This window comes from Papilio polytes, unplaced genomic scaffold, assembly GCF_000836215.1.
Source record: "Papilio polytes unplaced genomic scaffold, Ppol_1.0 DF821956.1, whole genome shotgun sequence".
NCBI lineage: Eukaryota > Metazoa > Arthropoda > Insecta > Lepidoptera > Papilionidae > Papilio > Papilio polytes.
Window position 1 is genome coordinate 825113 of NW_013527248.1, and position 72089 is coordinate 897201.

Here is a 72089-nt window from a genome sequence, read left to right on the forward strand (position 1 = left end):
CGAAAAAGTTGTTCGACGCTGGCGATACTTGTCCACTCCCTTATAATACTGTTACGAGCGTGCGGGATAGAGTCAAAACGCCTTGGAAATTTCTGCGTAAATTTATTCGCGACTTACAATAACAGGGATTCATAGCACTCACAAATCGTCCGTTAAGACTACACGATGCACGCAAACACTGAATCACTAACTCAGCGCACTTTACAGAACACCACTGTCACTAGCACTTTCACTCCGCGGTCACTTAATCTTCCTCGTAATTCGCTCAGGACTTCTTCTTCACAGTTCACTTTCCACCGTATCCTCCCCGAGTCACGACTGACTCCCCTTATATACCCCGAATTTCGATATTCTTTTCGTTATTCATTTGTCATTTTATTCCAGAACTTTCTCGATAGTCCGAATTACATAAATTTCATAATGGAACATTCTCGAAGCCGTTTCGAATGTTCGAGACATCTTTTCGCGAACGTCATTTTCGCTGCTCGCGGCGATCATTCTGGAAACAGCTCGATTATTTCTTGAATATAATTTTCGTTACTCATCAATAGATGACGTCGCGACAATACCAATATTACATTATTTTGTTTAAAGTTTGAAACTCCGAACCCAAATATGTTAAATATACATTTGTGATAGAGTTATGTCATTTTTGTATTAATAACTAATATAATAAATACGAATGTTGGTTGGATGGATGTTTGAATAAAGTTTCGCACAGATGTAATACATAATCTGGAAGAATGCACAGGCTTACTGTCTTTTATTTTATTTCGCGCGGAATAAGTCACTGGCAAAACCTTGTATAGTGTAAATGTGACATTAAATTTAATAAAATTATCTCATCCCTTTTACTTCTTCTAAAAAAATATTTTACTAAGATGCAATCATTTCGATCGCCAAATTAAAACTGTTAACGTCACGTTAAATCGAGTCTACAATAGCTTTTGTTTCCTTGACCACTAATATTATCGAAAAACACCAAAATTAAACATTAAAATTATTAAACGCCAAAGTTATTAATATACATATTTTATATCAGGTTCTATTACAAGAATATTCTCATGCATACTGGCGTAATCCCCCAATGCATACATTAATATTACTTCCGTTCGAACGACCCGAGTCTTAGCTAAGAGGTCCAGATAATGGCGTCGTTGACTTCACTTCAATGCATATATTACACGGTGTATAAGGAACTCAATAGTATCTATAATACATTATAATATTCTAAGGTTAAAATACAACACGAGAAGTTGTAAATTTTGATATGCTATTTGTAATTTTTTTTACGATATTCTTAGGAAATATACGTATCAGTGGCATCCACTATTTGCTGGTAACAATTAGGAAGCACTTTTGAATAAATTATCCGACAAATGTACGATTGTCGATTGTTTCGCAGCCAATTCAACTGTTTAGTTGCACAACTAAAATCGAGTTTGTTCACCTCCATATAAGCTCATATCAAAGCGAGACTAACCAGTTGTGCGATAGTTTAGTCAACGGTGTACGCGCGCTTATGATATATTGAACAACACTTCCTGTAAAGTAGAAAATTTATATAAAATATAGTGACAATTTTCTTAAGTATTACGCTTAGATAACTTAATAATAACTAACTTTAAAGAAAACTTGTATACCTCTTCCTACTTGGAGGAAAAAATAAAACTTTTTAAAAAGTACGTAACAAAGTTTTAACAAGATATCGCACTCTTAAAGAGAAACAACAAGCGACTCGTCTGGAATAATGAATGGACTCTCAACGGGCTGTATACTCTTTGACATAAGTTGTATACTCTTTGACACGAGGTGTATACTCTTTGAGGCAATTGAAAGAAATTATACGCGGAGAGAAATTTCTGTTATAATGCTGTTAAAAATAATTCATGCAGTTTTCATCACACTTTTCAATCAATTAGGCACAAAATACCACGTCTTTTAGCCTATCCTTCTATAAACACCAGTGTATTAAGAGCTGGCGCACACCTTTATTGTGTTGTTGCAGCTGTTGTTCGATCGTCGATTGTTTCGCAGCCCATTTAACTGTTTAGTTGCATAGTTCATAGGAATTGAAGAGAGACTAAACAGCGCTCTAAACCGAAATAGAAATGCCCAATTCATCGTCACATTTGAGGGAAACGATCGAACCGGTAGCGCCTCATGTAATATTTGAAAGTCCATCAATATTCGAAAGAGCGTTTCAATTCTGTCACCTTTTGAATTGCATAATCCCCAGCGCTGTGTCGGTGAGAACGATTCTGCGCTTTGTTCATATCCCGTATGCAATTCGTAGATCACCCTTAAACCATTTAGAAATTCTTAACCAGCTTCTAGTTCGAAATATGCGACAATACTAGTATTAGATGAAATCGACGAACAATTAGTTATAGAATTTAATATAATTTTACCGCCTTCTAAGAAGTTTTAATCTATATTAATATTATAAACAGAATTTTTTATTCAAATTGAATCGGTTCCGAACTACGGCACCGATTTTAAAAATTCTTTGACTGTTTATTTTTAGATTTTTAAATTCTGCGCGGATGAAGTCGTGAGCAAAGACTAGTTTACCATTATCTACCTACTCTTTGCCCTGCGTAATATCTGCGCAGTATACTCTTCCATCTCAATCGACTGTCATAACTGATCTTTAAAAAGCATTTTCCCTTTCATATAATCCATACACACTTTGTTAGGGATTTCTCTACATTTGTAGTCAAGAGTAGTAAATTCAATTTACAAATTTTAATGTAGAATTTCGTTTAATTCTGTCCAATACGACAAAATTTACAAGGTTTTCGAAAAAACTGGCATATTTATTGCCTTTTGAAACAGCATGCAAATTAAAAAGATTCTCTGCAAATATTACCATTCATTTTAAACATTTTAAACAAAGCAATTCTTCATCTGAATTAAATCTTTTTTAGGTTAAAAACCTTTTGTCGAAGTTTGATTTGAAATTCTAGTGATCATTCTTTATTCACTTTTTAATGTCGAAACCAATTCATAACAAATGATTAATGAGTTTCTTTGCCGAACTTTTTTGAATAATATTAAAATAATTACGTTGTCGCTAATTTAAATCTTTTCAATGGCATTCGGATGTTTTAAAAAGCCAATAAATACTAATTAACTATGTAAAATTACTATTTGATTTAATTTAATAAATCTTAACCAATATAAGTGAAACATTAAGACTGAACAATCGCACAACTATTGCGCGATTGTCGATTGTTTCGCAGCCAATTCAACTGTTTAGTTGCACAACTAAAAATCGAGTATTATGCGCACCTCCATATAAGCTTATAGGAATCAAAGCGACTAAACAGTATACGATAGTTTAGTCAAAGGTGTGCAATTTCGAAAACAATCGAAATTCGAATTCCAGTATTTCATAGTTCCTCAATGTTTTACAACGTTTAGGACCTGTCCCACCACTGGCAGATAGAGGCTGATAGCTTAAAAATGACGTCACTGTCAAATCAGGTAACAAAATCCGATATTTCCACCACACATTTTACACGTTAGATTGTTATCAGACGATTTACAATTTAGTGAGACAGGCTTTTTGTTTTGTTTCGTAAATTAACTTGCAGAAATAATGGGGATAATTACCAATAAAGAGTACATTGTAGTTAACTTGTGTCTGGTTATTTTCCGCGTTGTATTGCAATTTATATTGCGGCGAGAAGTCGCTGCTGATAGACCGCGTAACGACCTTATACATCGCAATTTCTGCACTGTAATTTAAAATGAATGTAACAAAACTATTTTAACAATATTATTTTTTTATTTTTATTAACATGATAGTCAAGGTAGAGTTTTACCGCAAGTAAATCAACTTATTGAAGCTATTACTAGCGTTAAATTAAAAACGATAATGTTTATGACAAATTACCTTTTTAACGGTGAAAGTATTTTTAAAATTGTCCCAGTAGTTTTTGAGTTATTTCAACACATACAAAAACAAAAATCTTTTCTGTTAAAATGTTAGCATAGACTGGCTGTTGCTCGCGATTTGGTCCCCGTTAATTTTAAAAATATAGCCAATGTTACTCACAACTAAATTACCGTACTAACAGTGAAAGTATTTTTAAAATTGTCCCAGTAGTTTTTGAGTTATTTCAATACATACAAAAATAAAAATCTTTTCTGTTTATAATGTTAGCATAGACTGGCTGTTGCTCGCGATTGGGTGCCCGTTAATTTTAAAAATATAGCCAATGTTACTCACAAATAAATTACCGTACTAACAGTGAAAGTATTTTTAAAATTGTCCCAGTAGTTTTTGAGTTATTTCAATACTTACATATACAAATCTTTCCTCTTTATAATATTCGTCCGATCTAACTAATAGGCTATTTACGTTTTAAGTTAGTAACTTCATGAAATAATTCTCTTTTAGTGGAAAAATTAAATTGAGGTGACTAAATTCTACACCAGAATTTGTAGTCAAGTGCAGTTAAAGGCAATTGTGAAATATGCGTCATACAAAAGTCGAGCCGCAATTTTCTGTTTGATATTTTTAAAAGTCGCTTTGAAATTTGAAAACGCAGCTATTTCTACTTTCGCTTTGTGCAATTTGATTATTTTTTTATTGTTTACAGTTCTAGTGGTTTTAAAGTTACTGACGTTTAAACGGTAACTTTTTAATAGTGAAAAGTTAAAGCACACCTGATGTTAAATGCTTATTACAATCATGAAAAATATTTGTTTCCTTGCTTTTATTTATGCGGTAGTATTGTTGTACTAGTGACTTTAAACTATTTGTATGTAGGTCACAAACTATTATGTCAGTATCACACGAAGGTAGTAAAATTAATAAGAACAGCAACAGCAATACTACTATTATAATAAAGCGTAAATACACACTTCTTGGTTGCCTAAGATCTCAACAATTACAGCATATTTTTGAAAAAAAAATTTTTAATAAAAAGCCCTACACTTTCTTCACGTTTTAGGCTATACATTTTCACGCCATTAAACTTAGGGGGTAAATATTTTGGATAAAAACCCTAATGTGGGAAAGAGACCATAAGTTGTTGCCAACATCAAGGAAGCAAGGTTGCCATGTCATGTCATTTTGACATTTGCAATTGATAATTTGACACATGTAAACATTAAAACAAAATTTTCATAATTTTATGCGGGTGAAGTCGCACGGGAACAGTTAGTTGTTTAATATACAAAGACAAATAAATTGTTTTACAAACAAACGCAGTACTGTATGTCTCACCGTTCTGCCCTCGTGTAAAACTGTCTTTTTAATACAGAATTTTCTTTATATGATAAACTTAAGAATATCCTACAATGTTGAGATGTTAAGTTCGATGTGCAAACTTAATTTTAACCTGAAACGTGGTTCAAACGAGGCTGAACTTTTTCATAGCTCGTTAGTTCTATAATCCTTTGTGCAGTTTAAAAGGCGGATGATTAAATACTACAAGCTAAGTTCATGAGAAGTTGAAAACTTCTAGAGTTAATTAGTTTAAAGATAAATACATGTTAGTTGCGGCGGAATACTGAAACGAATTTTCAATAATTTTTTTCTTAACCACCGCTTACGATGCGTAAATTAACATTTTATTAGAATTTGTAGTTTACTTGTGGCTTTGATGATGGTGTTATATATCTAAATGTCGTTTCAATATACGGCCGTCAGATTGATTAACCTTGAAATAAGTACGATTATAGAACTAGGAAATAAATAAAGATAAAATAACTTATTTGTTTTGTGTTTGATGTTGAGGTTTATGTCATCTTTTTAATTATTCAATTAATTTATGTTTCTGAACTTATCCAGTGGATAACTAATGTTAAGTTTTTTTTTTGAGACATAGTTACTCCGAGATTACGTATACGAGTTGCCAATAATATATGGAAAAGATTCCTATCTAAAACGTTAGAATAACAATCCCCAAATCGTATTAAAAGTTGAGAGTTTCAAAAAACTAACATAAACCTCTACCCTTCCCACATTTGAAGTTTGTACGTAACTTTGAATTGATAAGCCACGAGAGGTATTGTGTGACCCAACTTTGTGGAGCCGAGTGTAGTTTGGTGGAAATTTATTACTATGATTTTTAGTTTATTTAAAATATTTTAACTGGCTTAAATAGAGAGATATTAATTTATTTATTTTATTTATTTATTTATTTAATATGGGAATTTTTATATTTATTTAATTAATTTAATATGGGAATAAGCATAGAAATGTGTTATTATAAAAACATTTGAAGTGTTAAATTATTTTGTTAAATCTTATAGAGTAAATAAATCTTACTAATATTATAAATGCGAAAGTTTAGATGGATGGATGTTTGTTAGAGTTTGTAGCCTAAACGGCTGAAAGGATCTCTATGAAATCTGGCACCGATTTAGAAGATAGTCTGGAAGAACACACGCTACTTAATTGTTTTTTAAATCCGCGCGTACGAAGTCGCGGGCGAAAGTTAGTAGTTGATAAATTACAGGAGCGTCGGTGGCTCAGTGGTTTAAGCACTTGACTTGTAATCTACAGGTCTTGGGTTCGAATCCCGCATTGTACCAATGTGATTTTCGATTTTTCGAATTTTCATATGTACATAATTTATTCGACGTTCTTACGGTGAAGGAAAACATCGTGATGCCTGCACATATCGGCGAAGAAATTCAAATATATGTGTGAAGTCAACCAACCCGCACTTGGCCTGCGTGGTTGACTATGGCTTAGTCACCCTAACTTCAGGGTAGGCTCCGAGCCCCTTGGTGGGGACGTATAGTGAGCTGGTGATGGTGATGAATAAATTACATACTCATACTTCCTTTGATTTTAAATCTATTTTCTCAATGCTTTAATATTTAAGTAAAGATAGGTGTCGTATCGACTTACCGCTTGAGTGGTTTATTCTTGCGAGGCTATCGACACGGAATCGACGCAAAGCGTTGAGGCGGCTCAAGTACACTCGAGCCGACACACTATTGTCTATAGAAGCACCCGAATACCGATCATATTCATTGTAATATCATACTTAGCACTTACCATAGATATATTTAGCTAATAGTCTCTCTAATTTTTGATATTAAATCGGTCAAAATATTGTTTTTTTAATTCATCATAATCTCCCCTGCCTTATCCTACTCCCGTAGGGTCGCGCGCCGGATTTTCGTCCTCCAAAGCACTCTATCATCCGTCATCTCAGTCATCACCCCCTTCTTGATCATGTCACCTTTCACGCAATCCATCCATCTCTTTCTAGGTCTACCTCTACCGATGTACACCTCCACATTCATAACTAACATCCTTCTTGTAACATGCGATTCATCCCTTCTCATAACATGCCTATACCACGCTAACCTTTTACTCCTTATTTTCTCTTTTGTTTTTTTTAATTGTTTTCATTTATGCTATTATTATCGAAATATTAGTCAGTCATGTAAATTAATGTAATAATTTGAATTTAAATGTATGGAAATTGTAGCCGTTAATAGTTTTGACGGACATATTGTAAACGATGCTTACTAAACGAAGTATTTTTTTTTACAATAAAAGGGGGCAAACGAGCGGCGTGAACACTAAGGTGGTCAACGACGCCCATGGACATCCGCAACACCAGAGGAACTATAGATGCGTTGCCGGTCTTTGAGAAAATGATAGACTCGCTTCTTGAAGGACTCTAAGTCATATTGGTATTTATTTGATATTCGTTTCAGAATAAGGCCGATGTACAAACACATTTACTTAAATTCACATAATACTTTAAATGTAAAAGTAGAAATGACATCTGTAAAAACAGTAGGTTGTGAAAATGTTTATAAACTACAAAGTAATGTTATTAAAATAATTATCAAGTAAGTAAGTGTTGATCGTAAAACTTTTGTTGATTAAAGTGTGCCTTACTTGAGAACTTCTTACGACCAGAGCTCGAACATTTTAATCATTGACGTGATAAGCCAAGGATAATGTAACTAACGACTTGGAAAGGTAACTTAGTCAGTAATAGCTACACAAACTTTTACTTTAATAAGCTAAATGAAGAACTTGATGGTACTAAACTAAGTTGTACTTAATGTTCTCTATACTAGTATTATAAAAAGGAAACATTTGTATTTTTGTATGAATTTGATTAACGTAAAAAGTACTTGGCTACTACTAAAAAATTCTTCCAGCATAAAAAGCTACGTTATCAGTGAATAACATCGTCTATGCTCTTAATTATTTTTTTATATCACACAGTCACGAGTTGCTAGTTCTTGATAAACTGTGGATTAGTACGAATAGAAGCTAAAAAGTTGTTTGTTAGTTAATAGTTTAACAAGCGACTATCAGAGGGCTTATCCTGGATATGCCTGAGTTTTTGTAACATCATCGATAAAATTTGTATTTGATTTGTTTAGATATAATCTGTCGATGATGTTGCAAACACGTCCTCGCTGTGTGAAATATTCGTGATAGACCCTCTAGTATTGCTAAAATAATGAAGTGAATGTAAACAAAACACGAATCAATCTTTTACTTTTAAAAAGACGTTTAACGAAATACGGAGAGCTGTCTTTTGGTGAAGCATCGGAGTAAGATTTAAGTAAGGGGCAACGCGCTGCCGATCGTAAATACCGCGCTCCGCCAGCACTTAGAGTAATTGTTTGCGAATCAAGGAGATACAGAATCAGGTCACGAACTAGATTGAATACGAAATACCTAACGTTGCGATATATGAATATGGTAACAATTTTAAAAAAGGAACACAGATAACATCACCATTTGCTATTTAAAAACAAAATTGAAACAATTGAAAGTGATATCGCTGGTCAATATCAGTTCACTTGTTTATATTCCAAGCGAAACTGGAACTCCCTTCTTTTTCAATCGACATTTTTGCTGCAATTTGAAACGGCGTACAGTTAGAGAATTAGTTTCGCTTCCCACATAGAAAGCGACTCTGTCAACCCAAGCCTCGTAAGGTCGAAATAACTGAATGTGAACGTTAAGATAGATGGATGGTATGTAAGAGTTTGAAATAGCCTAAACTGTTGAACGGGTCTCGATAAAATTTGGTACAGATGTAGAAGAAAGTCTGGAGAAACAGATGGGCTACTTATTTTTTTTAAATCAACGCAGACGGAGCCGCGAGCCAAAGCAAGTGACTTATAAATTTATCAACCAGCGGGGAGAGGCGGGGGCGGTATAAAAATGCAGCTCTCAGTTGATTGTAGGTCACGTGCCGCTCGCGAAGGGGCGCTGGCACAAAGGTCGGAGATTTCGCCGCTCTTTTATTGCTTCTCATCTCCAGATGAATACCGCTTACCGACGTTTTGTTAGCCTCCACTTGCATTATACATTTTTACTTAAACGTGAATTTTTAAGTTAGTTTAGTAATTAATTTAAAGAATAAAATTAGCTTTTTAGTACTCTTTTAACACACGAACTACAAACATCGAAGACGCAATCTACTTATACTTACAACAACATAACTCAATCCTGTAATCTAGAGGGGTAGGCAGAGATCACGGACCTCCATTTGGCGTCCTGACAAACTTCTCTCGCTTCTTCTATATACATGTTCGTCGGTTTCGGGAGCTCTTGATTTTTTCATGCACAGCTCGAAAAATTATTACATCTTATAAAACATGAATAAACATTCTATCAACGATCCTTTTCGATATAAATACCAGAATTTATGTTTCTCTTATAAGCCTTTTTAAATTTGGCTTTGCAATTATGCTTGGCTATACGAGTACATTGGGTTAACCAAACACATCATAAATGGGTTTGTATTATAAGGATGGAGTGCCGTAGAAACATTACCCAGGGTGCCGGTAATGCTAAACTTGACCCTGATGATTGTTAAGTTACTGCAATAACGTTATTGATATTAATTATTACAAAATAAACACTTTTTTAATTCTTCTAGTACCTTCAAAAGTAACGAACAAACTTTCGCACGCTCTTAAGAATCAGAAATACGATAATATATTCTGAAAAAACAACTTTGTAAGAAATAAGAGAAGCACAAGTTGTTTTAAGTTTCTAAATGCCCATACACAACTCGACATTGTTATCTCTTAAGTTACAAGTGTTTATTCGTTTATTTACATTTAGTGGAGTTTGTTTCAGTCAAGTGTTCCCGATTGTTTACTGCAAAGTATGTTGTAATAGTAATTCGTGATCCTAGCGCCGAGTTGTACAGTCAAGGACGTTAATTTCCTACCCAACTTACTAAATTATAGCTCGTATGGTGATAATGTTCAGTTTTTAGAACACAAGTGGGAAGCGAATTAAATTCTATGACTGCATGTACATTCTCTTTGAAAAAGCAGAGATACCTAATATGTTCTGCTGATGTGTTCTGAACAATTCATCTTCCTTACTTTAGATGTTTGCTGAAGTAAATGATAATGGAATCTTTTCGCATTGTACTGGGTTTATATCACGTAACTTTGTACATAGACCTAGACCTTTTCACAGCTGTCACATTGTAGAATAGATGTTTCATACTTTTCCTTGGCTTTCTATTCTCATCGCGTCAGCATTTGATATACTTTTACCAGTTTCTCTATGTGAGATTTCATTTCATTTTGAAATACACTTGCGTTTTATTAAGATACAGAGTTAATCTCCAAAGAGCAGGCGTACTTTACCTTAACTCGCACAATTGATGTACGATAGTCGATTGTTTCGCAGCCTTCAACTGTTTAGTTGCACAACTAAATCGAGTAGAATGCGTTTCCGTATTAGCTCATATGAACGTAACTTTAGGGTAGGCTTCGAGCCCCTCGGTGGGGACGTATGGTTAGCTGGTGGGTGAAACGGTCGTACGATAGTTTAATCAAAGCTGTGCGCGCTCTTCACAGTTTTTTTAATTTTATCAAAATGTGTTGTCGTTTGGATAAACTGTGCAATTTAAGTCACTTTGAACTGTGATTAGATATCAGCGAGTTCTATTTATCTAGAGAACTTTGTGTATACTAGCTTTCGCCGCGACTACGTCTGGGTGGAAGTAAAAAAACAAAACCAAGTAGCCTATGTGTTCTTCCAGACAATCATCTACGTCTATGCCAAATTTCATGGAAAAACGTTCAAACTAAACGTTTATATATATACTCGGCTATAGACTCTATCAAACATCCATCCATCTAAACTTTCGCATTTATAATATTAGTATGACTAAGTTACTTTACCTATGCGATTAAGGGTTTATACCTTTTTTTGAATGTTCTTGTGAGCAATCATTTAAATTGATTGCGATTTTTTGAGAAAAAATTACACAATCCCATGCGCTCTACTCGCGCTGCGCCTTTTGTTTGAAGCAAGCATTCACACTTTTTTATCTTTTGTTAAAAGTTGTTGCTATAAAAGTAGTTATCTTTTTCAACATGTTTCTACTATTTGAAATAAAGTAAAATAAAACATATTATTTTAACCATAGACCAATTTTTTTAATAGTTACTTTGCTTTTAGATATGCCTTAGTGTTGTCTATTATCCAATAAATACAACTGACACGTGTTAAAAATAGGACTTCTTTTTCTATTATTAGTTGTTTTTTTTCTTACTTTTTATATCACCTGTGTAGCTTGTACCCAAAAATATCTTGTTCGTTTTATTGTGGCAACAAATTTATAAGTAAATTATATTAAATATATTTTCATTCCGATGGGAGGACCCGCTATTCAATTTGTCACCGCTGTCACAGGCTATAAAATGTGAAATATGAATAGTACTTAAGTCTATTTCGTTTTGACATTTTGAATGTTTCTTCGGGAATTCCTGTGTTATTAATGTTCTTGGAGCGTGATTTTGAGTTAGTAAAAACGATTTATATATCGTTTAAAAACAAGTGTAACTTATTGTATTTTAGAAAAAACTTTATCATTGTTACCTCTGACTTTACTCGTAGTTTGACAGGTTTTAAAACTGGGGTCTTGATCGATTAGTATTTTATCCTTATTAAGAGGAATGGATGGGAAGGAAAAGTGGATTTGACGAATAGGAAGGGGAAATGTCCTCTCAATGTGCATCTCCTCCACTGTCAATTAAGGATAGGCAATGCATCTGCAATTGCGGATGTTTATGGGCAGCGGTCGCTTTTCATTTCGGTGGATTCAGGTGGCCGCTTGCTCGTTTGCCATCTTATATTATAAAAAAAATATCATTTAGTTATTCCGTTTTTTTTTTAATTAGTACCTTATGTGTGTGTACTTTAGTTTACTAAAACATGTAGTATTTCGCTGGAATTATTTCGTCTCATAAAATAAATCAAGTTTATGTTTTCATAAAAGCATTCGTGTAATTAAAATCTGCATACATTGCGTTTGCATTACAATAAACTGAGCGTTGGTGACGTCATTGTGTGCACTCAACATCAGTTAAAAGCTAACGTTAAAAATGTTCATCAAATCACACATAACTTGAATAAAGCTTAATAACTTTAGGTTATCAAGAATACTGATTAAACATCCACGAGCCACGAACGTCTCTTTTATTTCTATATCCACAAATCCTTGCTAAATGATCTGAAGATCTTATATCGTTATTTGATCGATGTCTGTTTCTCTAAGACTCTTTTTACATTCTAGCGGGAACTCACCTTTGATTATACAAATGCACAACTTTTGTTTGATTGTCGATTGTTTCGCAGCCAATTCAACTATTAAATTAATTAGAGTGCGTCCCTCCTTATTAGCTAATAGGAATCAACGCAAGACTACACAGTATTGTGATGGTTTACTCAAAGATGTGAGCGCGTTCTTAAAGAAAGAGTGATGAAAAATAATAATCCTTAAAGTATAAAACATTAATAACAAACGCAAACGATATTATACAAGTGGGTTGCAGTAAAATGCTCTCTTCAGGAGATCCTTTCTCAGTAAACAACTCGAGATCGACACCGGCTCGAATGGCTTTTAATGGGGCCCCTTTTGCTGAAATGAATAAAATTGAATCGACAACAGAACGATTTTATTGACGCATAAAAGAACCATCCGACGGATAAATTGATTGGAGCGGCGTGCCCGACTTGCGATATCTATATATGAAGATGTTACAACTTTTTATAATTACAGTTACACAAACTACTGGACCTATAGACTTGAAATTTTGCATAAAGATTTCTGAAAGGCGTAGCAATAAAATGTTGCAAAATTTATTCTTTTTTTATAACATAAGGTGGCAAACGAGCAAACAGCCACCTGAATCCGCCAAAATGGCGAAGCGACCGCTGCCCATAGACATCCGCAATTGCAAATGTGTTGCCTACCCTTATCCGACGGAGGAGGAGACGCACATAAAGAGGATATTTCCCCTTCTTATGCATCTCCTCCACTTTCCCTTCCCATCCTCTCCTTTTAAGAAAAGGGTGGTAAAGAGAAAGGGACTTAAATTAGGCCTCCAGCACTCCAGCGGAATTGCTTCCATTTCACGCCTGTCTTCTGTATGGTCGTGGTATTACACCGGGCGTGCCGGCTAATTCGTGCTAAGATGTTAAAGCGGGCACTACCACTGTTAAATTTTATTCCCTGAAAAGTAAAAATTTTGAATGAAAGTTTGTTAATAAAATTTCCGCCTTCATTTGTCTTCACTTAATAACTTACTGATATACTTTCAGGTACGAATAATTCAGAGGTTTTTTTTTGAAATTTTATTTACACACACTGTTAATTTTTTTTATAAAATCTAAACGTAAAAGTTTTCTAGTTATCTGTTATCTAGTTATAGAAAAATAATAGCTAGTTTTCTATCGGTATTCAGTAAATTACCATTTATTACAAAAGAGCAATTTATTTGCTGCGTGCGACTGTCGCGTGCAAATTGATTTTGGTTATTAAAACTCGTCGTTTGTTACACTTCTGGCAAAAACTGTGACGCTGCGGTTTTCCTGACGTCAACAAGTCAACCGATGTAAGTGAAAAATTTACTGAAATTAAAAATGTTCGGATATTAGTAAGAACGGTTTTAAGTAATTAATAGAATTAAATAAACATTAATGTTATTAATAAAAAAGCTCTGTAAGATTTATTGTATTCGTGCATTGCGTTTTAAACCAATTTTAGTGAGAAATTAAGTGTCACAGAGTACATAATGTTTATCAGAATGGACTAAACAACGGTGACAAGAACTCTCGTAGCATGTAGATGTTTGGACGTAGACGCGTAGAGTGGGTTCTACGAACATTGCTACGTAATAAGTTAAAACAAAAGTTTAGAGTTTTACAGACAATGTTTGCTACGATTCGATTCTTAAAAATTAAGAATGTAATTTTATTTTAAAATAGAAAGCTTGAATTGTGAATGGAATAACCATTAATAATACGATCATTTGTAAGGTAAGCCCCGCGGTACGATCCATATTCATTCGAACGCAAACAATATCTACGAATGTCGTAATAATGTTGTAAATGTTGAATTATTACAGCTCTCGGAGCTCACTCGATTATACGTACCTTTTGTTATTGAAAAAAATTACAATCGGTGATTAAAATATATTAAAAACTCTGTTTTCAATCGACTAATGTATTTTTACTGTGTTTAATTCAATGTTTCTATTCTGAAATATCAGTCAAAGCGATTTACATATTAGAATATTAGTATATTTGCTTATATTCAGTTTATTCCTAAATTTAACTTTATATTGCGTTTTTTTTGGAAGGCTGTTAGGGTCATTTAAGAAGCAAGTTTATTATTTTCTTTAAGGCCGGCAACGCATCTGGAGTTTCTCTGGTATTGGGGATGTCCAATGCGGATAATCACCTCGGTATTCCCGTTGCTCGTTTGCCTATGTGTTTTTAGGAGAGAAGGCTCTTCTAAAAAAATAAAGGCAGTCCGACGGTTTTATTTAGTTTATTAAAACAACCTATAACTTGTTTCCTATGATGCATAAGACTCTCTTAAAGAAGCTAATCAAAGTTAATTGAAATAAAATGGGATCGGGTTTTTATAGCAATTAGTAAATATTTCAACTATAATTTCCTGTGAAAGTGAAGCTCATTTAACATTCGAACAGAAGTGCTGAGGGCTGGCTCGAATTGCAAATGAGTTGTAACGCGAGCCACTTTCCCGGACAATTACGATTTAAATTGTTACCAAACTTAGGGCGATGTTCATTCAATTATGGTTTGTGGCAACCCTACTGCATCGTATAAATATTTTATCATTCAAAATTAATTTCAATCCGCAATAGCTTAATACGGTTAATTGATAATTGAATATTTATAATTATGAGCGTTTGCAATTAAAATGGTACATTTTATTTAATATCTGTATTTAACTAAACTTTACTCTACAATATTTAAATTATTGTGTGTGTACAATATTATTATGTGTGTAAAAGGCCTGAAATACTGTACAAAACTATTTGTACATTTTATTACTTCTGACGATTGTCGTATTTGTTATGCAATTAAAAATTTCAAGTATTGCTTAAGCATACTATATAAAATATATTTTTTTACTAGTATAAAATAAATTTGATCATAAAATGTGTGTTGTCGGAAATACATTGGCTTCTGATTATAATTATGGAATTATGTAACATAATAAAAACTGTGTATTTATAATACAAACAGCTAAACCTACAAATGTTTACATACAATGCAATTAAAATTGCTTTAAGCGAGTTTGTTAATAGCAATAGAAGTAATCTTTTATCATCTACAAATTTTAATTCGGTCATATTTAGTTTAATATAGTCTATTGAAAATAAATTGTCAGGTATATAGGAGTTAAACGGATTGCAGTCGATTAGACTTGGTGTCGAGTTAACCGCGGCAGCCGAGACTTATTCGATGACAGGAATCTTCAATAAATAATTATTTAACATATTGGAAATAACTAATGCTGGGTTTCTGTTTTCATTTACTTTATCACTAGTTATTTATTAGTAGGTAGAAATAAGTTTTAGAGTAAAACTTAAGGTACCAGGTTCGGTAACGCATATCTTTTTATCGAACCTATAACACTAACGAATGGTTAAAGCTGGGAAACTGGTTATTAATGAGATTTATCTGTAAGGTAGAAAAGGGAGTATGATGAACTCGACAAAGGAAAAGACTAATAGGAAAATAAATTATACTTGTTCAGTTTATACTCTGTCCAATAATAATGCTTCGTTAAAATCTAGGTTAACACGAAATGTCATGTTTGGTAACCTAACATTAAGTTTTCGTTACACTAAATAGAATTTAAAAATAATAAGGGTTATATTTCGTTACATAAAAACGTAATAGATAAATATAATTTAACCTGTACTCAAATAATAATAAATTGAAGAGGTCTGAACATTATAATCTCTCGAGGTTAAAGAGAAACGGGTTTTTTCTTTTAAGCTCGTTCCGGCAATAACCGTTATTTTTGGTTAGAACGAATAGCATTTTATGAATTAATAACGGTATACTTCAGCTATTTAACTGTTGGATGCTATTTTTCAGGGAAGAGCTTAAGGCTCTATTATTTAACTTTATTGAAGTACCTTTTGGAAAGGCCATGTTGCGCTGAAATTTATTTTATTGTGATGATAATTTATATCCAATGAATGCACCTTTTGCTAAATAAAAAGGTAGTCAGGAGAATGAAAGGGATATATGTTTTCTTCTCGTAAGAGTTACGTAAAAGGCAAGCTGTGTAAATAAATAAAGGCGATATCAGGGCGAGAGGCGAGGTCGAAAGGGGCTCTAAACCACAATTTATTTCTTCCTCGCGCGTCGACACGTCAAACTATCTGTCACGTATGTTACTTTAATATAAGTCATAGACTTACAGCGATTTCAAGAACGTTTTTTTTTAATTTTAATTACTGTATATGAATTTAATAATTTTTATATTATTAATAATTTAATAATTACACTACATGAATTGGACGGTTTTCTGTTTAAGATGAGATTTTAAGCATTCTCTGTATTTTAAATTAGTTCATAAATAATAACAAAAATTACAGCACATTTTCTAAGTATATCTGCAAATTGTAATACGCGAACGCTTGAACTTTGTACCAATCTCCTAGACATTTCTAGCAACTGTCACGCGTACATGAATAGATTTGACGTATGCCTATTCCTTAAGGCGTGACACATTGTATTCTTGCCGCATCAGTCCTTTATAAAACACGATCGCATTTAGTTTTTTCCTCTACATTAAATCTGTTATAGACTTATGTGACCTTTGAATCGTGTTATATTAATTTTATCAGTTGTGCGATTGTCGATTGTTTCGCAGCCAATTCAACTGTTTAGTTGCACAACTAAAAATCGAGTAGTGTGCGCACCTCCATATAAGCTCTATAATACGAATCAAATTAACATTTGTGCAAGCGTTTAGTCAAAGGTACTATTTAATATCTAATTATAAAGAGGAAAGATTTGTATTTTTGTATGTATTACAATAAATCAAAAACTATTGGGCCAGCGCGGTTCATGCTGTGTAATCGAAACTGGTGCTTGTGTAGTCTGATAAGCTTATTTGATCTGGTGGGTATAAGGGAAAATGATTACCTCAATAGCGCTCTCTTGTCATTAGATCCTTGTTTCCTGTTTCCTATTTATATTTGTTTGTGACTGATTTATCACTGTTTCCCTTGAAGAGGCATCTACAGCTCCACCGGGTTTGAGGTGGCCGAACGCTGATGGCCTCCTTTAGCAGTAACTGTTTCCTATGCTCATATAGGTTTTAAATATTTACTGACACAACTAATCGTGTTGCATCTTTACTTGTCCAGATAAGCTAGTCGTACTGTAGTCACCAGTTTTATTCTATCTAAATCTACCTTATTTAACATTTTAGAAGTATGTCGTTTTAATAGAGTTTTACTCACATTTTCAAGCATTCTTGATGTAAGAGCACAGATGTTTTCAACTGTTGCTCGGAATGCTTTTTAATTCAACGTTAATGCGGCGCTCGGGGCGACCTCTTGTGAATTCTTTTAGAAAATGTGCCGTGTGACAGTTAAAATTTTTACCGGAACAGACCGACGAATGCTGGGTTGCTGAAGTTTCCATTTGGTTTTAACATATTTTTATTGAAAATTATACGAAACACAATTAAATGTATCCAAAAATATTGTCTCACAAAAACATTTGATTGGTTTGTCCGCGGGTGCGATGTAAGAATATGTAGTGTGTAGTAGTGGGGTGTAGTGTAATTGTGTAATACAGGTTATATCTGAAATGATGTAACATACATACATACAAAACATAGTGTATATAAATGAAATACTAATAATCATGGGCTATTTTAAAGGTTAGCTTGCAAAACGCTTTATAAAGAAATTAAAATTCAAATTTAGATTTCAGGTGGTATTGAACATGTACGGTAATCGTTCTCCTATTGTACCTAGTGATTCTTTAGTTTTAGTTTCAACTCAGTTTCTCAGTAAAACCTAAGATACGTAGTTCGGAAACGCATTCCTTAAAGATATCGAAACAATAACACGAATGAATGGTTAAAAGTAGCTTGGAAACCGGCCATTAGATAGTTTAAGTTCTTAGTTTTTTTATTGTACATTCGTAACATTACCCTATTTTTACCATTTTACTGAAAATATTCAACTTGTCGTTTTATTTCATAGTTAGTTTTTATATCTTATTGAAACCTGGTATGGTATTTTTTAGTTGATTTTACAGACTTTAAAATCGAAGTAATGTTAATATTAAAACTAACCTTCTTACTTTGATTTTATTCTACATTAGAGTTAATTTCTTAAGTTCTGGTTTTGGAGTTTTCTAGTTACTTAATCTCTGTATCGTAGTTGGAATGATTTTGATAAAAATGCGCTTTTTGCGATAGAATGGAGCCGGTCATGTAATTGCTGGCTCCACGCCAACGTAATCCCAAAGGAATTTGTAATATCAAGCTTGACGAATATGATATAGGTTAAGTTTAAAGGTTAACTTAGTATTAAACTTTGACTTCAACTTAAACTAAAGTTTTAAAGATATTGTTGTTTAAATAAATAACCTATTTATTACCATCTAAATAAAATAGATAAAAACAAATCAACGAAACTTTTGAATGTGTTTTGTAGGGGACGTTTTTGATAACTCTTCTTCTCTTCTAATTTCTGTTAACAGTGGTAGTGCCCGTTTTAACATCTTAGCACGAATGTGCCGGTACGCCCGGTGTAATATCACGACCACACAGAAAACAGGCGTGAAATGGAAGCAATTTCGTGTTTCGTCTGATGAGTGTGGTGCCGGAGGCCTAATTTAAGTCCCTTTCTCTTTACCACCCTTTTCTTATAAGGAGAGGATGGGAACGGGAAGTGGATTTGACGGTAGAGGAGATGCATAAGAAGGGGAAATATCCTCTTTATGTGCGTCTGCTTCTCTGTCGGATAAGGGTAGGCAACGCATCTGCAATTGCGGATGTCTATGGGCATCGGTCGCTTCGCCATTTTGGTGGCCGCCTACCCGTTTGCCACCTTATGTTATAAAAAAATATTTTGTCTATTGTTGTGTTGTTATGGTTAAAATTCCGCCATTATCAATATGTTTTTCAAGTTTTAATTTTCGTATATAAGCAAATCTCCGCTTTCTGACGATGGAGGAAAACCTCGTGATGTAACCTGCACATATCGGCAAAGTTTAGACGTTTGAAATCACCGGAGTGGGCCAGCATGGTTTATAGTCATTTATTAATCAACTAGCTGTTCCCATGCGACTTCATCCGTATAGAATTATAAAAAAATATTTTATTGTTCACATTTGTCAAATTATCAATTGCAAATGTCAAAATGACATGACATGATGTCAAACTATGGCAACCTTGCTTCCTTGATGTTGCAACTTATGGTCTCTTTCCCACATTAGGGTTTTTATCCAAAAATTTACCCCCTAAGTTTAATGGCGTGGAAATATATAGTCTAAAGCGTGAGGTAAGTGTAGGACTTTTTATTAAAAATAGAATTATTCAAAAATATGTCGTAATTGCTGACATCTTAGGCAACAAAGAAGTGTGTGTTTACGCTTTATTATAATTGTATAGATGTAAAATGTAAATAAATTTGTAACACCTAAAATTACCTTTTTCGTGACTAACTCGGAAAATTTATGTAAGTGTTTCGTTTAAAAAAAATGTCGACCGTTTCGCTCCATTCCCGCCATATCTTTTGTTCTTAAGTAAGCTTTCTCACCTGTGAACCTTTTCTCGAGGAGTGGAGTCTCTTATAAAAATAATTTCCAGCGCCGCTCGTGTACTGAAATTGTTTTCTTCTTTATTTGACCTACATTTTTAACAACAAACATCAGCTTTTATTTGCTGTACTTGGGCTTATTTTTAGTATACGTAAATTGTAATTTTAAATGTAACTCAGTTACTAATTAAACTTTATTACCAGGTTAAATAAAACAAAAATAAAAAAATACTTTTTAATTCTGTTAGGTTCAAAACTAGTATTCAATCCAAGAGATTGATCCTGAAATTTAATTAGTGTAAAACAAATGAAAATCGTCAATAAAAACTACAGATTGAAAATGCCTTTAATAAATAAAGATAGAATACTGAATCCGGCCGTGGACAACTGAATGACTTTCATAATTCGATTATCAGCATATAGTGTTGTTTGAGATTGTTTTAATCCTATTTTATGTTTATTGGGGCGGGTCTTATTGCCATTATGATAGCATTTGACAGTATCTGAATGTACACGGAAATAACATCAATTTGGACACCGGCCAGCGCCGCTCGCCCCCAAATGTGTATTGATTTCTATATGAGAAGGAAATTTGACGAAAATTTCGTTTCACAAGGGACTAGTTATTATACTTTATTTAGGTTTAATGTTGCTTGAGGTCTAAGACTCGCGGGTCTTGGGATCCACGATCGATGGAAAACAAAATTGTAGGCTCGTGTAAACAATAATCATGAAATAAATTAAACCCTATTACATTCTTTAAAAAAAAAATAACTAAGGTTCATACGCAAACTTTCTTCGGAATAAACGAATGAGGGTCTAGCAAAAGAGGTAAAATTTTGAAAGGGGTCCACGGGGAAAAAGTTTGGGAACCTCTATCCATGACGAGTAATTGGTAATAGGATGGGATGGTTGCGTTACACGGAATGTTTGAAGCTGTGGGTATTCATTTCTGGAAGCATTCTGTATTATTCTATTATGGTTAATCTGAATTACTAACATTTTTATAGATTTAAAAGACCCTATTATTTAAAAAGTGGGAAAGACGATTTCTATTTTCATGTTAAACTTTTTGTTTACCTTTATTCAGTTTTCCGAAAGATCAGAAGTTTTGGAGAGTTCCCAAAGAGGGTTTAACAGTCCATAAATTTCTAGAAGCAAAATAGCGGTAACAAAGAAATGATTTGTTGGAAATGTTTTGTGTTTAAAATGAAAAATATTCCATTTTTATTTCTAGATTTCCGCTAACTATTAAATAAGAATTTATGGAGATATTTTCTTTAAAATAGTAGCAACATTGAGATACTAGAATTTGTATTTATTAAAACTTTCTTAACTCAATGCACATTTAGTTTTTAATTACACGATTATCATGTAATGAAAAACTATAAAATAGACACTAATCATACTAATTATATAAATGTTTAAATTTAGATGGATGTATGGATGGATATATTTAGATGTATGGATATTTGTTAGACTTTATAAACCAAACAGCTGAATGGATTTCGTGAAATTTGGTGGATCTGTAGAGGACAGTCGAGAAGAACACACAAGCTATACGCGGACGGTGTCGCGCGCAAAATCTAGTAATGAATAAATAAATAATACCAAGCAAGAATTTTATCTATTTCGCAAGAAAATGTTTACACGAAATACTTATATTTCTTTCGACTGTATTGTTTATCCAAGCTGACTTATTTAATAAATTACAGCTCGGAACACTTAAACACAATATTCTTCAAAGCTATATTACCATAATGTTCCATAAATCACTTGGGAAATAGTTGTCTTTGCAAAAAATAACTATTACGCTTTCAACAAAACAATAGAGATATCCTGAATGTACACAAGAGACAAATTACTTCTTTTTTATTGTCTACTGATAAAAAATATCTAATAAGATACGACATGACATAAAGCTTTGCATTTTCCGGGATACAAGAATGGATTGTAACGAAACATACAAATGATATGTTGTCTCTTTCATTCTCTCTAAAAATGAGATAAGTGTGTGATTGGTTTTTGTTTTTAATTTTATAATGGTTAGGGAAATACTTAGTAAGCTATGTTGTCCAAATAGTCACATTGCTTTAAAATGCAGTGTAGGTATTTTCAAACTAACTAACTTTCATCCGCGAATGTGACTACGTGGAATAAAAAAACAAAAGAAATTAGCCTATGTGGTTTTCCAGACTATCCTCTACATCTATATCAAATTTCATCGAGATTCGTTGAGGCGTTTAAGCGAAAACTCTAACAAACATCCGTCCAAAACTTTACAATATTGGTAAGATAGAAAATGTTATTTTTATTCATAAACGAAAACAAAAACATGAGAAAGATTACAATCTTTGTTTGACAATTTTTTTGTTTTTGTAATAAAATATTTCATGCCAGGAATTGTAGAGTTTGTTTCGTTATCTGTCGGGAATCAACACGATGTGTATAAGATATGTTAGTAGCTCATTATTTTTGCTGTCGTTGTGTGTCAGAATATAGTAGAAGTATTTAGTTATTTAGTTGCCTGATTCGAAATTTGTAATTGATAAAAACTGATACCTTTGACTAAACTATTGCAACTGTTGTGCGATTGTCGATTGTTTCGCAGCCAATTCAACTGTTTGTTGGACAAGTAAGAATCGAGTAGTGTGCGCACATCCATATAAGCTAAGAATCAAAGCGGGACTAAACAGTTGTGCCATAGTTTTGACAAAAGTGTGCGTAAGTTGTTTAGGAGATAGCAGCGTAGATGTCTTCCCAAGGCAGAAGTTGTAGACTTAGAACATTATTTTTTTGTGATGAGAAATGAAATACACTTTTAATGATATCATTTGAATATTTATTTTGTAATGTCATTGGAAACAACAGAATGTCCTGCGGCGGCGAGGCGCTGGACTCGCGCGCCACGCCGCCGCGACAATAAATTCTATTACGCGTAAAAAAACAATCGTCAACATTCTATCATAAATCTTTTACATTATTTACAAATCCGACTAAACTGTATTTACACTAACGACTAAAGTTAAGTATGTATAACATACAGAAAGCGTTAAATTATTTTACAAGGAAGAGAGTAACAATGTCCATTAAAGAGCACAAGCTCAGTTATATACATAATAAACGTACTTCTGTTAGAATTTTTTATTACGAGCACGCCTGTGAGTGCCGAAGAGAATCCGCGCGAACGCCTGTCGGAAATCGGGGCTGAATATCGTGTAGATGACCGGATTAAGGGTAGAGTTGAAGTATCCGAGCCACAAGAAAAAACTAGCTAAGTAATCACTTATCACACAAGACTGGCATATAGGCATCACTAATGCCATAATGAAGAATGGCAGCCAGCAGAAGACGAAAGCTCCTGTGATGATTGCAAGCGTCTTCGCAGCTTTCCGCTCTCTTTTAGCTTCGAGGGACTCTTTCTTCTCCCTTTGAGATAAAGCAGGAACAATAGCTCTTTCGGGTTTCGAACCATTCGTTACTGTCGTAGAGGAAGACTTTTCTGGTGATACAGTTGAGGGAACTTTCTCGTTAATAGTAAATGCTGTCGTCCGAGGTTCTTCGTCCAACGTGTCTACTGTTGAAGTGCTTTGACCTTCTGTTAGTAGCAGCGCGGCCGCTATAGTCTCTGCTCGAGTACGTTGGTTGCATTTCTTGAGATTCAAAAAGCGCTTCTTTACAAATCGTCTGTCCCTCGCCGACTGCACTGGTCGGCCGGAGGGCGTAGCACCGTCAGCGGACGTCGGCCTGGGCGGTGGCGGTTCCCTCCTCCTTCTGATTCGTCTTCTAGCTGTTTGAAAGATCTTCCAGTATAGTATGAGGATAACAGCTAACGGTACGTAGAACGTAGAACACGTTGCGAAGATCTGGTATGCGAGGTCTTGGCTGACAAGACATTTTTGTTGCTGTGTAATCCTGGCGAGGTAGTCAGGGTCCTTCCAGCCCAGCTGTGGGGCGAGGGAGACTACGAGTGCGGCAGCCCATACGAGAAAGATCATAGTGAAGATTCTCTTTTCGTTTCTAATGTGGATGTAATCCACATCAGTTACTGCCCAATACCTAGAAAAATAGAAAATTAATAACACAATTGGCTACGAAAAAGTAATAAAAATAAATCAGTTTAAAATTCTACATCAACATTAACAAGTTACCTTGCAAAATGTTTCGTCTGAACCATTTCACAGAATGTAGTACATTTTACTTAAAGATGTTTAATTGATAAACCTGGTTCTTAGTATTAACATGAATGTAAATCAATTTGCAATCGAAACATAGTCGGCACTTCAGCGTAAACAGTGTTTACGTGCTTAAGCTAAGTAAACATGATTCATGTAAGCGTTGCAACTTAGTAGGTTAATATTGTCAAAGGTTCTTCAAGCAAATATGGTAATGTTTTGATATGATTTACTATGAGAAAGTGGTAAAGGAGGAGGAAAATTATTTTTTTTTATATTATAAGGTAGCAAACGAGCAAGCGACCAACTGAATCTGCCAAAATTGTGAAGCGACCACTGCCCATAGACATTCGCGATAGCAGATTAATAATAAGATAATCGACGTAGGAGAAGACGCACATAAAGAGAAAATGTCCTCCTCCTATGCGTTTCCTCCACCGTCAAATCTACGTTCCCTTTCCATCCTATTCTTATGAGAAAAAGGATGGGAAGGAAAAGGTACTATAGTTCCCACTTCATGCCTGTCTTCCGTGTTGTCGTGGTATTACATCGGGCGATCTGACCCATTCTTGCAAAGATGTTAAAGCGGGCTCTACCACTGTTAGTTTGAGATGTTATGCCATAAAGTAGGGGTTACTATTTGTATCTTACCTATCAGTAGCTATGGCGACTAGATGGAGTATTGAAGCGGAACTACAAAGGACATCGCTGGATGTCCACATATCACATAGTTCAGGACCTAGGATCCAACCCTGGCTGACCTGATGGAAAAATCAATTTAGATGAAGAATTAAATTTACAATTGTATTTCAGTTATTAAATAATTGAATTATTTGCTTTGTTGTAAAATATAACAGTAAAGTCAATTATTTCAAATCCAATTACAATACAGTTTCTATTGAAATGTTTACTCACACTCCAGTATCGCTAAGTGGTGGCATATTTGATGTGAATAGCGAATTATTCCATTGCTATTCATCAACGTTACACAATTATTGATATTATTTTAATTGCCGCTTGGCAATATACTATGCTAATATTAGTTTACTGAGTTGGGTAATAAATAAAGGAAAATCTTATTTTAGGAGACCATCAGTATTATTAATAATAAGAAGTACGGAAACTTCCTGATCAATGTATGATTTTTGTAAGCCTCTTGAGAGTAAAATAGACGCAATTTCATGCAATTATATTTGTGCTATTAAAAAGAAATTTTCTAAGAAAATCCCTTCCATGTATTTTTTTAAATTACAAGTTTTCGATCAACAAACATATTTCTTAAACAAGTTTTTGAAAAAGAAAATACTGTGCTTATTTCGCAGGTATCAAGGCATTTAAAAATATGTGACACACCTTTGATTAAACTATAGCACAATTGTTGTGCGACTGTCGATTGTTTCGCAGCCAATTCAACTGCTTAGTTGTACAACTAAAAATCGAGTAGTGTGCGCACCTGCATATAAGCTCATAGGAATCAAAGCGGGACTAAACAGTTGTGCGATAGTTTAGTTTCATGTGTGTGCACGCTCTAATTGTAACCTCGTATACAGCTCCAAGAGGCATGACGAGACATGCCACCATCAAGTCGGCGACAGCGAGCGAGGCGACCAGGTAATTGGCGACATTCTGAAGGTTTCTCTCTATTATTATTGCTGCTATCACGAACACATTACCTGCAACACAAGTTGTTATATATACTACTGTATAGGTATAATCATCTTTTGTTTTCTCAGATATTTTAAAGAATTGTTCCATAATTTTATAAATAAACCGTGAACATCAAGAAAGTAGAGATCAAGCCAAATTAGATTTAGCGTTTATCCTCCACGGTTAAACGCTCAATCCAATTTGTTCGTAGAATACATTAAGTAGGACGAAGAAATTTACGTTTGTTCCTAATAAATGCTTGAAATCTCCTCAGCTAACAATAACGACTTGACCTCACCGTGGGAGATTTCTCACTCGACTTCGTTGAGTATTCACTTAACTAAGCCACTCAAGTTTGCGGTTCAGATACTGAGGTTTATCGATTTTCTAGTTTGAATTAACTTGGAAATTCAATGGTTTAGTTTGTTTAGTGAATCACTGAATACGTAATAAAACGGCAGAAATTAAAAAGAGATTTTGTTTTGGATGTTTAAAAAGATAGATGTTAATAACTTTATGATGAATAATATGTGACAAAGAGAACTTTAGATGGAGGGATACACCGGTAGGCTAGGATATGTATATTCTGCGATATGGCTAAGAATGAAGAGACGACTAAAATAACAAAAAAAGAGACGGAAAACCTGATACACTGTAGGATAATAAATGAGACATTACAAGAAATTAGACTAGACAGATATAAGAACATTATGATCGATTTGAGAGTAAGATTTACTAACTGACATTGGAGATGTGACCACTAAAACAAGTGAACAAAGTTGGTGACTCACCGACAATAGTTGCTAAGATGATGAGCGCGAGCACCACGGATGTGACGGCCATGAGGACGAGCGAGGTGATGTCCGTATCGGTAACGTTACCGCTGGCGCCGCGCGTGTTGTTGCAGCCCCATGATACCGCGTCAGCCCACGAACAGTTACCACTGTACCAGTCCGACGTCGAGTACGTGACGTCATCTAGGAAAAATCAGAATACATAAATGTTACTAGCTATAACTAAGTTGCAAATATAAAGCTAAAATAATACATTTTGATGACAAATTCGAATCAGGATTTGCTGGATAAGTAAATGATACAAATTTACGTAGAACTAAAGTAATTGAGTGAATTTTCTGTATCAGAATATCGAAAGTGAATGTTTAAGCAAACCATTGAATGGCCTATAGAAAGCTCGCTGCCTCTATTCGAGTTCCACGAAGCGACTAAATTGAGATTACGGAGTCGAGGCGGAGTAGTGGGATAAAGAATTTACCTTTACACTTTCTGATATCATCAAGATTTGTTATGTTTCCCACAAAGAGCCGTAGTTTATAGATACGATTTTTTTCATATAACTCTATATCTAAATTGAATTTCTCTACCAAGGATTTTGATCTCGCCTTATCCTTTATATTTCCAACATATAAAAAATTTGTATTTTGTTCAGCCGTTTAGCTACAACTTTCGTATTTATAACATTAGCATGATTTATGAAGTTGTGATCCTTTAGTAAAAAGAAATAAAAAACCATTCTTATTTTATTTATAGATATTTCCGTAATGGTTATATTTCTTTCAGTCAAAGAACCAGTTTTCTGTGTGGCTGTACATTTAACAAACACTAAACAAGGTCAGTGGCGCGATGTCAAAGCCAAAACTGACAAGCTGTTAGTAAACAGCGCGAATGAAACGTCGAATGCAGCAAATTAACCTGTCCAAAGTCGAGCACGGGTAGTTACACAAATATTTAGCAACAAAACTCTCATTAAAAATAACAAGAAAATATCAAAATCCATATTACCATACGAAAGATCAGCACAGCATGTACAGATCTTCTATAGACTTCTATTAGCTAATACACCCTCATCAACTTTCCTTTGTCTCTACGGAGGTTCGGTACAGTACTACTGTTCTGCTTCCATACATTTCTATCAGCAGTCATATCTGACTCTACTTCTATCTGCATATCCTTTTTCGCAAAATCCATCCATAATTTTTTCATTCTTCCCCTACCTTTGTAGCTATCCACATTCCTAACACACCGTTGCACCTCATTCCAGTATTAACTACGTAGTAAACGTAACATTTTTACTAATTTCTACATTAACTATTGGGGTTTGGACGTTAACGTGGCCAGTCATATCTTGTGTTGAGCAAAACGTTTAATCGATGGCGCATAGATTGGTTTAATTTATTTCTTTCTAAGTGCATCTAACTTAAATTTAATTATGTACATACCATTGGTTTCATTGAAGGTGCGCGGGAGTCGGGAATCGTTCATGATAGCACACCTTGTCGCTCGCCCTCTGCGGATACATAGAATTTAATCGTATTGATTCTAATTGAGTTTATTTCTAACATTTTTATATATTCCAATGCGTACAGTTTCATAATTTTTGTTTATACCAAGACGAAATGAGGTTTGATAATTATTTTAAATTTCCACAATGATTGTGCGCACACCTGAAGCTATATCGCACAACTATTTTATCAGTTTTTACTATTACTATTTGATCAGTTTTGATTCCCATGAGGTTATATGGAGGTTGGCACTAGATTTTTAATTGTGCAACTAAACAGTTGAATTGTCTGCGAAACAATTGACAATCGGACAATCTTACTCCAAATTTTGGAATCCATCCATTTTATACTTTAATATCACACGAAGAAGTATATTTGAACAATAGCGGCTAGATTGTATCACTTGGCTTTAAAAAGGTCATAGTGACTAAGTTATTTCTCTTCAAGAAGACATTAACGCTCCAACAGAGAATTTAAAGTCGCACTAATGAGGATCATAAAGTCGCTTCGCCCGCAAGCCATGGAGAAATGCATTTCTCATATATTTCTAGGTCACGTTCTGCTTTGTAGCTTACAACAGTCGTGTCTTCGTTAGTGTGCTTGAAATATCTTTGGTATAAAATAACAATTTATATAGTTTACTTCTCATTTTTGTTAGTTTAGTTAAATTATTGACATGATAATTGTAAATCTTTAGTTTTAAATACAAATGTTTTAATAGAAACAGTTGTATTTTTAGATTTTTGTATGTATTGAAATAATTGAAATACTGGACCGATTTAAAAATTCACTATTTAAAATCTAACTTGTCAGTAACAACTACATTTTTTACTATAGTTTTCATTAAGAGATAACTTAAGAACAAATAATTCCTATCTTTTCTTTACAAAAGTATACGGTTAATATGTTTTAATAAGAAATTAGAAGCTAAAATTAACCTTGTGTAATAAAGAATAAGGTTCTGATTATGTTAAAACTAATATAAATTTACAAACCATATTAAAAACAAAAGCAATTACAGACGCGGACACAGCTCATACAAATGCAACAATAAAAACTCCGAGTAATTCTAGTTTAATTAATACTATGCTTTTGCTTTTTATAGAATTAACTGTTTAGATTTTTACAATAAAAACTGAAAGGAAATTAAATTGTAGTTGTTGTTAAGGGAATTCTTAAATATTTATACAAAAAAGTATGTTTTTTTTCACCTTTTAACGTATTGTCTTATTGAAATTGTTAATTCAGAATTTGTAAAACCTCGCAGACGAGGAAGCGATGCTGCTGATAAACATCCGCAATTTCAGATGACTTGCCTACCTTTAATAGACAGCACAAAAAAGTGTATTTCCTATGCGGACACTCCTTCGTTTAAAGAATTTATCAGATATGAAATAATGAAACCACTAGATGCAACAATTTTAACGCCAACTAACTTGTCATTTGGTGACTTTCATGCACAAAAGAGAAAAAAAATTACGACAGTGCAGATAGAATCTATTATTAAACAATAAGTAATATGTTATATGAATAAACTAAAACAGTAATAAATCTGACTAATTTGATTATAACATTAGTGTTATATTGCATACCATAAAAACTATAATAAAAATAAATCTTCGCTAACGATCGTAATAAAGCTCAGTGCAATGCAAAAAGTGCACAAACCAGACATTTTTAGGTTACTGTCTTTTTTGAACAGTTAACAGTTTTATTATTACTTGTAACATCATACTTCATACTATTATTATAAATGCGAAAGTTCAGATGGATGGATGGATGTTTGTTAGAGTTTGTAACGTTAACCGCTGAACGGATTTCGATGAAATATGGTATAGATGTAGAGGATAGTCTGAAGGAACACATAGGTTACTCACCTTTGTTTTTTTTTAATTACACGCAGACGGAGTCGCGACCGAAAGCTAGTACTATACTAAACTGTACCTGCAAGTAGATTAGGTACTAGCTGTTGCTCGCGACTTCGCCCGGGTGAAATTTAAAAATAAGAAAAAATATAGCCTATGTCATTCACAGATAAGTAACCTTTCTAATGGTGAAAGAATTTTTAAAATCGGCCCAGTAGTTTTTACGTTATTTTAATATATACAAAAATACAAATCTTTCCTCTTTATAATGTTAGTATAGATACCCATACATGACGACATTGATAACGACGACATATTCAGAGGTGGAGGATTAGACCGGCCCTCTCACCAGTACCGGTTTACCGTGTAGCCTAGGACTCTAGTACTAGTCTAGGACTAGTATAGATATAGATTAAGCTTGGTTATTTATTAAAAACTATACAGGTGAAATGTCCTTAATCAACACAACCCCTCGATAGGTAGACAAATCATTTGCAGATGTATGTGGTTGTTTCGGCAGATGGATGTATTTGCAGATGTATGGCGGCCGTTTGCTTGTTTGCCACAATATTATAGACACTACAAAACAGAAATCTTTCAAAGTAAACCCGAGTAAATACATCTTAAATATTTGTTTATCTAATTGCAAAGTAAAAGAGTTTGGCTTTACTTGTGAAGTTAAATAATATTCAAGTAAACATTGATGTTATCAAATTGGTTAGTTAATTCAATTATTTGATGAATAGTTTTTGAAGAGTCATGCTTACGGCGGAGCGTGTAAGTTATTTACACGTCATAATGTACTTGGATCACGCAATACGTTAATTTAGGCGGGAAAATAAAATTTGTTTATGGTATATAGTTTGTGTACAATCATTTGAGTCTGAATTCTTTACAGTTTTGTGTTGTTTTATTATAAGTAGATGTAATTTAATATAATACATTACTGCAACTTAGTTTATATTTTTTTAAATAATAAATCTTGTTTTGACATTTTTAAATTATAATCTGTACTTTTATACAAGGACAATATTTTTTAATCTTACTAATATTAATGAGAAAGTTTAGATGGATGGATGTTTGTTAGAGTTTGTAGCCTAAACAGCTGAACAGATTTCGATGAAATTTGGTATAGATGTATAGGATAGTTTGGAAGAACACATGGGCGACTCATGTTTATTTTTATTCCACGCGAACGGAGTCTCGGGCGAAAGTTGTACATATTTGTACAATTTTTACATAATATTTTTATTTAGTTAACCTTAACAATAAGAACAGACCTAGTGTTTAAAAACAGATTGCCCTGTTTACCAAACGACGGATAATTCCGACCCGAGCTTTGAACAGTCTGCGCAAGTAATTATTTTCAAATTGAGGAAATGAAGAAAACGTTGGCTCGCTCTCTCTTTGATTAGAGCAAAGGGGAACGTACGTTGAGTTCTGTTAAATTGAAACATTGGAACGATTCTTATATCAATCCCCACGCAGTGCCTCGGAAACGTTTCTGGTTTTATTGGATTTTTAGTCTTTGACACCTTAAAGGTAGGAATACACGTTAGTAGACACACTTGCACTTACCATTTGCCGCCATATGTAAACGATAACTGTTATACAATTAGCTTGCAAGATTACTGATTTTGTAACATACGAAAAACAAATGATGTCAAAGGCACGTAGTTTGACACTCATACAATCCTTTATTCAATTCTAATTTTTATTTTATTTTACTGTTCCATTTCACTGGCATGTGTATTCTTGTCCTAAGAGTTATATGAATAACAGATTAAATAAGGCTTGAATTTTTCTTATTCCAACAATATGAGCATCATATCTTACTAATAATGCGAAAGTTTAGATGGATGATTGTTAGAGTTTGTCATTGTAGAACGGATCTCGATGTAAATTGGCATAGTTGTAGAGCATAGTCCGGAAAATAGGCTGGTGCTGCTTTTTTTTAAATCCCAGCAGAAGAAGTCGCCGTAAGTTAGTCGTTGAATATATCAAATAATCGATAAGTATAATAAATTCTACATCAACTTGTACCTTATATATCGTCGATATCAATTCTATTGCCTTGAGAATATCGCCGAGGGTGGCGCTACGAGACAGTACGTTCAGGTGTAGAAGAAATCAATACGTTAGAAAAAGTATGTTACTATGACAAAACTGTGTTCAACTTCACAGACCAGGTTTCGCCCGCGACTCCTTTAAAAATTAAAAATCAAAGCAGTCTGTGTGTTCTTCCAGACAATGTTCTACGTCAAGTCAATTATTTTTTATTTATTTATAAAAAAAAAAGTATATTATAAATAAAATAGAGCACCACCGGCTGCGGAATCCGATGACTCAAACAACCAGTGGTGAGGGCTGCAGAGACAGGAACCTCCTCACTATTCGTGCGATTTCTAAAATAACCGCCTTTTGAATCGGGCCCTTAATCCAACCGTCTAGCGAGAGCTTCTTGAGGTTTTTATTTACTATAATTAATTTATACAAACATCTATACAAATAATAAATTAAATAAGTACCCCTTTATGCAATATAATGAGTACAAATGCAGCGAATCAAATATTTGGGAATAACAACATAAAGCACCTAATGTTGAGTGCAAAATACAACCTCTTTGGCTGACAAGCAGTATTTATACAGCCAAAGAGGTTGCATACTGGCCACCAAGGCAATAATCGTTTGTAAAAGAAAATATAAAAATGAAGAAGTCAAGAATGTGATCGACATCGTTTCGAGTTTTAAGTTTTTGTATATTTTTTTGTGTAAAATCAAGTCAAGTCAAGGGTTACACTTTAGTTTTAATGCTTAGAGTTACAGAAATATTGAGTAGAAAGCTTTTTTTTATTTTTTTTTAAATACATTTAGAAAAGTTTTAAACAGTTATTGGAGCATACTTTTAAGTATAGAATAAAACTTGATTTATTGAAATCCGTTGAACTGTTTAGGCGGAAAACTCTAACAAATATCTAACAATGTAAACTCTCCCATATATCTGATGCATTTGTTTCCAATGTAAACAGTTACATCACTAAATGTAAGAACATGTATTTATTTTCATATAATTCCTTCAAAGTGCTAAATAAAAATGGCTTTTTACTAAGTAAATGTTTTTAAATGCTTTAGAAATGTAAAGATGAACTAAAAACAAGTTTATACAAGCAGCCGCACTGCATTTATCAAGCCACGCTTAAGCACTTAAAATAATTGCCCATAATTGAGTGAAATCAGAGAAATGTTAGAGCTCTTTAAGCGAAATAAACAGTAAATCGTCAGCTGAATTTCGTCTTTGGGTTTTAATGTATTTATTTTTGTTTTAAATCTTTACTACCTTAATGATGCTAAATTGAATAAAAATAAATCTTCGTTGTTTAGTAGGAAAACGTCGAATTATAATATACTTTCTGTAGTTTGCTTAGTCATTTTTAAAACTGGCAATGATAAAACTATCGCACGACTGTTGTGTGATTGTCGATTGTTTTGCAGCCAATTCAACTGTTTAGTTGCACAACTATTTTTTTTTTTATAATATAAGGTGGCAAACGAGCAAGCGGCCACCTGAATTCACCGAAATGGAATGCGACCGCTGCCCATAAACATCCGCAATTGCAGATGCGTTGCCTACCCTTCATTGACGGAGGAGGAGACGCAGATAAAGAGGTCATTTCCCCTTCCTATGCGTCTCCTCCACCGTTAATTCCACTTTTCCTTTCCATCCTTTCCTCTTAAGAAAAGTGTAGAAAGGAAAAGGGACTAATATTAGGACTCCGGCACACTCATCAGACAAAACTCGGAATTATTTCCACTTCATGCCTGTTTTCTGTGTGGTCGTTACACGGAGCGAGCCGGCCCTTTCGTGCAAAGATGTTAAAGCGGGCTCTACCACTGTTTTGTTACCAAATTGAGTTAAGTTCAGAAGTATCAAAGCGAGACTAAACAGTTTTGCGATAGTTTCTCGTGTGCGCACGCTTCTACTAATAATTAAAAAATCTACAAATAGAGTAATCTCAAGTAGGTTGTATATTACAATAAAATTTATCAAATAGTGGAAATAATTGCGTTTAATATGAAAGGAATGCATCTCTATTCCGGGTCACGTTCAATATACAAAAGGATGAGATAATGACAATCTTTTATTGCTTATCTAAAATGAATAGCGCTCGCTGTGGTTGTGTTCTCGAGTTGAGCTGCTATTGATTTTACTCAGATTATTATAATTCCTAGAGTTTGTTGAGTAGGTTTTATTATACTTAATCTTCTATAGAAATACGACATTATCCGACTTTAATATTGTATGATGACCATACATGAATACTGGTGCATTTGATGTTATTTTGGAGAATCAGATTTAGCTGTTGCCATATTCTGTCATCTCATCATTACCAGCTCACTATACGTCCCCACCGAGGGGCTCGGAGCATACCCTAATACGGGATGACTAGGCCATAGTCAACCACACTGGCCAAGTGCGGGTTGGTTGACTTCACACATATCTTTGAATTTCTTCGCCGATATGTGCAGGTTGCATCACGATGTTTTCCTTCACCGTAAGAACGTCGGGTAAATTATGTACATATGAAAATTCGAAAAATCGAAAATCACATTGGTACATGGCGGGATTCGAACCCAAGAACTGTAGATTACAAGTCAAGTGTTCAAACCACTGAGCCACCGACGCTCTCTCTGTCATCTTACTTCTTACTAAGATTATAAATGCGAAAGTTTAGATGGTTGAATTTTTATTAGAGTTTGTAGCCTAAACAGCTCAATCAATCTCGATGAAAAATGGCATAGACGTAGAGGATCGTCTGGTAGAACACATAGGTTACTCACTTTTTTTTTAATTCAACGCGGACGAAGTCGCGGGCAAAAGCTAGTAAATAGGTAATTATAAAAACCTAAAGGAGTTCACAAAGTAAGTGTTACTTACGAATCAATGATCGAAATGTGAAAATGAATGAAACATTGACATCTTTCCGAACAGAATGTAATAAATTTTCTATAACATTTTTTATAAGATTGTGTCCTTCCCCTAGTTGTGCAACATCGGAACAGCTGCGTAGCTCTACCGAAGTTAAAGTTATGAAAAGATTTAAACTTAAGTATCGAGCAGCTGTAACTTCAAGTTTTACACTGCAAAGTTGACGCAAAGCAAACTTGATGTTGCTTAGTTTGTCCTTCAATATGGTAGTATTGAAAGTTGCAATAACAGATATCTTCAAAGAGTATTTACACTGCCAATTATTGTAGATAAAAGAGTGACTTTGAGAGGATTTCGTCATGATTTTTTTCTAATAAAATAAATAAATAAATACCTATAAAAATTGTGACAACCCTAGTTTGTAAACAAATGTCTTTGTCCAACATTTCAATAGACGTCAATTAATTTCGCTTTTTCAATAAAAGCGTCCTTTTGACCCGACACGATTTATTTACAACACAACTCTATTTGTGTTTAATTAATACATATTGCTTATGAAGCTTTCATTAAGTATTGAATGTATCTTTACAATGTTTAATTAAAGTCAATCGGACATTCGATTATTTTAAAATGTCAAACGGGAATATTTTCTTCATTGTTTTTTACATTTGGATTTAAAAGAAACTTTTCCGTATCATTCTCATACATGTTACTATAGACCACTGCATAGAAGTAACTGTATTAAATTCCAGTTTAAAACATTCTCCCTTTTTAGTAAGGAAAAATGTAGGGCAACTTTGTTTTCTAATAGTCTTATTCAAGATATCGTTTCAATCGCAATTAAAGTTTTTTTATTGTTCTATCTTTTGTGCATTCAACAATTCTCAGCGAGCTCACGGCTATGAACAATATCCAATTACTCTTTTTTCCACTAAGTATTAGTTTAATTGCTACAATTTTATCACCAACTTCGTACATCTTTTGTTAATGCCGAAATAAACCATATTATAATATCATTGTCTCTATCTTTTTCATCGAGAATGAAAGAGATGGAAATGGTTCTAATAAGTCCTCTCTGCATTGAATACTGTACATATTATACTATTTATTATAAGTTTTTACAAAAAATACACAATATAGTGGCATTAAATAAAGGCAGTCCTTTTTATATTCTAACGTAAATATAACCATATGTGATAGAAAATTGGAAAGCGTTGCCTAACGTTAGTGAGATCCTGTCGGCGGTTAAATAATGAAAAAGGATCTACGCATAGAAGTGAGATTTCGCGGCGCAACTGCCGAGAAGTTTGAGAAGCGTTAGTGAAATGAAGCCTAGATTTATTGTTTTCAAGATTTTAGGAAATACTAGTAAAGTAATTGAAATAGGTAGGTACTAACGATGTGAATTAAAATAATAAATTAAAATAATGAAAGTGTGCTTGCTTACTAAAACAATTTAATTTACGGTCAAAATTATAGTAAAAATCTCTTTGACTACTTGCTTTCTGCTTTCGTATATAACAAATTCATTTTTCAACTTAATATTTAGCAGGTGTGTGTGTTTGTACAAAAGCAATAAGGCACATAAGTCGGCGGAGAAGGTTGGCACGGACTCAATTCGGCTTCCCATTTCGATACGCTTCAAAAGCCTTAATAACTCGCGTCTCTTTTCCAAGGTTTACTTTTTAATTATGCTCAAGTTCTGCCAAGTTCAAAGACGTGCTTCCTAGCAATTTTTTCATATAGTTTTATAATAAATCGTTTTATGATAAAACTAAAAACTTATTAAGTTATTTAAAATCTGTACGTAGACTACATCTGACAAAACTCTAGTAAACGTGTCGACTGAATTAGGTATTCGGAAATGGAAATAGTAAAGGAGTTTTCCATAGTGTTGTAAATATAAAAAATATTTTAACATATTATTGTGCGTAAAATACACCTTTGGGCTATAGGTTTATTATTATTATCGATAATGTTACCAATATTGACTACCAATATCGTATAGCTGGAAATCACGAAGGGTTTTGTCCGAAAGCCTGATAAAGGCGTCGAACCGATCGACCTTCAGTTGACCTTTCTGCTGCGGTGTGATAAGACATTGGGATCGTCTACTTACCAATGTCATGAACTTCATGATTATACAGGGTGTGTTATTTTGTAGATTCTTTTTTTTTTTATTGTGACGACGAATTGAGACCCCATTTTCTTTTTGAAATTAGTTATAAATATAAGAGATTCCTTTTTTTAATATTTACCGCTGAAAATAAAACGCGTTTGTCTTTACGTTTACGTTCTGGTAATTTTTTAAGATAGGTTTTTAACTTATTTATATAATTAAACCGTAAGTAAGTTACCCAATCAAGTCATGAGTGATCAGTTTATCTTTTGAAAGGTTAAGCCGCAAGTTAATATATCAACAGAGAGCGTGGGTTGTTTGTTTGTTCGTGAAACGTTTAAACTGTTCATTGATTTAACCAAAATTGTAGTTAAAATACTTAAATTCCTAAATTATGTAGAAACCAGCTATTCCCGTGCGACTTCATCCGCATAAAATTATGAAAATTTCATTTTATTGTTTACATTTGTCAAGTTATCAATAGCAAATGCCAAAATGACATGACATGAAAACCTTGGCAATCTTGCTTCCTTGATGTTGGCAGCAACTTATGGTCTCTTTCCCACATAGAGTTTTTATCCAAAATATTTACCCCTAAGTTTAACGGCGTAAAAATATATAGACTAGAGCGTGACGAAAGTGTAGGGCTTTTTATTAAAAAAAGAGGTAATCGAAAATACGATGTGATTGCTGACATCTTAGACAACAAAGAAGTGTGTGTTTACGCTTTATTATATTAAGTATAGATAAAAAAACACTAACACAAATATATACAAACTTCAAGTCAATGGCTAATAAAAAGTATAACAATGCATTTATTTAAACCTTTAAGTGATGAAGGAATACTTTTCTCATTACTTAAGTATTTTTCTTGTATCGTCTTATTACTTAAACGTTAAGTAATCAACTTAAGTAGACGCCCCACGAGAGAATCTAACTGTAGAATTTATTCCGTTTTATATACTTTATAATTTTAAATAAATAAATAATAATTCGTATTGTATTGTAACCGACGTGTGTCTATATGTAGATGTATGAATTTGAAAGATGTGACCTCCACGATTAGAATTCTCAACAATTGAATATAATAGAAAATAAATTTAAGAACCACAATAATTTAAGTTATTTTATGTAAAAAGTTTAAAGGTTTTAATTAAATTTCGGTCTCAATTGTGGGACCTCTGATCTGACCTTGATCGTCTGTGCGATTATTTCGTGTCTAAAATGTTCATTTTCATAACTCTGTTATGTTGTCACCTCTGAATAGGTTTTGTTAAAACTTTGAACGTATTGTGTTATTATGTATTAAATACTATAGCTGTATTTTAAAAGAAATATGTATAAGACAGTCGGTTTTAAATTTCTATCATATGAAATGTTATAAAATATATTTATTGATATCTTCGTCAAAGTGACAGAGTTTAGCCATTTTAATAAAATATCTTAAACAACATTTTCCAAGTTATTTTTGTTTTATTTCATTATTTCGGTTATAATGGAAAAGGACTGTATGTGGACAGTTTTATTATGAGAAATTTTAAAGATATAACAACTATTTTTTTTTTATAACATAAGTTGGCAAACGAGCAAGCGGCCACCTGAATCCGCCAAAATGGGGCAGCGACCGCTGCCCATAGACATCCGCAATCGCAGATGCGTCGCCTACCCTTATCCAACAGAGGAGGAGACGCACATGAAGAGAATATCTCCCCTTCCTATGCTTATATATATTTATGCTTATACAGGGTGTTATTGAGACTTTAATCTTGCAACTATTACGTAATCTATACTATTATAATAAAGCGTAAACAAACACTTCTTTGTTGCCAAGATTTCAGCTATTACAGCATATTTTTTAAAATTCTATTTTTAATAAAAATCCCTACACTTATGTCACGCTTTAGGCTATATATTCTCACGCCATTCAACTTAGGGGGTAAATAATTTGGATAAAAACCCCAATGTGGGAAAGAGACCAAGTTGCTGCCAACATCAAGTAAGTAAGATTGCCAAGGTTTGTCATGTCATGTTATTTTGACATTTGCTATTGATAATTTGGCAAATGTAAACAATAAAATAAAAATTTACAATTTTATGCGGATGAAGTCGCATGGGAACAGCAAGTATATACTAAATACCCTTGAGTGTTGTCTTGCTTCTTCTGACCCGCTGGGTTGCCTGTAAGATATTATTCATAGCAATGAAGCCGCCCTTGCACATATTTTGTTTTAGTATAGTTTAAACATTTGTATTATTAGTATTTAAATGTTTTGTATAAAGTTTTAAATAAATCATACTAATATTATAAATGCGAAAGTTAAGATGGATGGATGGATGGATGTTTGTTAGAGTTTGTAGCCTAAACGGCTGAACGGATTTCGTTGAAATTTGGTATAGATGTAGAGGAAGTCTGGAAGTAACACACTTTTGTTTTTTTAATTCCACGCGGACGGAGTCGCGGGCAACAGCTAGTAATACAATAAACGTACAAACTACATAAAGCTAACAATAGTTAATTTAGTTACTAGATACGTAAAAGTGTACGAAAGTAAATATCATTTTAAAAATCTTACAAAACTGATTACGTTTTGAACGTGTATATAAATAAGGGTCAAATTGCAACTTAATGTCGATCTATCTTCGGGTGGGTTTCCATTGTGTAAGCCGTCAGTGTGCGTCAATCACAAGTATTATCTATTAACTATTGACTCAGGGGAAATTATTGTAGGATCATTGACGTACTGTGCCAAGAGATTTAGAAGTTCATTCATGTTGGATTTACTAATAACATTCTATGTTTTTCAATATCTAGTTAAACTATAAATATAAGATTGTTAAGGTTTTATTTTAGTAATTTGAAATTATTTATAGTTAGATGGATGTCTTCACTTAAAGAAAATTGCCTTGGAGAAGCACCCCATTTTGTGTAGAGAAATTAAAATGAACGTCATTTTTTTCATGCTTTTTTTTTTAAGAGCACGCGCACACCTTTAACCAAACTATCTCATAACAATGAGCTTATATGGAGGTGCGCACTCGATTTTAGTTGTGCAACCAAACAGTTGAATTGGCTTCGAAACAATCGACAATCACACAAGTTGTGATACACTCATGTCAAAGCACTCTAAATGTGCAAATTAGTGGTAATTTGTTGATTCTTCTTCTTCTTCTTCCTTAGCTCTACAGCCCTTTGTGGGCCTTGGCTTGGTCAAGCAATTTTTTTCCATTTCGGTCTGTTAGTGGCTACCGATTTCCAGTTTCTTAAGCCAACATTCTTTGCGTCACGATTTACACCGTCTACCTATCTCAACTTTGGTCTTCCTCGGTCTCGACGACCTTCAGGGTTGCTCGCCATAAGGGATTTTGGCATCCTGACTTCGTCCATCCTTTGCACGTGACCAGCCCATTTGAGCCTGGTTAGCTTTATGTGAAATTTGTTGATTACTATTAAAAATAATTTATGTAAAATGTTTATATGCCATCAGAATGGTCAGCAGCCGTCCCGATGTCCAATTCGGAATTGAAATGACCCTTCGTATTGAAACCGTAAAGGACTCAAACAAGTTTTTGTCGAGAAAATCTTATTATTCAAATAATCTTTTAGTAGAAAGGGACCAGACAATTGTAAAAGGGCGCGCGGTTGTGATTTATAAAATCAATGTTACAACTGTGGATTTTTTATGAAAGAGTTGGCTTATCTTAATGTCATTTAAGTTTAGGGGTTCACGTCAAATGTAAATAAGCAATCTTTAACGGCCTTACCGCGGCCGCAACAATCCTGGAGGTAGTGGGGAGCCGCATGGACAAGCCCAGTCTATAAGCACTGGGTAAATGCCCATGTAGTATTATATAAGTGTACAATCTATTTTATAAGTATAATACTAACTTAGACTAAGTCAAATTTTACTAACAAAATAATGGATCTATATCTACAGATATTATTTTATTTTTATTTTACAAAATTTTAATAAAAAATTAAAATAAAAAAAATCAACCAAAAAATGGGACCCACCGGCAAGCATTACCTTTCGGATAAAAAAAGAATTATCAAAATTGGTCTACTAGCGGCGGAGTTATGCCGTAACACACATAAAAAATAATACAGACGAATTGAGTACCTCCTTCTCTTGGGAAGTCGGTCAAAAATCACAACAATAAAGACACTGTTTTAAATAAAATTTAGCTTAGTTATATAAAAAAACATAGACTACTTACTTTTGATTTTTTATAAGCCACGCAGAATCCGGAAGGCGATAGCTAGTAAAAAATGTATCTGCCAAGAATATGCGTTGAATATGCAATCTGTAATTTATTCTTATTACTAATATTATAAAGAGTAAAGATGTGACAGTTTGCATTGAATAGTCTCCAAAACTATAAAACTGACTTCTAAAATTATTATACCATACTAAAGCAAAATTATTACGTAACCTATATTTATCATTAAATTTTTCCTGAACGAAGTCGGGGACAAAAGTTAGTCTAAGTATAATTAGCTGTGATGAAAGCCAATTCGGAAGTGACGAGATAGTTCCGCGCCGGCCGAAAATTTTAATTAATTATACCGGAGTCTGTTTTGCCGACAGTTTGTAAGACCTTTGTAGAAGACTTGAAAAGATGAAAAATGAAACGTTAATTCAACATTAAATGAATGCTCTGTTTTACCTCAGTTTGGTTCTGAAAGTAAATTTCTTAATTGTGAGATAATTTTTTTATCAAGATTAAAAGGCTTTAGTATGCCAACTACCTTTATACATTGCTAGCTGTTCCCGTGCGACTTCATCCGCATAAAATTATGAAAATTTTATTACATTGTTTACATTTGTCAAATTATCAATTACAACTGTCAAAATGACATGATATGATGACAATCTTGCTTCCTTAATGTTGGCAGCAACTTATGGTCTCTTACCCACATTAGGGATTTCATCCAAAACATTTACCCCCTAAGTTTATTGGCGTGAAAATATATAGCCTAAAGCGTAAGGTACATGTATGGCGTTTTATTAAAAAAAGAATTATTCAAAAATATGCTGTAATTGCTGACATCTTAGGCAACAAAGAAGTGAGCGTTTACGCTCTATTATAATAGTATAGTTTTGTTACGGCCGAATGCTGAAACGACATGTATGTAGTATTTTAAATAATTACACTTCTAACTGTAAATTCCATTAGATAGTGCGCATATCTTTGACTAAACTATAGCACAACTGTTTAGTCTCGCATTGATTCCGAGCTTATATATGAAGGTGCGCACACTATTAGATTTTTATTTGTGCAACTAAACAGGTATGCTATAGCTTACAAAGTTTAATTATTCATGAAAAAACATATAGATTACTTTTTTTAATTCCACGGAGACAGAGTCGCGGTTCAAAGCTTGTATGTTATAAAATGTAAAGTATAGAAACGAGGTAAAGTATTTCACGTAACAATCCTTAAAGGTGTGAAGAAAACCGGACTGTTTGCTGGGAATATTTCGCATACGTCATGTCCGTCGTTTGTCTCTGTCTGCCGGTGACGTGACGAGCTCCATCCAAAGAGATGTAGAGGGATGTCGCAAAGCTTTGACTATCGAGACACGGACTAGGCTTCGGGCATTGCACTATATAAAACCTGCCAATTTTGCTTGTTCGATATTTGTCCGTCTTGAAACGTTTTCATTAATACAAAATGGATCAAATTTACTACGACAAAACGAGAATAGGTGAGAATTTATTACACATTTTATTTGACAGAATGGAATTGACAGGTCCTGTATCTTAAAAGTAAAAGTTCCATAGACACTGTCGCCTCCCTTTAAAGTAATTAAGACCATTTTCACACCACGCATAGCAATTAAGGTCGGCCCAAGTTTAGTTTGTTGATTATTAATGCGAACTTGGAGCACTTTGAATGTTCACTAGTTACTTGGGACCCTGGATATTGGATAGTTTAGGAGACAGTTATGACCCCATGACTAGCGACCTTAGTATCTCTATTGTGTCAGTGTTTATCAAGGAATAAATATTACGGTTTATCTGTAAGTATTGGATAAACAGTAGTTTTAATTTTAGAAACCGGCTGTATTTTTTAAGTCATTAATTTTCTTAAGTATTGATTTTAAAATTAAAAGGAAAAGTTAGATTGAGTCTAAATTCTTATAAAAGCAGATTCACGGAGTATTCGTTTCCGATACTTTTGTTCAACATCAAACGTTTACTGTTTCGTATGAAAAGCGCTAGTTCAGTCCGACATCGGTGTCAAGATTACTTTTGCTTTGCTGACTACACATTGTCAATGAGAATCTATTTCAAGAAATTTTCAAGGTTTTCTAACAAATTTAAAATCATGCAATAAACCAATGTATATACACAGGCTGCATAAAAACTTAGACAATGTTTTGTCTACGTTGAAGTTTATCATCATCATTATCCCCTTATCCTACTCCCGCAGGGTCGGCGCAACAGGTTTTTGTCCTCCACATAAGTCTATCATACGTCATCTCAGTCATCACTCCCTTTTTGATCATGTCACCTTTTACACAATCCATCCATCTCCTTCTAGGTCTACCTCTACCGATGTACCCTTCCACACTCATAACTAACGTTCTCCTTGTAACATGCGATTCATCCCTCCTCATAACATGCTAACCTTTTACTCCTTAACTTCTCTACTACGGGGGCTACTCTCAAACTTCCTCTTATATACTCTTTTCGTCCTACCTACGAGTCCATCATAAGACCTGTCATATCGTATGAATCTGAATGTTGGGCCATTAAAGTTGCGGATGAAAGCAGATTGCATGAGGCTGAGATGCGTATGTTAAGATGGATGTGTGGTGTGACAAGAATGGATAAAGTTAAGGTTGTGTAAATTAGAGGAAGTGTGTAAGTAGCGTCAGTGGTGGAGAAATTGAGAAGCAAAAGGTTAGCGTGGTATGGACTTGTTATGCGACGATACTATGGGGTTATAAACCAAAAAGTGTTAAGAATGAAAGTGGATGGCTATAAAAGAAGAGGTAGACAGAAGAAAGTTTGGATGGATTGTGTATAGGGGATATGCTTAGTAATGGAGTGGATTAAATTAACATATCTCGGTTAATTTTCAATCCATTGTAACCTTGACTGACATTGAAATAAAGAACAACTTTTACTACAAAAAGAATAGTCGACAATGACACACTTCGTTTATTCACATGTAACTTGTTCGACCAAAAAATTTTCTACGAAACTGAAAATAAGCTACCCTTTCGACGGACCCTTTTGTACAAGGGAAGATTGGGATCCGGGGTGTATTTATTGGCACGGTCCGACCTTCGACCCCCATGTAAGCGCTACTAATCTCATTCCACTAGCGAAACTAGGAATCAAGAATTTTTAAACATAAAATATGTTCTATTATAGTAAGAGCGGGCTCACAGCTTTGACTAAACTGTTGTGCGATTGTCGATTGTTTCGCAGCCAAATTAATTGTTTAGTTGCACAACTAAAATCGAGTAGTGTGCGCACCGCCATATAAGCTCATAGGAATCAAAGCGAGACTAAACAATTGTGCGATAGTTTAGTTTTCTGGTGTCGCACGCTCTAAAGATTGAGATATAATAGAATTTTATTATTATTATAGGTTAAGAAGTTGGAATCATTTTAATGCTAGATTACTTCGAATGAAATTTGGACGAAGTTTTTTTTTATATGATAAGGTGGCAAACGAGCAAGCGGCCACCTAAATACGCCAAAATGGCGAAGCGACCGCTGCCCATAGACATCCGCAATTGCAGATGCGTTGCCGACGCTTATCCGACGGAGGAGGAGACGCACATAAAGAGGATATTTCCCCTTCCTATGCATCTCCTCCACCGTCAAATCCACTTCCCCTTCCCATCCTCTCTTTATGAGAAAAGGGTGGAAAAGAGAAATGGACTTAAATTAGGCCTCCGGCACCACACTCATCAGACGAAACACGGAATTGTTTCCATTTGACGCCTGTTTTCTGTGTGGTCGTGGTATTACTGGGGGCGTGCCGGCCCTGCAGTGCTAAGATGTTAGAGCGGACACTACCACTGTAATTACTTAAATAAGTAGAACGATACCTGAAAACTGTAATACTACTTTTCCATTTATTTTAACCAAACAGTTTATTCTTTCAACATAAACAAAGCCAATCATACTAATATTATAAATGTGAATGTTTTGATGGATAGATGGATGTTTGTTAGAGTTTGTAGCCTAAACTGCTGAACAGATTTCTATATAATTTGGTAGAGATGTAAAGGACATTCTGGAAAAACACACAGGGTACTTCTATTTTTTTTTTAAATCCACGCAGACTAAGTCGCGGGCGAAAGCTAGATTTATCATAAAATTCATTCTAACATTAGAAGAAATGAACATTAGAAATGTCAAAGAAAAGGTATCGATGAATGATTGAATTCACCTAAGGTCATAGTAAGCCACAGTTGACTGGTTACCTTGGTACGCGTGACCTTATAGCCTAGTCTAGAATATTTATAGAGTTGGCAGTTCTCGCGTGATATCCTCCGACCTCACAAGCAATAAGACGGCAAGTAATAAATACTTAACGTTATGATATAGTCGTAAAGTAGTCCCTTACTTAATGAGGGATAATAAACTTATCAAATAAGTGCCTGTGAAGGGATACTTAACAAATTTGACGATAATATTTTTTCTTAACCTTTCATAAATGTGATTTTTTCTCGCGCTGCTAAGAAGCTTACTCCAATACCGGAACTGCCATTTTTTTACTAATATTGGGTACCAATACCAAGGGACTTGGGCTTCCAAACTCTGCCTACCTTTTACCATGCAAACATTATCATCAGCATTTGTATTTTTAATGCTGGAAATAAGCTACACATCTTTCATAGAATGCGGACTTCTTTCTTTATTATAAAACTAGCTGTTGCCCGCGATTTCGTTCGCGCTACGTTAAGATAAAAAGTAGACTATAATATGCCCTAGTATATGCGCTAGTTGCGGTCAGAAAGACCGACAGACAAATATTTTTGAAATGCGATTTTCGTTATCAGCAACGCAAATACACCATTTTCCCGAAATCTGGAATTATTCTTTTTAACATTACTAACAGACACTCCAATCTTATCTTACTCTTGCTAATGTTATAAATGCAAATTTTTGCAAATTTTTGCATTTATAACATGGATGGATGGATCTTTGTTAGAGGATGTAGACTAAACGACTGAACGGATTTCGATGAAATTTGTTATGGATGTAGAGGATAGTCTGGAAGAACACATAGTCTAATCACTTTTGTTTTTTTTTTTATCAGAGCAGACCGAATCGCTGTCGAAACCTAGCTTTATTATATATAGATTCTATAACTCGTCTCGATACAGAGCCTTTGTACAGATCGATATCCAAATATCTTTTACCGATTGAGTGTTACATCATAAATAATTCATCATGGGAGGCGCGGCGAGATTGGCCTTCGTGTATTGGAGTAGACCTTTTGTTTAGGTCATAATGTATGTTACATTTGTTTTGATATCGATAAATTCATATACATTCACAAACACTTCTCCAGATGTTCCAATAAATTGTTAACTAGTGTCACGTTTGTTGGGAAGAAGCTTCGATAGTTCTTAACTGAATTCAATGAACGTTACTATACAGTTTGTGCAAGGAATTGGGCAAGGTTGGTTGTCTGATAAACGCTAATGAATAATGATGTAATTTTTGATATTTTTACCGTAAAAAGCGAAGAACCTTGCTAGTTTTTCTCTGAACAGTATTTACTCTGTCGTAAACAAGCAGGGTAAAAGTGTTTCGGTTTATCTATACTATTATAATAAAGCGTGAACACACACTTCTTTGTTGGCTAAGATGTCAGCAATTACATATTTTTGAATAATTCTTTATTTAATAAAAAGCCCTTTACTTACGTCACGCTTTAGGTTATATATTTTCACGCCCTTAAACTTAGGGGGTAAATATTTTAAATAAAAACCCTAATGTGTGAAAGAGACCATAAGTTGCTGCCAACATCAAGGAAACATTGCCAAGTTTTGTCATGTCACGTCATTTGATACATCTAAACAATAAAATAATTTTATGTTGATGAAATCGCAGGGGAACAGCTAGTTGCAATATAAGACCTTTTTTAAATCAATTTAATGTTCAATGCTTATAAAGTCTTAATAATTTGATACCTGTTTTTAATTACTGCATAAAAATTAAAGGATCAACGTAACTGCTTGTAAAAAAATTATTAGTCGAGATATAGTAGTTTTTTTTTTAATATTGTATAATCGAAGCATACAAGACTGGTTTTAGACTTATTGGATGTGAAGAGCATATGATTTATTTCTCGTACAATATCAGCATGCGCCGTCAACCGTTCGACTCAACCGAGTTTATTGAAATTTTTGAATCGAATATTTTATTACAAATTCTTCATTTTATTATTATTTATGATAGAGGAAATTTACGAATATTTCATGCTGTAGTTTACTGTACTGTTTCCATTTTTATTCATGTGTTGCAACCCGTATATTGTGATGTTACCGTAAAATAAAAACATAGACAGTCTGTAATTTTTAAAAAATTACTAGCTTTAAAAAGTGCCCTTAATAGCTACGAGAAATCATTGCGGATTTCAATCTAATCTCCTACAGTAAATGTAGGCGATTTTTTTTACATTTAATTTTACTAGTACCACAAAATTAAAATATATTTTAAGGCTACGTTAATTCGCTAAAATAGCGAAGCGACTGCTAGCCTTAGACAGAAGGGCGCAAAGAAAAACAGTACATCTACTTTTGCGTCCTGTCCTCCACAAAACATTTACTCTGCCCATCCTTTCCTTGTGCAAGAAGAGAGGGAAGAGGAAATGCATTAAAAGAGTTCTCCAACACGCACATTCATAGACGAATTGCTTCGCTTGTCTTCTATGTGGTCGTGAAATACCAACGGACAAGTCGGACCATTCTTGCGAAGATGGTAAAAAATGTATTTTAAATCGATCTATATTAAAATCTTACTTCTTACTAATATTATTAATGCGAAAGTTTAGATGGATGGATGGATGGATGTTTGTTAGCGTTTGTAGCCTAAACGGCTGAATGGATCTCTATGAAATTTGGCACAGGTTTAGAGCATAGTCTGGAAGAATACATAGGCCACTTTTTATCCCGGGAATAGTAACGGTTCCCGTGGGATTCATTAATTTAGTTTTTTAATGTTTACTCGATCATTCTGCAATAGTTCAACATATGTTATTGAAATTTGGCACAGATATAAAACAAAGTCTGGAGTACACATGAGATAAGCTTCATCCCAGAGAAATGTCCGGTTCCCGAGGGATACGTAGCTTTTTGTGATTTATTTAGTTTGTATGTTTTCTAATACCACGCGGACGAAGTCGCGGGCAACAGCTCGTATAATAATAGTAAGTCGAAGTAACAATTTTTATCAGAACATAAATTCTTTCAGCAACATACATTAATACGAACCTAATCTGGGATTATAGTAGTGTAATATCGCACTCGATCTGTTATAATATAACTCGCATGTTCGCTGCCATAACTGAGGCCGTAAATCACTTGCAGCGAACCCTCTACGCTTTGAGGAAAATCATGTAATGTTACACCATTCACATACAATAATTAACATAACATTTACTGTTAGACTCTTGTTTTGCGACTGATAGGAGTGGTACTCTTCTTTGTATGTTCATTCTATCGGTCTAATTCTGAAACGAATTTTAAATTCACTTTAATTCAGTTTTAGTGGAATTTGAAGTTAAATTGTAACATCATTATTTAAGACGCTGTTAAATTTCGTTTCTATATTTGGCCGTACGTGTTGTAGTTATCGAAAAGTTACATATATCAAGATACTTCGTGTGTTTTTATTTATGTCCAAGATTTAATTTTTAATTTTAGAAATATGGTGGTTTAAGCTTTTAATTTTGTCGCATGGAAATCTCTCTTCCGTGTAACTATTTCACTGCAAGTGTAAAAGAACTTAGTCCCATTTAAAAACTAGCTTTCGCCCGCGACTTTCCCCGTGACATTAAAAAAAAAACAAAAGTGAGTAGCCTATGTGTTCTTCCAGACTATCCTCTACATCTATACCAAATTTTATCGAAATCCGTCCAGACGTTTAGGCTACAAACTCTAACAAACATCCATCCATCTAAACTTTCGCATTTATAATATTAGTAAGATTAGTAGGATGATATTCCAATTTAACACTTCGACTTATTAATTTTACAATTCCAATTCAGCAAGCATTAAATTATACCAAATGTCTCTACATTTTTCTTTGAAACGTACCTTATTGTGGCTTTACCGTGTTTAATATTCAAGCGATGATAAGAAACAAACAGCTATCTCTCAAGTTGTCAAACGTTCATAAAAAGAAAATTAAAAGCCTTTCTTATATTCCATCTTTGTGTAGAACATATGTCTATGTTATATATAGTCTTACGATGTCTTTTGTTATTCTCGATGAATGAGTACGATTATATACTATACAAAGAATATGTAACAGAAACATTTACGAATAAGAATAACATCTAAGTTTACTTACTAAGAAACGATCGGCTTTGCTTCTATTAACAATGTTTTTATTAACATAAGGTGGTAAACGAGCAAGCGGGTACCTTAATCCTCAAAAATGGCAAAGCGACCATCCATAGACATCCGCAATTGCAGACCCTTAATTGGCAAAGGATACGCACAAACATCGTGATGCAACCTGCACATATCGGCGAAGAAATTCAAAGATATGTGTGAAGTCAACCAACCCGCACTTGGCCAGCGTGGTTGACTATGGCCTAGTTACCCCATATTAGTGTAGGCTCCGAGCCCCTCAGTGGGGACGTATAGTGAGCTGGTGATGATGATGATGATGACGCACATAAAGAGGACATTTCCACCTATGCGTTTAATCGACCGTCCAAATCCAATTTCCCTTCTCATCCTATCCTTATAAGAAAATGGTGGAAAAAAGAGACTTTATTTGGGCCTTCTGCATGCGCAGTCTACTAGTAGAAATATGTTACCATTTCCACTGCTGCGGCTGCGGAACCAGAGTAGAATGGCGAATCAAGATCAGTAGAAAATGGTTGTAAGTTTGCTCTTTTATATCATTAGTAAACAATTACTTGAACAACAGTATGTATAGTTACAAACTTCTATTTGCGGTTCGTTTGCTCCGTTATGAACAATGGAGCGCATTCCGACTGCATCCGGTTAACTTGCCAACTTTGAATTTTACGCTTAATACATTACGAGTGCAATTTTAATACGACCTACTCTCGTCTATTTAGATGCTTATATGCACAGTTTAACCTGAATTTTAAATTTGCACGTATTATTTATGCATTGCATATAAGTTTAGAGTACCTTGGTGATATTACCTAGACTTACTGCCATGCTCAACTTCAACATCCTCAGCCTTTATGTGTGCCGCCAATGCCTTTCACAGAATACGATCCTCCGCTTTTAGCATCTAAGGACTACCCGCCGTGCACACTAATTCGTCGGTCATACTCTTATTGTCTGCTTTAGTGGTCGTTTAACATGTCCTACGCATGGATTACTTCTGTGGCCGCCTAAAGCGTCTACACTATTAGAAATACAGTCTATATTTAATATCTCTGAGTTTAGTTAGTGTGTTTTAGGTAACTAGCTGTTCCCATACGGATTCATACGCATGAAATTATGAAAATTTTATTTTATTGTTTACATTTGTCAAATTATCAATAGCAAATGTCAAAATGAAATGACTTGACATGACATGACAAACCTTAGCAATCTTTCTTTCTTGATGTTGGTAGCAACTTATGGTCTCTTTCCCACATTAGGGTTTTTTTCCAAGATACTTACCCCCTATGTTTAATGGCGTGAAAATATATAGCCTAAAGCATGACGTAAGCGTAGGGCTTTTTATTAAAAAAAGGATTATTCAAAAATATGTTGTAATTGTTGACATCTTAGGCAACAAAGAAGTGTGTGTTTACGTATAGATCGTTACAGTCAAAAACCGTAGAAATATAATACTTTGTTAATTTGTTGTACAACAAAATTGTTGTAATCAAAGGCCCTTAATTGTACGCTCCGTCCATCTCGTAGTACCCTTAATCTTTAATTACCTTAATTAATGACCTTTCAATGTTAGCTCGACCTTAATTATTTTTAGAGAGAGCTTTAATGTTTTAATTTTGGTACCAAGTCAATGTGTTGAGTAGGCAGTTGTAAAAGTTACAGTGTATTTACACTAATGAAGACTAATTGAAAATAACAAAACCGACTTTAAAATAAAATATTTAAAAATAAAATGTACTGAAGAGTAACCAAACAGTCTAGCGAATTATTTTAAACTAGCTTTCGCCCGCGACTCCGTCGGCGTACTATTAAAAAAGAACCAAGTAGCCTATATGTTCTTCCACACTATCCTCTACATCTATACAAAATTTCATTGAGATTCGTTTAGCAGTTTAGGCCACAAACTATAACAAACATCCATCTAAACTTTCACGCTTATAATAAATAATTAGTATGCTAGTGAAAACTATTCTTTTTTGTAACTATCTTGTCTATATTAAAAAAAAATATTTTAAAGAACTTGTCGAATAAAAAATAATTATGAAACTTTAACAAGGACCGGAGTAAAACAATTAAAAAAAAACCAGTAGAATTAAAAATCTTCTCCTTTTTGAAGGCGGTAGAAACGTATATATGTTTTACGTATATTAACGTCTCGAAGCTCAGATGTTGAAGAAAGAATATTCATTTATTTATTTAAAACTTTATGCACACAAATTAAATACTAGTTATACAAAATTTTAACCTTTCATATTAAAAACAAAATATGTGCAAGAGCGGCCTTATTGCTTTGAGCAACATCTTACAGGCAACCCAGTGGAAACTTCAAAATCATCTTACAAACTACGTTGGGATGACAATCATGACATTTCTAGAATAAATAATATGCCAATATTATTAATGTATGGTAAAAACTCTTTATACATACTAGCAGACTAGTAAGATATATAAAAATGTCGGTATGTTCATCCAGGCGCGTTCGATGCTTCAGTGAACTTTAAAAATATTTTCCAACGGAGAACAAATTGCATTGTGCAAAAGCCTTTTCAAACGGTAGTTTTTTTTTAATAACAAACGTATCAAATGAGCTTAATATCTCTTCTCAAGAAAGTCTTATTTATTAGACATTGTTGTTAATTTTTAATACAATAGCAACACTAGTTTTCGCCCGCGACTCCGTCTTGTGGAATTAAAAAACAAAAGATAGTTGCCTCTGTGTTCTTCCAGAGTATCCTCTGCATCTATATCAAATTTCGTCGAGATCCGTTTAGCAGTTGAGGCTTGAAACTCGAGCAAACTTCCATCCATATACACTTTTGCTTTTATAATATTAGTAAAAAGTAAGATATACTCGCAATTATGTACTCTACAATGCTTGATAGATCTTTCAAAAGGAAAATAATGTTTTACTCAGTAGTTAATATTTTTAATTCTTATATCAATATTAATTGTTTAATTACGATTTAACTCTCAGAAGATAATTTACTCAGACAAAGAAAATTACATAAGAGATAACAATACAAGTAGAGTCCCACAATTTCGTGTGACTATTTTGACTTTAAAGCCCACTATACACGTTAGTTTAGATATGTCGAACAAAACTGTGTGATGAACTGATCGTGTTTAGCTTAGCTAATAAGCTATTGAAAACATTCATACGCTCACAGGGTCAGTCAAATTTGGTCTATAGCCAACAATCACACTTCATAGGCTACTTGCATTTTTTTTAATTCCGCGTGGACGGAGTCGCGAGCGAAAACTAGTAGTTCTATAAACTTGAAAGGAAAATGATTGTTGACATTCAAGACGAGTAAACTAGTTATAGAGGGCGCTGTCAATCTGTCTCTCTACTGTTATACTGTTGGAGAGAAATGAGCGATGTAATTGTTGCTTGAAATTAGTTTCTGAAACTTGGACAAGGATATAGCTAACAAAATGACAAATAAATTTTGTTGTACTAAACTTACTTTAAAATATTTAAACAACAATTTACGTTTATTTAGTATGTTTAAATAAGAATAAATATGTTTTAAGGTAAACTCTATTACGAGAAATTATTATATACATCCACGAAGACAACGTAACTTACGCCCATAATCCTGGCACCACATTCGGGCCAATCTTGAACAACTTTCTTCAACACGCCTACGTAGAATTAGCTGTAATTTAGGTGTTATGCATATTTTAAACTAGCTTTCGCCCGTGACTTCGTTCTCTTGGAATTAAGAACACAAAAGTAAATAGCCTATATGTTCTAGACTATTCTCTACATCTATGCCAAATTTCATCAAGATCCGTTCAGTAGTTTAGGCTACAAACTCCAACAGACATCCATCCATATATCTAAACTTTCGCATTTATAATCCATATATCTTTATTTCTTATTCTCTATATAATACATTTTACAAGAATATAAAAATAAAATAAAATATATTATATAAAAAATTATAATATCAGTGTGATTATTAAACAGTCTCACTGATCTAGATATATATTTATCTAATGTCTAACAGAGTTGTAATTATATTCAAAAGAATTTCTTCTATTCGAGAGAAAGAAAAGCTTTATTATTTAAGTTGTTTTTAACTGTTGGTTTTTTTTTGCTTAACCTATTTTTAGCTTAAGATAAACTAAATAATGATTAATGTTTTATTAAATACAATTTAGTTTAAAAAAGTACTGACGCGTGTTAATTCGTAGATGCATTTTTTAAATTCTGTCTTATAAAAAACATTTTTCTATTACGTGATGTTATAAATTAGTTGAAAAATGTTATTAATTTAATCGAGGATTATACACGTATTTATAATTAAAAAACACGAAAATAAATTCTAAAATATGACATTCTTTTCTGTTACTTTTATTTTTACAATTTTAATTATTACACAAAACATAAAATTAAAAGAACATGTAACACATTTAAACCCATTTGTAGCAATATGTTCAGTTAGGATAGTATATTTTTCATCATAAAAAAAAATGTTTTACATAAAGAATTAAAAAAATGATTACCTGGCTACACGTTCAGTGTCGCTCCGTGTCTCTGGTGATCATTTTGTCATCACAATTATGTTCTGTTCATAGTCACCCCACCTCGGATATACACCACATCATTTAAACCCTAACTCACAAGAAACACTACTAATACTAAAGTTAATTCTAACGTATTTAATTTAATTGTATGTTAAGGTATTTTAATTGGTTAATTTATTTTGTTATCACAGTGGGTATAGTTTCTGTCAAGATTTGTCTACAACGACGTCGTGAGCGTTTGCGGTAGAAATAGACGTGCACTCGCCCCTGCGTCCAAGGGTCGACTGAGGGGTGGGCTCGTAGCCGCGCGCGCAAAACTGTTGATTTCGTCTTTACAGACCCTATGGAGTTGGTGCGAAAAATTAGGTTTCCACACGGACATTTAATATATACAATGTATATTTTATTTAGCGTCAAACGCTGACGCTTTCAGCAATTACGGTGTCAGGAATCTCTTATCGTGAAATATTCGTTGGCTTTTTTTCGTACTTTAAAAGTTACGCTGAAATGGAATTATAATAATATTTGAAATTTTTACAAAAAGGTTATGCAGAGGATATTGTTAAAATTGAACCAATTATATTAAATTAATTTTAACAATTATCAATTTATCTTATTAAACTACGATGGTTGTCATATAGGGGTTAAACTGTAGTAGCGGTCTATGGCCTACGTGCGTAGACTTTTATTATTTTACTTTTTTTTTACATTATTTTTAGATTAGTAACAAAAGTGTCTGATAAAGGTAACAAATATGAATTCAAACTGGAATGATAAGGAAAGGAAGTTGATTAGACTACCCCAAAATTATGAATACTGATCTGAAAGATTTATTGTGTAAAATAATTACTTGATCCTATCTGTCTTTATTCTACCTACGTAGTGTACGCACCACGATTTTGTACTCTAGGTTGATCCTTAGTCATAAGTCACTCCCTTGATTGTCACCTTTCACCATCCATTTCTTCCTAAGCCTACCTCTACCGATGTATCTCTACATTAAAATGACGTGATAAAGTATACATTGAATATGCTGTAACACTATTGTTTTGAATAGAGGCATTCATATGTTAATGGCTATAACATTGTTCTTGGGCTTGTGGAGGCCTAGCATATGTTTTATACGGGTCGATTCTATTGTTACTTATTCACTTTCCCTAAGAGATTATTTCAATTATATTCAAATGGTATTTATGCTAATAAATTAAGAAGAGACTGTATTGTAAAGTGCGATTAGATTTGAGTAATTTTCACGAGTAGCTTATCGATCTTTTGTTTATAGTTAATACTCGTATATTTGAAAAAATGTACTTAACATTATAAATACAGAAGTTTAGATGGATGTTTTTAACAGTGGTAGTGCCCGCTTTAACATCTTAGCACTGCAGGGCCGGCACGCCCGGTGTAATACCACGACCACACAGAAGACAGGCGTGAAATGGAAGCAATTCCGTGTTTCGTCTGATGTGAGTGTGGTGCCGGAGGCCTAATTTAAGTCCCTTTCCCTTTACCACCCTTTTCGTATAAAGAGAGGTTGGGAAGAGGAAGTGGATTTGACGGTGGAGGAGATGCATAGGAAGGGGAAATATCCTCTTTATGTGCATCTCCTCCTCCGTCGGATAAGGGTAGACAACGCATCTGCAATTGCGGAAGTCTATGGGCAGCGGTCGCTTCGCCATTTTGGCCATTTCAGGTGGCCGCTTGCTCGTTTGCCACCTTATGTTATAAAAAAAAATGTTTGTAGCCTAAACTGCTAAACGGATTTAGATGAAATTTGGCATAAATATAGAGCAAAGAAGAACGCATAGGTTACTTAGTTTTTTTTTTAATTCCAAGCAGACGGAATCAAAAGCTAGTACATGTTATATATGTCTTTTAGAAAGTAAACCTTTTATCTTATTTTTATAAGAAAATACAAACAAATATGTACTATGACATAGATTACGGCGAATATCTTGACACAAAAGCGTAAACAATAATAAGCCCTGTCTTGGCATCCATTACGCTGGACAAAGCTGGGACAAAAGGACATTTGTAAGTAAAACCCACACTTGATTGCTCACAAAAACTATATCATAATACATATTGGATAGCAATACAGTTTACTAGCTTTTTATATCTTATTTATATTGAATGGATAACAGTTTTATGTACAAACTAGCTTTCGTTCGCGGCTCCGTCCGCGTGGGATTAAAAAAACAAAAGTGAGTAGCCTATGTATTATTCCAGACTGTCCTCTACATCTATACTAAATTTCGTCGATATCTGTACAGTCGTTAAGGCTACAAATTCTAATAAACATCCATCCATTCATCTAACTTTCGAATTTATAATATTAGTATGAAGTATGATAGAACTTAGCGCGTTAATGTTACATGACGAGCATTCATGCAGTCAGTACGTGATATGGAGAATCCAGCGAGCAAACAGCATCTTAATGAGAATGTTACACCTTGTAACGTTACACTATGTAACCTGTCAGTAAAATTTTATATATCACTCTTAATGCGAGTTTTCAATACCGAAAACGATATTTTGTTTATAAAATACTAAACGTAATTTTATTAATGTTCTTTTGATGCAGTTTCATAATTCCCGGTAGACAGTCTCAGCTAGTATTAATATGGAAAATAATATAAATGCTATAACTGTTATTTTCATGCTTGGACTATAATTTGAGAGAAAATCAAACCGAGTTCTGTCTTTGTCAAGAATTCAATAAACGACGAAATTGTTTGGTTTGGCTGCCATTCGGTCCGAAATCATGAAATCGTATGAATTATTCAAGCACTTAGACGCATTTATTTTTTTCTCCCAGCACCTCAACAATCATTAACTTGGGAGTCTTTGATTTCATTCGCAGATGTGGCGAAGAAAATTATTCTTATGCATTCAATTACATTTAAATCAGTACGTAGCTATTAATAGCTAATATTAGAGCGGCCGCACACCCTTGACTAAACTATCGCATAACCGTTGTGCGATTGTCGATTGTTTCGTAGCCAACTCAACTGTTTAGTTGCACAACTAAAAATGGACTAGTGTGCGCACCTCCATATAAGCTCATAGGAATCAAAGCGTGACTAAACAGTTGTGCGATGGTTTAGTTTCAGTTGTACCAACGCTCTTAATCTTCTATCACAATATATTGGTTATTTAGAGAACACAAAGCAGTCTTACTAATATTATAAATGCGAAAGTTTAGACAGAGGGCTGTCTGTTAGAGTTAGGAATATTTGTTAGAGTTTGTAGCCTAAAGGACTGAACAGATCTCGATGAAATTTGGCATAGATGTAGAGTATAGTCTGAAAAAACACATAAGCTACTTACTTTGATTTTTTATTCCGCGCTGATGGGATCACGGACAAAAGCTAGCATATTGCAAAATGCTATTGCTAGCAAAGTTTTCAATAAATGTAACATAATACGGCTATCATTTGTGACTGTGTTTCGTCGTTACTAAGTTCTCAACACAATATGTTTATCTTGACTACCATAAATTAATTAAGGGAGCAAAGCAAGGCACATGACAGGTGGACCGCTTCACACGGACTCACTTGAGGTCGCGGGAACAAGTTTTACTAACATTGTGTTTGAATACGTTGTTTGTCTATTTTATTGTTTGTTTTCATTCTTTTTAAACTATTAGTAATCTGCCCTATATTTTATAATGTAATTCTTCTTCTTCTACTTCTTCAAAAATATGTAATTCAAAGTTTTCATGTGGTTTATTGTAATAGTGACCTAGCGAATTAAAAAGTAAACATTGTTAAATAGTGCTTTGTTGGTGGTTTGGTCTAATTTGTTGGATTAAAAAAAATAACTTATTTTATAAATCCCAAAGTTTTATTTACGGAGGGTTTATCACGAATATTCATGAGAACATTTTCGTAACGCCATCGACAAAATTATTCATTATTTTTCATTCAAACAATTCATTTGTTATTAATTTATAAATCACATTGAACAAGAAATTCTTCGATGTCTTCAATTCGAATAATACTCGGAACCCTCATGTATAGCACCATAAATAACAAACGGGAAGGGACAGAATTGATATCAGGTTAACATAAATCTCAAACTTACATAAGTGTACGCACTATTTGAACGATAGAAGGCTTTGTTTTCCAATATGAAACATTCTTTTAGAGCACGCACACCTTTGACTAGAATCGCACAACTCTTTAGTCGCGCTTTGATTCGTATGACCTTATACTGTGACACATTACTCGATTTTTAGTTCTGCAAATAAACAGTTGAAAAGGCTGCGAAACAATCGACAATCGCATAACAATTGGACGTTTAGTTAACGGTTTACGCTCGATTTTAGTTGAGTGAGAAAAATTAACACTTACATAGGCAGATTTTATACTGAACTTCATCTACCAATTTTTTTTATTGTGTGCTCTTAGACTCTCCTAGTTAGTAAGTAACTTAGCGATCTTATAGTATAGATATGAATTTAAATGTTCTAGTTAAAAATGATGTTAACATAATTATAAAAATCTTAATAATAAAATACGAGACAGATTGATAATTCTTTTTCCGATGTTACAGGCATAATAAAGGAATATTTTACGTTTAAAAGATACGAATCTTTTACGATTTTAATACTCCAATAACGGTAATGGATTTCAGCAATAATGTATTGTGCTTTAAGATCTCGTCGCGAAATCACAAAAATATAAATTGAAATATCCATCAATTTTCAAACACAAAGAATAAGTGAGTTTTATTAAAAAACCATACAGACGAACTGAGTACCTCCTTCTTTTGGGAAGTCAGTGCTATTTTAATTTCATTTTTTATCTAAATTTGTTGCAACTTGGTAATCAATTCTTTTAGTTACTTATTGTAATTCAAATTAAAGTTTTAGTTAAGTTAAGTAAAATTATCGATCTTAAAAATAAAAATGTACTAGAAACAAAATGCTACAGACAAAACATATTAGGATTTTAACACCTTTTGTGTTGAAGGTTAAAAAACTGGGATAATCCTCTTTCAGCAACTTCAGCTGTCATAAATTTTTGTGTTATTTCGTGTAAGCAGGTGTTATAAATTCATTTGGTTAACCTTTTATAATGTTGGTAGAATACGTGTTTTATTTGTACTGCTTATATGATGTAATGAAAAGCTAAAAGATTTTTAAAAACTGTAATGTAACGTAACATAATGTTAAGTAGGTATTGATTAAAAAAATAGTATTTTTATTTTCATTTATTATTTTATAATTATTTATATTAATTTATATAATAGTAACTTAATAAATATATTTATATTACCTGTCGATACTCATAATATATAGAAAACTATAGAGAATATTCAGTAAAATACACTATTTTATTACTATAAAAAATCTCACAGTTAAAGTCGCAAGCAAAAGCTAGTCAATAGTAACTAAATACTGAAAATGTATCTTAAATATCTGCGCTGTAACCAATGAGAATGTATTTATATAGAGGCGTAAGAACAAAATAATTTCTCGTATACTTTATGTGAACGAAACAACCTTATCGTTTGGCAAAGTTTCAATGTAAAATAACTTCAGTACTCCATATTTCAAGTTATTCAAACTTCGTCGAACTTTCGCAGGCGGCTCCTTTAATCGCTAATGTACAATTGAGGATATGACCTTCAAGTAATTGGACTTGTATAAATTAATATAACATAGTACATGTTACATTTTCTAACTATACAATACCAAGTTGATAAGCAAATTACGCAATGCAATGCCATAGAAACTTAGTCATTTGTGGTCATCACCAACGTCAGTCGCTTTAAACCTCTTTGTTGTAAGAGAAGTCGCTTCCATTTTCAAGATTCCAATTCATACAGTTGACATGCAGTCGCTATACCTCTACCACAGAGATTAAAAATATATATAGAGAAGGCAGTTGACACATCACTTAAAACATTTTTCATATAATCTCACTAACGCTATCTATTACTAGCCTCAAAAAGCACATGTCAACATTAATTGTATTTAAATTAATTGCCAATCGGTGTCATTAAATAATATTCAAATGTTTATATTTTATTATGTAACACTTTTTTTACTTTATAACAAACGATGGATCTTATTATAATTTCTTAAAATATTTTATTACATGTCAATATAAGGACATGGTGTGGCGTACTAAACTTGACAACTGATATACCATTCAAAGTATTAGTGAAAAAATTTTGTTCACTATGCCTCGTCTATATATTTTTGAAATATCTTTGGAATGCACTAAGTAGACGACTCACGTCGACGATACTACGGTGTACGGAGAGTGTAACGCGATATGATGCAAGTGTGCAACATAAATTCCGAAAGTTGATTTTAGCGTGAAGGGACTGGGGTTTGTTAAATTGTCAATAATAATAAGATTTTCATACACATAGCAGTGTCTTGTTAGCGTAATAACTGGTGTCGACAAACCTTTGTTGAGTTTTCATTTCTTGTATTTTTATTTATTTAATAACGAAATATTTTTTTCAAACCTTATCAATCTTGTGACACATATAGGTGACGTCAAAAAGCTTTCATATTTACGCCGACGTATCTTTTAATCAATTGACAAAAGTCTTTTGTCTTATCCCGATAATGGAATGTTCCGTGCGAGCTTTTGATAAAAGCTTTCCTTGCGAAAGCTCCGATAACATTTTGATCATACATTTGCAATGACAAATATGTTACATTTGACATTTACCTAATATGATTTATTACTTTTTTCAAAGCATATGTGCGTTTCAATAAATAAAAAAGGAAACGTCACATCGTATTGAATGAACATGAAATGTTACCATTATTTTCGTTGTTATAGAGTGTAGTCTCTAGGTCATTTTCATTCTAAGAATATTCAGTGAAACATTTTACCAAAGGGCATACTAGCTTTCGCCTGCGACTCCGTCTGCGTGTAAATTATAAAAACAAAAGTAAATAGCCTATGTGTTCTTCCAGAATCTACATCTATGCCAAATTTCATCGAGATCAATTCAGTAGTTTAGGTTTCAAACTCTGACAAACATCCATCCATCTTAACTTACGCATTTATAACATTAGGAGGATAAGATTTGTTTGACATTTCTTTTAGAAACCGAGGTTGAAGTTTATTATTGTTTAGGTACAGTGTAGACTTAAAGAATAGAATTCCCAGGTCAGTCTAAAAGTGTCTAAGCTTCATTCGCCCGTCGGCTTATTTTCAATTCAAGACATTCCGCCTGAATAAATAAAACTGGAAGTCGGAGTAAAAACATTTCCGGTCAGTTTGGTTCGTAGCTATTTGAAGAGCAAATACACTCTCTATAAAGTCTCTTTTAAAACATGTAAGTGTTTAATAGTTTTTACTGCGGACAGAATAAACGTTTAACTAATCTGTTAGAGCTCCAATTGGGGTATACTATTACAGAATAGATTTTGCCCGCGACTTCGTCCGCTACGACACTATGTAGTCTATACTTATTATAATAAAGCGTAAACACACACTTCTTTGTTACCTTAGATGTCAGGAATTACAGCATACTTCTGAATAATTCTTTTTTTCATAAAGAACCCTACACTTACGTCATGCTTTAGGTTATATATTTTCACACCATTAAACTTAGGTGGTTAATATTTTGGATAAAAACACTAATGTGGGAAAGGGACCATAAGTTGCTGCCAACATCAAGGAAGCAAGGTTGTCATCATGTCACGTCATTTTGACATTTGTAATTTGATAAATGCAAACAATAAAATAAAATTTTCATAATTTCATGCGGATGAAGTCGCACGGGAACAGCTAGTAAATTAATATTCTCAATATTAAATTGCATTTCTATGTTAACTTTTATTCTTACTAAACAAAAAATAAACTTAAAAAAATGTAGTCTGGTTACAAAGACTAAAGTGCTATATTTAACTGTAATTTTAACTGAACCCACTTTAAAATGTATCTTTACCGTCAGTTAATTTAAAAGTAGAAGCTAAGTGCGTTAAAATGTTTCAATGGAAATTTTAAAGCGGGATAACAGAAACAAAATGACTAGAACTTTAATATCCGGATTTGGAAAATTAAAAGGGAAGCTATTTTGACTCTGAAGTGACTGTCGCTTTTACTTTGATTCTAAATGAACAGTTTTTTTAGTGGAAAAAGCATTTTCATTTGAGTAGGAAATTAAATATTTTATTTACAAAATAACTCATAACATTAAAATCGATTCAAGTTAAGATTACAACAATATTAATAGGAACTATTTATTTTAAAATATATTTGGTTGTTATTTTATTTGGAGTAGTTTTCATGTCAAGATAATAGATGGCGCTCCACAACAAAGTACTATATCTTGATCACGATTAAGAGATGTGGCTATGGTAAAGAATCAAAATTATTTTTTTAATTTCTTAGAGCATTCAGAAAGGATTAACGCCTTTATCGCGTTTCATAAGTACGAGAGCCCTTTGTTCATTATCTATTCTTTATGAATTTCACCTTCGTTTGATCTCATTACAAAAGCTCTTGCGTATAATATAATTACTTACACGCTCAAAATAACCTTTTGCGTCTTACTTAGTCTTTAGGTAATACAATAGAGTTAAGGTGAAAATAATTTGCTATTCCGTTTGCATTTGATTCTATAATACAATTGTCGTAACCGTAATAAGTTAAGACATTTCTACTTGAGTTTTTATTGTCATAGCCCTGTCTATTCTATTAATTATTTGATCTGAAATAACGAAAAGAGAATTTAGTCTTCTAATTTGTAAGCAAAAAAAAAACAATTTAAAAACTAAACATTCGATGAATCGTCAAAGTGCAACCTGAGATACTTTTTTTTTAAAGTAAGAACATTTCAAAGGCGCTTTAGTCACGTAGTCAGCGTCGCAAATGTATTTCCTGCAGAAATGAAGCTACAAGCAAAGCTACACGTATTTCAACTTAAAACACTTTTTCACAAGAAAAATTGCACTTTATTTTTGCAATTTAGTATACTAGATAATGTTAGTGTTATTCCAAATTTTTATACTTAGAATGGAAATTCCATTATATTATAGACTAGCTGTTCCCATGCGACTTTATCCGCATAAAGTTATAAAAATTTCATTTACATGTGTCAAATTATCAATTGCAAATGTCAAAATGACATGACAAACCGTGGCATCCTTGATGTTAGCAGCAACTTATAGTCTATTTCCCACATTATTTATCCAAAACATTTACCCCTAAATTCAATGTCGTTGAAATATATAGTCTAAAGCGTGACGTAAGTGTACGGCTTTTTATTAAAAAAAGAATTATTCAAAAATATGCTGTGATTGCTGACATCTTAGGCAACAAAGTAGTGTGTGTTTACGCTTTATTATAATAGTATAGATAAAACGCTTTTTCACAACAATGTAAAGAAATATATAGAATGAAACAGTAAAATAACTACCTTGTTATGTATTTAACGTGTTTTCATATTTTTACTAACAAAATTTTCTCTTTTAATTGTTTGCTTTTGTTTTTCTTAACAAAACAATTTTAAGTTAATATAGAAAAGGTTTTGTTTGTATATTTATGTGTCTTAGTGTGAAAGGTCGGGATAAGCTCTATTTACTAAAGGTTTTTGTAACATCATAAAAAGCTGTTACTTTGATAAATAGCTTAGATAAAAAATACTTCAATAGATTATACCAAAGCATCAACTAATATAAGACTTAGTGCCTGTCCCACCACTGTCTGATAGAGCCTCAGATATCTTAAAAATGACATCACTGTTGATAAGGGAACAAAATTCTTTCATCGTTAGAAAGATATTTTTGATAACGTAGGCTATATTTTTTTATTATTTTTTAAAATTCACGCGGACGAAGTTGCGAGCAAAAGCTACTATAAGATATATTTAGAATAACCTTTAATACAAAAAATGCGATTTAGAAATATATCGAAATTCATTGTTAATATGTACAAGTATAGTACCTAATAATAAACAAAAGAAATCCAATTGTAAGCAATTCAGAGCTGGGAATATTAATATTTGTTTGTTTTCCCTATTTATATAAATAACAACAGTTATTATTATCAGAAAAACGATATATTTATCTTACTAAATGTGAAGCAATATGTCTTTGAGATTGTATTCAATACTAACATAATAAAGCGTAAACACAATTCTTAGTTATGTAAGATGTCAGCAATCACAGTATATTTTTGAATAATTGTTTTTGATAAAAATCCTTACATTTACACGTTAGATAATATATATTCACGCTATCGAACGTAGGGGGTTAATATATTGAAAAAACCGTTATGCGAGAAAGGAAAATACAAGATGCAGAGAAGCAATGTTGCTATGGTAACGGTAATTGTTAGCTAATAGAATACACGTTCGCTGTCATTTGTGCATTTAAATCTTACTAATCTTATCTTACTAATATTATAAATGCGAAAGTTTAGATGGATGGATGGATGGATGTTTGTTAGCGTTTGTAGCCTAAACGGCTGAACGGATCTCCATGAAATTTGGCACAGGTTTAGAGCATAGTCTGGAAGAACACATAGGCTACTTTTTATCCCGGGATAAGTTACGGTTCCCGTCGGATTCATTAATTTAGTTTTTTAATGTTTACTCGATCATTGTGCAACGGTTCAACATATCTTATTGAAATTTGGCACAGATGTAAAACAAAGTCTGGAGTACACATGGGTTAAGCTTCATCCCCGAGGTGTCCGGTTCCCGAGGGATACGTAGCTTTTTGTTATTTATATAGTTCGTATGTTTTCTAATACCACGCGGACGAAGTCGCGGGCAACAGCTCGTTTTTACATATATGTAGACCTGATATCTAGTAGGTGAGGGTTGGTGACATTCTTAATAACTTCTAACTATAATACTTTTATTAAATAATTCTATAAGTGTGCAATGAATTAAAAAGATGAATATATCACTTCAAAAGACGGGTTCGGTCCTTACGTCCGTGTCCTATTTGGTAGCCGAATGAAAATCACGGAAAGATCAAAAGCGAAATCGGCGCGTATCCTTTAGCGACGTTAAAATATTCACTGACCCAAACAAGGATCCTTATGCAGGTCACACACGTAATATTGTATGAGTATTATAACACCGTATTCCTAAATTAATTTACTAAGGGCCTGTCCCACCACTGGCTGATATAGGCTTAGATAGCTTAAAAATGACGTCACTGTCAGATAAGGTAACAAAATCCTATATTTTCATCAAATATTTTACACATTGGATTGTGATGAGACAATTTACAATATGGTGCGACAGGCCATAATACTCATAATGATAAAGTTTAGGTCATTATATAAGGTTAAAACCCTCATACAAAAACTAACGTGTGTGACCTATATTATACTCTATATCTATTGAATTCTTTTATAAAAAAAAATATGTTGGAAATATGACAAGACTTCTTTGTACGAAGTTAACGGAAAATTGAAATTAAAGCTATGCTAAGAGAAACCGTTGAACCGAAAAACCAAACGAACATTTTAATTTTAAAACTTATACGTATAAAGTTTAACGAATTACATTAAATATTCCATAACGTACGAAAGCGTTGTTTTCAATAAAACCGCAAACGCAACCCTTTTTATAATAGCAAATAAAATAATTCGTATTCAGCTGTTTCGACATTTAACCGAGCATTCGTGTTTATATTTTAAATTCCATAAAGCTTGTTATAAGATTTTTCATTTACAGCGTTTATTTTTTATTTAGAAATTAATGTTAGTCAACGTAGGAAGTTCGGATTATTTTTATTTTCATGTACGCATCGGTAAATTCAAAACACAATTTTATAAGTTATTCTGCGATTTTTATAACGGAGGTGCCACACGACCAAATGCGATTACGCAATTTACAATTTCGCAACATTTTTCAATCCGTTACTAAATAACAAAAGAGGGCAAGTAATATTATAATCTGCTTGTGGCATGCCGCTTTCTCTTTAATGCAGACAGCGGTGTTTTAAAAGGGTATTTAAAACTACATTTTATTATCGGTATGACCACGCACCGCTGCCGCAATGCTAATGTGGCACATCTCTAACAACTTCAGTTAAAACATCAAAGAGTTTAGGGCCGCAATTAGTACGGGTACAATATTTTTTTCATTTATTATCCTTAGTAAAGTTCATTTGTTTTTCTCTTTCTTTCGTTTTTAAAAATTAATCCTCATATTTATGTATGGAAAACTCAAATAAAAGGTAAAAAATTATAGTAGATTAAACCTTCTTGTTTATTTAAAGTTTCAGATTCAAGAAGTGTTTGAGTGTCGTAAATTTTGCTGCGTAGATAAATCACAATTTAGGGAGAATTAAATAGTCGTTAGGCCTGTACCAACCAGAGGTACATTTATCATCATTCTTACAGATTTTGTACAAAAAGGTGTTGAAGTATTTATAAATCTAATTTTCTTAAACTCTAAACAGTTTTATTTCAACACTTATTTTGTCGTTAAAACAAAAGAAAACCGATTTCAAAAGAATACATGATTAAACAAAATGCACTCAAAAGTGACAAAACAATTACGTAAATAACTATGGAAGTATAACAAATGTTTATTCTTTTATTACGTCTGTGTAATGTTTATTTATTTATTCTTTTATTAATATTGTTCCTCCTACTTAAAGTCTTTTAGAAATAATAATAATAAACAGTTTTATTACCGATGCAAAGTGTAAGGATCGATAAAAAATATAAAATGAAAGAGAAAATTAAATTAGTTACTAATTTGAAATTAGAAAATTAAACGTAGTTATATTATTTAAAACAATTAAATAAAAAATTATAAAAAAATGAACTTTATTAAAACATGTCTTTACAGTGGTCTTTTTTCTCGAACAAACGTAATAACTAGGCTTTCGTAATCCTTTTTCTAATAACTCAAGTGATAACAAAATAAAATAAAAAATCCTACATATTATATTAAACAACATAATTATAACCCTTTCTTTCCTAAATCACATACGTACAGCTTTCAGATAAACTTTCTTGATACCGCTTTCGAAGTTTGTAAGCTCAATATCGGAAGTATAAGTTTGAGTTAGTAAGTTTTCCTGAAAGCGTCTGCGTAAAATTGGCCTCTTAATTTAATGAACGACAAATCACGTTACTTTGGTAGCGTTTTGTTTATTATTTTGATACTTTACAAGTATATTTACGTTTTTTGTTGCTACAACGATTACTAATGAAAGTCTTAAGTGTAGATTAAGTATAGATTTTAACTACCACCTAGAACCGCGAGTTAAGTTAAAAATTTCATCATTCTTTCTACTTTAATTCTTCTTTTACTGTGCTTAGTGAGTGAGTGAATGATAAAGCAAGTGAATGGAGTTTTCTAATTGCGGGAAATATTCTTATCTAATAATAAGAATAGCATTGATGTAAATGTGTGAATAACAAAAGTATTTCTGGTATTTCAGGCGGCAGCAAAGTTGATGTGGATTTTTGTACCCCATTAGACGTGTGCGGGGTGGTGGATGTCCGAAATAACAAAGTTAATGGACAAACCTTGCAAAATATCACATCCGAGTTGCAGCAATTACGGAATTTAATTACACGTCGTTGTAATTACATTTCTTTTAAAATCTAGAACACAAAAGAACAAATTATATCAATCAAAATTAAACTGTATAACTAAGAAATTTCGCTTGAAATATTTTTTTACTAAATTCGACGGTTAAAAATTGGTTATCTCTAAAAGCGGACCATTGACTAAACTATCGCACAACTGTGTAGTCTCGCTTTGATTCCTATGAGCTTATATGGAGGTGCGCACTACTCGATTTTAGTTACTAAACTAAACAGTAGAATTAGCTGCGAAACAAACGACAATCGCACAACTTGTGCGATAGTTTGGTCCCGCCTAATGGTACGCTCTAAAGCTTACGGATGATTTTCCGTGATGACGTCACAAGATGCTTAGGCCAATTGTGCTTCTCTATCACTTGTTACACGATCTCGCTCGCACGCCCGACTCCGACGGAACGTGACAATAAGCCTTGTGATTTGTGAGTCCAGCCGACGTTCATCTAACTAGATGTTGTAAATGCGAAAGTTTAGATGGATGGATGGATGGATGAATTTTTGTTAAAGTTTGTAACCTAAATTGCTGAACGGATCTTGATGATATCTGGCATAGATGTAGAGGATAGTTAGAAAGAACACATACCCACTTTGTTTTTTTTTAATTCCTCGCAGACGGAGCCGCGGGCAATAGCTAGTCATCTTATAAGCCGTTATTACATCAAAAACAGTATAAGAGATTTTTATAATGGATTATATAGCGTTTTGATATGCAGATTTATATGAAAATTTGCTGCATTTCACTGTTTATGTTAAGATTTGCCTTCAAACATTGTAGATATATCGCTTTGAGTGAAGATACCGTCAAGAAAGATTAGAGATAAGATGAATACTTGAACTAATGGTACTTTTGTATCTTAAAAGTGAACATCAATCAAAGTGACATTTTTAACTTTTTTCCTTGACCTAATAAAACATACTAAACTTCTTTTGTTTCTGATTCAAGTCAGTATTCAATTTATGTACCAACAATCGGTACTAATATTATAAAGATTTGTATTTTTTTATGTGTTGAAAGAACTCAAAAACTGCTACGCACAATAAATAAAATCCTTCACTGATAGCTACGTTATCAGTGCGTAACGTAGTTTATGATTTTTTTTAAATCATGACGACGAAGACGCGGGCAACAGTCAGTTGTTTATATTTTTGTCTCGTATTAATCTCATGTCGACCCTACGGAGGCAAGCCTAAGTTAGGGGGTGACTAAACCTTAATGTTTTCAAGAAATCTTGCAATGCAAAAGTTTAGATGGATGGATGTTTGTTAGAGTTTGTAACCTAAACGGCTGAACGGATCTCGATGAAATTTAGCATAGATGTAGACGACAGTCTGGAAGAACACATAGGCTACTTGCTTTTGTTTTTTTAAATTCTACACTGATGAAGTCGAGGGCGATAGCTAGTCTTGTAATAAAATAGATTTTCGAGTTGCTTTTTAACATAAATTTGTTATCATATATTAAATTCTGTTCCAACTTGTATGTTGTAAACTCATTAAAATCCATCTTAATTGTGTTACCTGCGAGCGTGCAGCGCCCGGTGTTAAAAATTTACATAAAAATGAAACAACTTTGTACACTTGTATGCAAATTGTTGTATAACTTTTACTCTATTTTGCAAACTTTCTAATTAAATTAATACAATATGCGCTAGTTTTCTAAACGTAAAATTTGTAATTTTGCTCTTAATCAAAGTCTTACTTTCGTAAAAATAAATACGTTAAACTCAAATTTGTACTAATATTTCCTTATAGTTAGTCAGTTTATTCCTAAGCTTAACTTTACACCGCGTTTATTTGTAAGGCTGATAAATTCTAAAATCCCATTAAAACTATTGATAATATAGAGATCGTACTAATTTCAATCTTACTGATTTACTGAAATCAGATAAAATGTAAAATCAATATTTTTTAAACATGCATCTTATCTTACTATCTTACTTCTTACAAATATTATAAATGCGAAAATTTAGATGGATAGATGGATGTTTGTTAGCGTTTGTAGGCTAAACGGCTAAATGAATCTCCATTAAATTTGGCACAGGATTATAGCATAGTCTGGAAGAAAACATAGGCTACTTTTAATCCCGGGAATAGTTACGGTTCCCGTGAATTCATTAATTTGGTTTTTAAAGTTCACTCCATCATTCTGCAACGGCTCAACATATCTTATTGAAATTTGGTACAGATATAAAATAAAACAAGGAGAACATATGGGATTAGGTTCATCCCCGAGAAATGTCCGGTTCCCGAGGGATACGTATTTGTTATTTATACAGTTCGAATGTTTTCTAATATCACGCGAACGATGTCGCGGGCAACTGCTAGTAACTTATATATCTACAAAATGTAGTCATTCATTCATAATGTATATATATTTAAATATATTAACCTTTTAATAGCTTTTGAATAAAATAATAAGCATTTCGTAACAACGGCGTTCAAGTCATAATGTATTTCGGATACCTCACAAAGGCTTATCTAGTGCTGCATTCTGCATTTCGCAGGAAACTATGTCAAATAAACGAGCTAAATCTTCGTATACCCAGCTATGTATGGAGAGCATTTACCTCAATGCGGTAATGCGGTTGAAGTGATAAATATTTTATATCGAAAAGTTTCAAATGCATTTTTACTTCAATATATATCTAAATTAGCTTTCGCCCGCGACACCGTCCGCGTGAAATTTAACAAAAAACAAAAGTGAGTAGCCTATGCCTTCCAGACCATCCTCTACATCTGTATCAAATTTAATCGAAATACGTTCAGCCGTTTAGGCTACAAACTCTAACAAACATCCATCTAAACTTTCGCATTTATAATATTAGTATGATATGATGTGAATTTAATTAATACAATTTTATTATTATTATTATCAAAAATTTAGATAGATGTTTGTTAGAGTTTGTAGCCAAAACTGCTGAACGGAACTTGATGAAATTTGGCATAAATGTAGAGTTGTTGAGGACAGTGTGGAAGAACACATAGACAACTTTTATTTCTTAATTCCACGCGGACGGTGTCGCGGGCGAAAACTAGCATAAACTAATAATGAGTCAAATGTATTTTGTGATTGTATAATCATCGTTCGTAGTAGATATTAAAAACCATACAAAAAAATTCAGAATGATTACCTTTGTCCTCGGGTTAACATCGTAATATATTTCGAATGAAACCATTGTAGGTATAACAGACAACTGAATTAGTAGAATGTGGAAAATTAAAGAAAATAAAAGGTTTTTTATTCGAAACGCTAGGGATAGAAAACAATTATTTATTTAGAAAATATCCCCTAAGCTGATTGTCTTGTTCCAACGCAATTAATTCTTAATTTCCCACGGCGTGTACTTTAAAAACATTTTATTTTGTTCGACTAAATTTATAATGAAATTATCACAAAGTACGACAGTGTCTAGATCAATGAATTAAAGAGAGATCGTTGTTATATCGCACAGATACGCTAATCACCTGAATTCCATAATTGGTCCGTACAGTCATCATCATCATCATCTCCCCTGCCTTATCCTACTCCCGTAGGGTCGGCGCACCGGGTTTTCGTCCTCCAAATAACTCTATCATACGTCACCTCAGTCATCACTCCCTTCTCGATCATGTCACCTTTCAGACAATCCATCCATCTCTTTCTAGGTCTACCTCTACCGCTGTACCTCCACATTCATAACTAACGTCCGTCTTATTACATGCGATTCATCCCTTCTCATAACATGCCCATACCACTCTAACCTTTTACTCCTTATTTTCTCAACCACTGGGGCTACTCTCAAACTTTCTCTAATATACTCACTTCGTGTCTTATCCAATCGTGTTACCCCACATCCATCTTAACATTCGCATTTCCGCCACATGTATTTTCCTTTCATCTGTCCCTTTTACTGCCCAACATTCAGATCCATGCATCATGACAGGACTTACGGTTTTGTAAATTTTCCCCTTTATTTTAGGGGGATTATGCGGGTCGTATATTATTCAAAAGACAGTCAATCCAAAAATTATTATAGTTAAAATGTATTAAAACTGAATAACAGATACTTTGATCTGTTATAACAATAAATAAGAAAAAATGTCTTGATATCAGTTACGGATTCATCTTTTAGAGGGCATTTATGTATAATCACGTGTCTTTAAGTGTTCATTAATTATAATAAACTACGCGACGCGCGCGACTCCATGAGCGTGGAATTAGAAAACAAAAGTAAGTAGCCTATGTATTATTCTAGACTATCCTCTACATCTATGCCGAATTTCATAAATATCCGTTCAGCAGTTTAAGCTGCAA

General features: G+C 33.3%; 1 protein-coding gene across 1 annotated transcript; it reads right to left on the bottom strand.

The window, feature by feature from the left end:
• Positions 1 to 23231: 23231 nt before the first annotated feature.
• On the bottom strand, positions 23232 to 54274 carry LOC106107579 (5-hydroxytryptamine receptor). Its single transcript, XM_013288463.1, has 6 exons — positions 54213 to 54274; positions 28156 to 28223; positions 26711 to 26896; positions 25812 to 25945; positions 24924 to 25033; positions 23232 to 24156 (listed from the first exon to the last, which is right to left on the bottom strand). The coding sequence occupies exons 2-6, from the start codon at positions 28196 to 28198 to the stop codon at positions 23232 to 23234; spliced, it is 1398 nt and encodes a 465-aa protein (XP_013143917.1). The 5' UTR covers positions 28199 to 28223; positions 54213 to 54274.
• Positions 54275 to 72089: the final 17815 nt, after the last annotated feature.

Coding starts and splice junctions, on each gene's coding strand:
- LOC106107579 (XM_013288463.1), bottom strand. CDS start 28,198: ATGAACGATTCCCGACTCCCGCGCACCTTCAATGAAACCAATG. Junction 25,946..26,710: donor CATCTTAGCAACTATTGTCG/GTGAGTCACCAA, acceptor CTTGTGTTGCAG/GTAATGTGTTCGTGATAGCA. Junction 24,157..24,923: donor GTCGCCATAGCTACTGATAG/GTAAGATACAAA, acceptor CTATTTTTCTAG/GTATTGGGCAGTAACTGATG.